The following is a 56,347-nucleotide window of genomic DNA, read 5'->3' as shown; positions in this document are numbered from 1 at the left end:
TGTCAGCATTTACTCCTTTGACATTTTATTCTTTGACTTTATTACTCTATTGTGTTTTGATTTTTCTATGTTACTGTAATTTTTAGCAATCTCTGGCACAATATTTTCCCCTGGGATTAATAAAGTTATATTTTATCTGATATAATCTTAATCAAGTTTTTGAAACTGCACAACTTGAGAAGACCTTCAGGGGAAAACGAGGGAAATTCAAACAGATATCGTTATCTTTACAGGACAATTTAACAACATCATTGTAATATTTTAATCAGAGCAAACAGACATGTTACAGACCACACAGACTTTGGTGTTAATTCTCACACTATCAACATGTCCAATATGAAATGAAACTGTTAAGGTTTGATCATTTCTGACACCAAAAGTGTTGGACCGTTTCCTCCTCCAGATGTCGTCAAAACTTCCATGGACAGAGTGTCTCTTACTTGAAAAGCCACTGACACCGCAGTGACATCATGTGACCAGTGCAGGGTGATCTTTTTTAAGGGCTGTCAGGGTGCCATTTTGAGTGGCAGTGCACCTCTGCAACACTGCCACATCGGCTGATTTATCAGTCGAACTCAAATATAAACACACATTTCAGATACATTCCAGTTCTCTGTTCATGTTTGGGTGCAGTGAACAAACACAAGCAGAGCAGAAGAGTGGGCAGAGCAGCAGACAGCACAGTGTGGAGAAAAACAGGCGGGAGGAAATCGTACTTGACAGAAGGATGTAGCCTATTTAGAAAATCTCACAGCATGATGTGATGAAGTGACACATTGACAAGATATTTGCCCGTATCAGAGCAGAACTACAGCTGCACCTCATGCTCTCGACCGTACATGAATAATTGGTTTTCATTTCGGGACAGCTAGAAGGGCTCTGCTTGTTAAAAGTTTGAAGTCATTTGTACCAACATGAGAGTGAGTGGTAGAATTTCACCATGTGACACTCAGATGTCCCAGCAGGCTGTTGATGGAAAATTGACTTTTTTTTTTTTTTTGCTGTCTTCAAAGAGAGTCACTGTGATGAAAGAACCTGGTTACATCTCAGTTCATGTAACATGACGGCTCCAGGGGAAACATTTAATTGTTGTCAAGTTTGATCATGAAACTACTGAAAAAGGACGATCACTATAATATTTTACCAGCTAATTACACTGTGAAAAGAATCTGTTCCCAGAGGAGCCTCTTGATACCACACACGCACACACACGCACGCACACACACCATTTGCAATAACTGTACTTCCTAAATACAAATAGTATTTGTAATTACTGTGTTGGATGTGTCAGCGGTATAAATTAATGCTGAATGGTGTTGATCTCTGGCATATTTGGATGATATTTGCTTTTTTAAAGAATTTGATATTAACCAGTCAGTGTTGTATAAAACACTGCTGTGGTTGTCAGTGGAACCCTTTTTAAAGCTTCAGAGGCTTTTCCAACAAAAAAATCTGGGGTAAAAAACAAAGCTGTGCTCATAATACGGGGGAGGATTTATTTTGACATGGACATGATAAAATACTAAATAATGGCATAAAATATCAGGAATGCAAAAATCTTCTTAACTGAAGTTGATCTAAGGAGGGCACTCGGGTTGATCCGCCTCCTGTTGTCTAACTCTGCCCTCTGTCGGTGCAGCGACGCCATCAAAGATGTGTGTCACAAGTCTTTCTTTTTTTCCCCATTGGAAATCATTTCAGTGAAAGCTTCAGCTAAAGTGGATGCAATGGGAAAAAATATATAATATGTAATATATATTCAATATATATTGAATTGAATATGAAATGGTAACACAGATACACAGATGCCTTTATTGTTACAATCTCAGACACCAAAATGAGTTTAACTGACCACATCAGAGCAGTGCACTGCTGACCTCCTGTGTTTAAAACTAGCACAACATGTCAAGTGTTTTCATTTGCATTCTGTCATCATCAATCAGCATATTGAGATAAAAAAAAAAACATAAGAGAGGAAAGATCTTGGAAAAGTGATAATGTTGAAAGCCTCAAGTAAGACACTAACAACAGCTGAGTGTGTTCTATGTTTACTGACAGCATTCTATCAACACCAACATATCAGACTGTCAGGGATGAAACTATTAAGTCCTGGATTTTTATTTTTCCTAATGTTTCATTCCATTTCTGACATGATAATGATAATAATAATTAAAAATGTGACTTAATCACATGACCAAACACTTAATAAAAGGCAGACAAGATGAAAAAAAATCAAATCAAACAGTTCCATCAAATGAAAGGTAAATTAGAAAAAACATCCACATTCTACAACCTTAAACACGTTTAATGTGAAACATAAAACAGAATGTAATGATTTGCTAGTCCAATGTGACATCGACTCAATCAATCAATCAATCAATCTTTGTTTGTATAGCACCAATTCACACCAAAAGTCCGTACAGGAGCCACAACAGTAATAAAAGCTTTACTAATTGAGATATGATGATGAATGCTCCAAAAAACACCTGTTTGGAACACCTGGATCGCATTCTGTTCTCATTGACATTTTATACAGCATCCCAACTTTATTGGATAATACTAAAGAATGCTATCTTGCAGCCATTGTTAAGTCTTTGCTTTCAAGGCAGAAGGTTTTGAATCTGCCCTAATGAAAGGAGGTTGTTTGTTATTACACATCTTAGAGTTAGATTCATAAAGAATTAAGTTTGCTACACTGGCTTTTGCGTTAACATCAAAGTAACTGTAAAAGTAGCTGGAGGCACTTCCTTGTAAAACATATTTGGCTGAGTATGACGTGACTAATTCTCAACTAGGAGCCAGTGAAGCTGTAAGAACAGACACTTGCTAACGAGAATTTCTTTATTCTGTGCTACTTGAAGTTTCTGTATCAAAGGGTTTTTTAACCCGTCAACAACAACTTTAACCACAGTCCAAATAACATTGGACCAGGCAGGAGGCGTATTTCAAAAAGACTTATTAGAGAAAAGTGTATTCAGTTTCTCAGAACTGTGGCAGCCGGAGTGTATCTGTGCTCCCAGGTTCCTATATTCCCCAGCTCTACAGATATCCTCTTATATGCCATAAAGTGACAGGCGGGTTCAATGCAAACCTGTCTGTTGTGGTGCATTCAGGTACCAGGACACAATTAAAGGGTAACTCCACCAATTTTACACCTTAAAGTGCTACTGTGTACATGCAACAAAACGTATTATAAATCCTTTTGATGCTCCAGAGGGAGCTGCATGTAGTCAGATGAATAGATAAAAGCAGCCCATCTGGGTACTTTGCCCTTGTGTCATGACCCCACCCCCTTTTGGGTGAAAACAGCCCCTCTAATTTGACTGAAGGTAAAGGCAAATTCTCGGTTCTCTGCCAATTTGACAGCAAAGAATAAGAATACCGTATGGATTTTTAACTATTTGGAGCCCAAATGTGATGGCTAGACAGACAAGCAATCATATTATGTTGTTGTCGATCTGCGTTCAGCGTCATTATATAGAATAATGACAGAAATAGCGGATGTTTAGTGTCCTTTCAGTCCCAGTCTCCATCAATATCCAGCTAATTTTTCTGTCACCTATCATCATCTTTATTTGGTTGTTTTATAATCTGTCCAATGAGACTTCATTGTAAACTAATTGCAATGTAATTAGTTTACAACAAGTCTCTGTGGCAAAGCAGAACCACTGTCTCTGTTTTGACATCCGTCTGTGCTTAATTACGAGACCATTTACTACCAGCTGAGGGGAGGTGAAAACAGGTCGGGTTTAGCTCCACTTCCAACGTTACTTTTTAGAGAGCCGAAGTCACGCCTCTTCCGGTTTCCCTCACGGGAACTAAGTTGCATTGTGGGTAATGTAGGCATGGACGTCCATTCTATCTGTTTGGACTCATCCATCCCACATACTCTCGGTGAAGAGAAGAAAGTTGGTCTATCACTAAAAAGAATGTGGAAGAAAACTGGGACTCGAACGTCACTCTGGTTTTTGTTTCCAAAAAGACAAGAAGATCAGTTCTGTGTGGAGCGATAAGGAGACAGTAACTGTCCTCAAATCCATACATGAACCAAACATAAATGTCATATTTCCATCATGTTTTCCACATGGTTGTTCATCATTTAATGTTTTATTGGGACTTTTTTAATATCATCTTGTCATTCCCTGTTTGTCTGCAATGGTTTAATTGTGGTTCCCACACATACATTTCAAAATTCCATACTGCTGCAAACTCAATATCCAGACTTTTCAGTACATTTTTCAGACCATATTTGACATCTGAGTAAAAAGAGTTAAATGTTGTATAAGAAAATGGCACTGAAACCCAATGGTAAACATCTATGTTACATTCTGACCAGCTATGCTATTTTGCTGACTGACAATTGCCAGAAGATTGTAGCTGTGCACTGTATCTCATACAAATTTGGATTGACATTTGGAGTCCTGAGCCAACAGACTTTATGTTTGGGATTTTCAAGCCCGCCCTTGGAAAACTTGCATTTATCTATTATGGCTGTTCAGTCCTCACTCCTACACAGAAAGTACACACTGTCCACTGTCAAACATCGCTGTACAAAGAAGGATTAAACTAACGGCTGCCACCCACAGGCTTCTTCTTTGGTTTTTGCTTAACATAAAGTATAAATAATAATATTGTTTCCCCAATATTTTGAGTCTCATTTATAGATAAGAATCCAGTATGAGTTGAAAAAAATTCAATAATTTTCATGGCGTCTGTGCAGCCTTGTTTATGGACACAACAATGAATGCAGCCATAACGGTTTCCTTATGCAGGAAAGATCCGTTTACATTTCTGATAACTACATTGCTGCATTACTGATAAATGTTCAGACAATTTAATAACTTAATATCTGGTCCTTTGTGATGCTATGTATATGTAAATCAAAGATTTTATGTTTTAAGGCATTTGGTACAGAGCTGTTGTGACAGGCATACAGGTAGCTCTGTGCAGGATTGTGCATTCAGCGCCAACACTAATTTTCTTGCGTTCGACAACATGAAGCTCTGGACCTGTTATGTTTCGATGTAATGGACCCAAAAAGCAGAAACTGGATTAAGTTGATGATTAAGGTTTGATTTATTGTAGAATGGTTCTGTTCTGGAAGGTTGGGTAGGGAGATTGTTGCAGAGCAGGCAGGAGTGGAGACTGGCTGGCATGAGACTGGTCTAAGGAGGCTGACAATGACTGCAGGTAAATAGTGGACCCTCTTGTCGTCCAGTGGACAAATGTTAGCAGGGCCACGAAAATCTCTGTCAGCATAACTGACACATTATTAATTCCTAACTGTACATTCAGTTGCTTATGGATTATGAGCTGTAGTTTACCCACTGGTGTCTCTGGCCGGCAGGGCAGGGCTGGGCAGCCCCACGGCAGTGGACAGCCGGTGTCTAGCCTGTGAGCTCTACCAAAGTAGCCCAGAGACACTGACAGTGAAGAGCAGCTGTGGAGGATGAGTGACCCCAGCAGGAGCAACAGAAGACTGGGGGATTCTCTGAGCTCCATGTCAGTTTTAAGTGTGGGTGAGAGAATCACCTGCTTCATCTGAATAATACATGGGGCAAACAGCCATTAACTGATGGGCCTCATCTGCATATGAGTTAGTGTCTATATCATTTACTAGGTGGGTCACTCTAATTAAGGGGTGTTTTAGGGCTTGCTTGGGTGTGATTCTCCTGCTAGGATCCAGATGTAGACACGATTTTAGGAGGCTTATAAATGTCTTGTATCTTCAAACTTGGTTGGCATCTTTGTACTGTATCCTCCAAATCCATATATGTTGAAAAAAATTGCAAGAAAGTTTGGGGTTGAGACCTGCTGCCTCAGACTGCTGAAGTCGTCCTCCATGCTGAAATACTGCAAGGTGTGTATTCCTGCAACCAGCATGCGGCCCTCTGGCTGACCCAGCAGCTGCACCATAGTTTTCAACAAATGATATTCACAGTTTACAGGGAAGAGGTGCAGATTAAAGCACAGACATGTCTCTGATGGCCTTACCTGCTTCAGCCCTCTCTCCTCTGTGTCAGGCTTGGCAGAGAAAGAGGACTCGGATGCAGATATGTAGCAGTAATGACAGGTTTTATTTTCTGCTTAGCAACTCTTCAGACAGAATGACAAAATAATCGACTATGAAAATCTATGTGTCCAGGGGACAAGACACAGAACGACAGACAACACAAAATAACAACACAAAGGACAACTACACTGATCTCAAAATCTATTTCTATGAAAATTTAACAAACAGAAAACCACTCAACGAGGAAAGCTCACAGGCTATAAAAATAAAACTACTCTGAGTTACAAACTTTATGAAAGAAAAGCGCTCCAAACGGAGGGAGAAACAAACGCTATGAAGTTAACTGACTGAAACAAAAGACTGACCAAAATTATTATTAACAAAAAATCACTCTTCTTCAGAGGAATACTAAACAAAAAACAAAGCTTGGCAATACTTAAATTGGCAACGATCAAGGCTGTGAACAAGGCTGGATGTACTCGACGAGACGACAGGGGAAGACAAAGACTATATACACATGAGGAGGGATGACACAGGTGGAAACAATCAGGGATCAGGGGAGACACCAGACCGGTGACACAAGAGGAATGGCAAGTGACCTGAAACGAGAGGAGAGTTTACTTTTCAAAATGAAACATGCCACCACCTGTTCCCTTGACCCGATTCCCTCCTCCAGGACATCTCACACGACATCTTGCCATTCCTCACCACCCTGATCAACTCCTCCCTCACTTCAGGCCATATTCCAGCTCCTTTCAAGACAGCTACAGTAAAGCCACTCCTAAAGAAACCCAGACTCAGCTGACATCCGAAACTACAGACCTGTATCTCTTCTCTCATTCCTCTCTAAAACCCTGGAACATGTCGTCTACAACCAACTGTCCTCCTACCTTTCACAAAACGACCTCCTTGACCCCAATCAGTCAGGCTTCAGGACTGCTCACTCCACTGAGACGTCCCTCCTTGCAGTGACCGAGTCCCTCCGTGCCACCACACCTGACAAATCGCACCTTCAGGTCATATGGAATGTCTCCTTGTCCAAACCCTGCTTTCTGGAAACTGGTGTCCCTCAAGGCTCAGTACTAGGACCACTTATTTTCACTATACACTAGATCACTAGGCTCTGCAGTCACATCAAATGGATTCTCTTACCACTGTTATACAGATGACACCCAACTGTTCCTTACTTTTCCCCCCATCCTCCGACACCCACATTGCAACCCGCATCTCACATCCTGCTGTGAGTGTCAAAGCTTCAAATCACTAGTGCAGGCAGAGCCCTCTTGTGTTTGTGTGTCGCTCAAAGCAGGAAGTAAATACCGGTGTGTATCTATCGTGAGTCTCGTTCATCTTGTCCGGTGCGGCTTCCATAGTGCAATCGGCTGTGAGGGAGACTCGCGTGAACGCGGAGCGTGCCTCCAGGCAGATGTAGCATAGTGACTGTTTAGGCTAGAAAAATTTACTAAATGACGTCGTTTCGAGTAAACTCTAGATGTCGCCACTTCAGGACACTTGGATTGCAGCGGACGAGCAGTATGGAAGAATATTAAAGTTTTTGTGTAGTTTTATGGACCTTTTTTTCTCGGACACACATTTACGCTCGTTATATGGATTAACGTTGCCGGAGGGTACCCCCGCAGGTCTCCAGCTGCACTTTGAGGAATAAGAAACTACACCGGACTTCTCATCAGCATGTGGGTGAGTCGATAATGACTGAATTTTGTTTTAGAGTGAACTATTCCTTTAATACTGAATGTTCCAAAAGGAATGGTAATGTGTCCTTTAAAGCTCTGGTCTACGATCTGAGAAAGGTTTGAAAAAAGCATCCCCCCCTCCAACACACACACACCCCTCCCCTCTGTGCGCCTTAATCCCTCCCCTCCGAGCTTGTATCGCTCTCCCCTCAGAGCCTCCCGCGACACACCCCCTCCCGCAACAAGCACCGAAGAGCAACAAGCCGGCAGAAACCAAATACAGCCGAGCTTTGAATGCGGAGTAACGATGTCGGATTCACAGGTAAAGTTATTACAATGCACGTTGAAACTCAAGTAAATCTTATAAGTCATTACAATGTCCACAGCTAAGCTCCACAGCCAAGCTAGCGTAACGTCATTAGCATGTTACAGCTACGTTACATTACAGCTAGGTAATAAGTTACAGCTAAGTTAGCCACTTCTAAAAGTTATTGAGGGCCAAGAGACTAACAGATGCTGCCGTCAGCTTTCATCACAACGATCGCTTCCACATTGTGGCTGAAAAATAAACCTACGTGAGTCTCGGAGCAGCTGTGTCCCAGCTGCTGTCTGAGTAGCACCAGACCACGACACAAACGTGCCTGTAAACAGTAATCTCTTGGTTATGACAGATAAGACACACAAATACACACATCGTAACGCCTATATGATAATCCATCATATTGATTTAGCAAAGGCTTCGTTGAAAAAAAATGCACAAGACCTGGAGGAGGGTTAGCAAAACAGCTGAGTAGTGACCGGGCGAGAGGTTGTTATGGAGAAATAAATCCAGACAAATAAAATAAAAATCCTGAAATAAACCCGAAACCCCTCCGCTTCGCGTTGGGGTTTCATTCATCCATTCATTCATCTTACTTGCATTACTTGCTGGTTCTTTTAGCTGCCACGAGCAAATAAATAGGCTGATTTGGTGTAAACATGTTAGCAATGTTAGCTAGTTGTTAGCTTACAATGCTGGCATAGAGGCTAACGTCTCCGTCGAACAAATAAACAAGTGTTGACAACACTGCAGAGACAGACACCGTCTAATAACACAGAAACAAACTAACGGCAGCTTTCACAGTCATAAGCCAGCATCGGCATGAAAGTTATGACTTTCTTTCTTTGACTCTTTGTCGGTGGGGCAAGCAGAGGCAGCTGAACTGCTCAGGGCAAAACAAACCTCTTGTCCGCTTTTAGTTTCAAATGCGGAAGTGGGTCGGGACCAAACGTAAGCAGGAGCAGGAGAGTGAGCGAGGGGATTGGATCGGAAATCGATCCAATAGGAGCCATCCGAACCGGATGGCTCCTACTGTATATCTTTTCAGTTTTACAGGCGCTAGAGAGAATGGATTTATTTGGTTCCTTTTACTCTTCACATTGTGTAGGTGGTACTATTGGGCCATAACCACCATCTAAATGATGTTAATAATAATAATAATGACAAATCTTTCAAATCGTAGACCATAGCTTTAAATCTGCCTCATCAATAACATTTAATCAAATTCAACAAATTGTCATATATAATGAACAAATGTTATTTGTCATTAGTTTACAATTGCAGCTTATCTATGGAATGTGAACATGTGTATAGTGAGAAACTTTCATCACATAATAAATAATTAACTAGAAAAATTTGTATTTCCGGCGAAAATACAGTGTGAATGCTGACAGCTGAAGTGATTTGGGAAAAACTGCGGAATATACTGGAAAATACTTGTCTGAAATGGATTAATCTATAATGCATTACACTACACTGCTGAAGCAGTAGCAGAACCAAAGTAGAAAATTGGTTTGTGGCGTGTAGACCCAAAAGTGGACAATGAGGCAGGGAGTAGGGTACAAGGTAATGTATTGACTTCACAAGGGATTTGCAGGTAAAGTTGTGGAGAGTCCCAGGTGGAGTCCCCATCTGGGAGTGTGAAGGTGGAGGTGCGGTAGCTCACGGTGGCGCTGGTGGTAGCGTGGTGAGTTGAGACTCCGGTGAACACAGGGTAAGGCTGTTGGCTGTAGAGGTGCAGAGAGCTGGACGGCTGGAGCTGGAAAGACTGGTAGTTGGTGTGCCGTTGAACACTGGCTGCAGAGAAAACACAAGAAATGTTAGATCTCCAGGAGAGAAACACAAAAATACTAGAAGTCTTACTGAACGATGATCTAGCAGGAGCCATGTACCGCAGCCAACTGACGAAGTCATCTGGCAGCAGGTAGTGTGGAGAGCAGGGCTTATCAGCAGGCGCTGATTGCCAACCTGCTGCAGGTGTGTCAGCAGCTCCGGTAAGTGGACAGCTCCGCCCAGCCTCTCAGTGTACCTCTGCAAGCACAACAGAAAAAAGAAACAAACACCAAGCACAAAATATCCACCACAGAATCTGACAGATCATGACAGAAGCATTGTATGTAATTTATCAATTTTTCCTTCATCTCTGCACAGAAGCTCTCCTTCCATTCACCGAGCACGTAGGATAAGAAACTCAGTATAATATAGTTTATACTCTAGACTAGGGCTGTAACGATTCATCGAGTTACTCGAGTTACTCGATTACAAAAATTGGTCGAGGCAAAAACTCTGCCTCGAAGCGTCGTTACATTCCTATGACGCGCAGGGATCTTGAATGTTCCACACGGACCGTTGTTAATACTGCGTAAAGTGCCGTACACGGACACGGAGAGCCCTCTCCGTCGCCGGAGAGCCTGACGGACAGCCTCTCCGTACTCTCCGGGCGCGGAGTGTCCGTCACTTCTCCAGTTCTCCAGCAGTCCGGGGGGATTGCATTGCGTATCCGCCACCACGACGGAGAACTGCGAAGGCTCGAGATGACATGCCAGAGCAGAATCAGTTTGTGCGCGTTTAAAAAACGTAGATATGATATCTGCTTTACAGACAGTTGAGACCGACGTGACATGTTCTCTCTCTCTGTCTGTCTGTAAGTGTGTGTGCACGTGTGTTTGTTTACGTCGGTCCGGAGCTCCTCCCTTCGTAAAACAGAGCGGCGGAGAATTGTAGATGTGCGACGATGAAGAAATTAATAATTAAATGAACACGGTCCGGACCGGTTCTATAGGAAAAGTGACCTTAAATGACTTCTGTTGTGATTTGGTGCTATGTATAACATAAAATTATATATAACACAGCATGCGTGCACACACATAGGTTGCTAGGTTACCATAGCAAATAGGCCTATCCCAGAGATTATATATTATTTGTTAGTAGGTGGTTAGAAGGTGCAATCCCTTTTTGTAATGTTGTATAAGACAACACTAAGGCAAAATGGCCGTTACTATTTAAGTTTGTATTGATTCATAGTGTTACTTGTTATACATGTTTTACAGTAAGTTGAAACTGTATTGTTATTTAATTGTTTGCACTTGCACTAAATGTGTAAATTGCAATAAAGTTTTGGAGCCAAATGTTGGAGTTGTAAGAAATACCTCTGTTTTTTAAAGAAATAAAAGCCAAATGGTTGATCATTTTACAGCCACATCATTTTCGTCATGCATTATTTGTTTTGGTTGTTTAAAAATGCAAAAAAAAAATATATATATATATATATATACGATTAATCGATTAATCGATCGATAAAGTGCTAGATTAATCGATTCCAAAAAGAATCGATAGCTACAGCCCTACTCTAGACCTTTAAATATTTAAACATAATAAGTTGCAGGTTAAAAACAACAAAACTGGGCAGTTTGAAGGTGAGTCAGTCAGGTCAACTCGTTCCTTTGTGGGAGTAAATTTAGTGATGGACACAACATTATGTGACAACACAGCAAACTGAGGTGGTGGCATGATGTAAATGGTTGGTTTTTTCCCCCATTAGGCAAAAAGAGCCACCCTGTCAGAGCTCATGAGTAATTATATCAGTATGATAGATCCAATGGTAGCATCAGTAAAGAAGACATCACCTGACTTTCCACCACTGGAGGGATTCCTGGAGAACATCGATGGTTTAATGGAGAAGAACAATGAGCAAAATGAGGAGACAGATGAAGTAATAGAGGACACTCAACAAGAACTGGAAAAATTAAAGACATTAGTCAAAGTCCTAGAGGAGCATCAAGCTGAACTGTAACCTCCATGTCAATTAGTGCCTCTATCTCTAAACAAAGTGCTTTACAGTAACACCATCATTGCATCTATTGTACCTACGTCTGTACCTAACGTCTATTAACTAAATACGTGATAAATACGCTAAAATTTTATGATTGACTCCTTTCCCATTGCCAGTGGGTGATGAGCCATTCATCACGAATGTGCCTGAAAAACAGGAAACAGTACAAAGCAGAAGATCATAAACCTCATCAGACTGCATCCGGAAGACGTTACACCTTGTTTTAAAAAGTATCAGTGTAGAACATTCTGAATTTTCCAGAAGTTGCTGAGTTGATGAACATTATAATGTAGTTTTTGGTCTCCTCTCTAACCCAACCAGCCCATGAAAACTGCAAATACCATATTTGGAAGTTCAACGTCCTTCACGTTCCTGCTGCAGCTGCAGCTGGATCTACTTGTGGACTTCTTGGCATTTGGCTGCCAACAAGTGTATCTGTTTATAACAGAAGGGAAGGTCTTTAAGAGGGTCTGACCTCCCTGACCCTAACCCTCTGACAATGTCCCATCCAAATACATGTTTCCTTTTGTTCACATAGCAATGTCATGATAGAACAAGACACTAAGTTACAAGTTGTTTTACAAGTTGTCATTTTTGACCATAAATCATTATATGGAGGGACACAGGCAAATGTTGCTATTAATCAAAATTATTTTTCAAGTCTTCTAAAGACTGTGATGTGTGCAATGCAGCAAAAAAGGTATTTGAATGGAGCATTGTGTACAGAGCCTCTTAAAGATCTTTCCTTTTTCTACAAAGAGAAATGTCAGGTTAAAAGTAAAACCTCTGTGCTTCCTTTGAAACAATCATCAGCTTATTAATTGTCTGTTGAATGTACGAGAACTGACTGAAGATTGTGGTTAAATGACTGTGCACTTCACATATATTAGCTGTGGCTAGCATGAGATAGCTTGTTTACATTTCTATTATATTATATGATATTTAATAATATCAGAATACATATAATTAGTTGATTATTTCTAATATTGTAGGTTACTGAACAAATGTCACAGCAGATCAGGGCACTTTCTGGCTCTGTGGAAACCTCGATGCCTCAAGGCTTTAATTCACTTGAGACGTCGCTGTGGAAATTGATCTTATTTGTGAGATATCTGAAATAAACTTGTAAGAGATACCAGTTGTCTTTGAGGATTTTATTCTTTATAAAGAAGGTTCAACAATCATACAGAGTGGTATACAGTCTACAGAAAGAAGAGCAGTGAGAGACAGCTGAGAACCCTTTTTGATAGGGAGAAAGGAATGCCCTGTGTCCTTCTCACGCCTGGACCAGGCTCTGTTATCTGTGGCTAAACAACAACAAGGCCAGAGAAGAGATTCTTCAGTGAGCAACCTTCTGGCGTTCCGCACATAATAATAACAGTCTCTCATTGTGCAGATTGTACAAATACAACATTCAAGGATGTGGAAAGAACATATGAAGACAATGTAAAACATAGCAATTGTCTAAGAGTTTAATCATTTCTCATACAAGAGTCTAGTAATATAATTTTCCATTACACTCCTCCCTTTTGATCATTTATTGATCACTTTAAGTATGTACAAACTACACACAACATACATCAAACTTAAATATTCCCTCAGGATTCAATTTAAGTTATCACATATTGTACTGTCAAAAAGCAATAATAGCTGTTTTTGTGGAACATAGACATTCCTAGTATTCATTGCAAGCTGGGAGGAGGCAAAACACATGTTTACTCAGTAGTGTATTCATCATCATCAGAGTCAGAGTCAGAGTCAGGATAAGGAGGGGACCAACCAGGGAGAGGGAACAAATCAAGAGAATTATCTTCTGAATGTAGAGGTGGTACTTTATGTTCGACATCCAGTGACATCATTTGAGTTGAAATGGACCTATCAATGGCTCTAACAATCAAAACTCTAATGCAAGGAATGATACAACAACCACACTGCCCAATGAGAGTTAATGCTACAACGATCCCAGTGAGCAGAGACAAGATTAGTGCTTTCCATTTACCAAACATTGTATCAAACCAGCCAAAGGGGCTGTTAATACCAGAATTTTCAGCAAGTTCTCCACGAAGAGACCTCAGTCCCTCAAGAGCCTGGGTGACAGATCCGTCTGGGGCTGTGTTGTTGGGAATGAAAGTGCAGCAGGAGTCACCAAACATTACACAGACGCCCCTCCTGTCAGCCAGCAGCATGTCGAGCGCCATTCTGTTTTGCCAAGTCATCAGAGATGTTGCTGACAGCTGCTCAGCTAGTCCAGTGAGGGCATCATGCGTGTAGTTAATGAACCTTTGTTGGTTGTAATAAATGTAATTAATCCGGTCCACATTTTTACTTAGTGTGCACCACCGGCAAAAGGTTGACTCAAAGCCTGCAGCAATCTGATTTCTAGCTTTGAATTCATCAGGGACGCCACGAGGCACACCTAGAGCATCAATGTACACTGTTTTGTCAAAACTGCCAAGTGGGTTAGAGAAACGTTTCACCCTGTAATTCTGGGAGTGACGGTATTCTTCAACCGGCCACAGGTGTACCTGCGAGGCAAACATGGTGATTGCACACAAACCAGTCCAATTAGCAGGTAGAGACTTTAGTGTCCTACCACAATCCCAGTAGATGTCTGGATATGGCTCTGTCTTATAGTCAAACGCATCACGCTTCCAGCGCCGACCATAAGAGCCGTCCTCAACTTGTTCTTTGTCTCTCTCTGTGCTCTGTCCGCTGCCGTCAGGAGGATACAGGGTATGAGTTTTTGCACATTTAAGACGTGTCTGTCCAACATTGATACTGCCATAGGTGCGGTTGAAACAAATAAAGGAAGCACCTGCTGCTGCTTTAACTTGTCCTGTAACGGGTAGTGGTGGTGAAGGAACTGAGAAACGGGGCAGCGGAGGGCAAGATTTAAACAGTGAGCAGCTGAACCTCCAGTGAGGCTGTGTAGATATTCTAGTGAGCAAACAGTCCACCAGACACACGACAAAGGGACCCTCTCCGGGTCTGGGTTCAGAGCGACAATGAGGATTTCCAGGCAGACTGACCAGTGTCAGGTTCGCTGTGTAACCTTGACAAATGAGGCATGATGATTCTGTCGTTGTGCGTGCAGTATAATTGACATACTGCATCCACAGATTCTTTAAGAGCCATTCAGGGGTCTTGCCTGGTCCATAGGGGTCAGAGGTCAGGTGTCTTTTGGTGCTGTGCAGAAGTGTAGTGTTGTTGTCATGAGCAGTGTTTTGTGAGGCTCTTCTGCTTGGATGAGTCAAAGTCCATAATATGGGTACCACTATGATGACAGTGATCCCACCAAGACAGCACAAGGTGCCTCGGAGACCGCACATGCTTCGCTGTCTGAATGGATGCCACGGACATTGTCGTCTTTCCATGTTGCACACAGGTGAATCAGTGCTTCAATCAGCACTCCTGAGGTTGTTTCTTCACACAGTACGCCAATACTGTGACCCCCTTCTTCTCTTCCTGGTGTTATGGACACTCCTGGCTGTCCTCAGCGTGTTGTGGAGTTGGGACCTTCCTGCACTGGCTGGCATGCATCCAGGTGGCTCTCTCAGCGATTTTGACAGCGGTGTGGATGGTGAGGAGGACCTGGAAAGGGCCGTTCCACTTTCTGGACCTCCAGTGTTTTCGCCTGAGGTCTATGGATTTGAGATAAAGCAGAGGAAAACATCTGGCAATATTGAAACATATTATTTTCACAGAAACAGGTCTCAGGGAGTGGTCTATTAACATCTATTATCATTCTCATGTACATTAGAACAATCGGCAGGGCTTTAGTCCATGAGAGACCTGTTTCTTCACAGCACTTTGCAAGGTTTGATTTTAAAGGGCCATTTTCTCTTTCCACTGCGCCCCCACTCGCTGGATGGTAGGAGCAGTGTTGTCTCAAATCAATCCCAAGAAAACCTCCTAGCTGTTTAATGGCTTCACTCACAAATGGTGTACCATTATCACTCCTTATTTTCCTGGGTTGCATGGCTGTGAGAGAAGCGCTAATATCTGTGTGTGAGTGTGTGTGTGTGTGTGTGTGTGTGTGTGTGTGTGTGTCAGAGTCAGAAGCGCTAGTGTCTGTGTGTTTCTCAGGGTCAGAGTGAAGCAGAGTGTGGGAGTGTCTCAGGCAGCAGCTTTAGCAGTTGTGTCTGCCCGTGCATTTCCTGTAGAAACTGAGTCGGTGTTAGTGTGAGCCTGACATTTACACACAGCAATGGCTCTGGGCAAAAAAGCAGCATCCAATAATTCCGAAAATTTGTCACCGTTCAAAATAGGCTTGCCGTCAGATTTTATGAATTTCCTGTGCTTCCATAGAGCTCCAAAATCATGCAAAATGCTAAAAGCATAACGACTATCAGTCCAGATCGTTACTGGTTTATCTTTTGCTAGTTTACAGGCCTCTGTGAGAGCAACTAACTCTGCAGCTTGAGCAGAGTAGTGAGGCAGCAAAGAGCCTGATTTCAAAATCTCATGTAGTGAGACTACAGCATAACCAACCTGGTTTACCAGTTTCTGGGTTACGGGATGCTGAGCCATCAACAAATAAAACAAGGTCAGGGCTAACCAGTGGAGTTTCAGACAAACCAACCACCTCGTCTAACACAGCAACACAGTTGTGATTTTCACCCTCCCCCTGAATGAGAAGCAATGTAGCAGGGTTAAGAACAGTACATCTTTTGAACTTGATGTTAGGCATGTCAAGCAAAACAGTTTTTGTTTTGTTTTGGCTGTGGAGAGATGTGAGGTTTTTGGTCAAGCAAGATTAGAGAGACAGCATGAGGGACAAGGAGAGTCAGATCTGAATAACCTACAATATCCCTTGAAGCCATAACAGCTTTCTCAGCTGCTGCTACAGCCCGGAGACAACGTGGCAAACCAGCAGCTACAGGGTCGAGTTTAGCAGAGAAATGAGCCACAGGTCTAAGTCTCCCCCATGATCCTGAAGCAGCACTGATGTCATACATGCATTCCTCTCATCAACAGTCTGTGTGAACGGTCTGGTCAGGTCAGGTAGCCCTAAAGTAGGTGTGGTCTGTAGAGCCAGTTTCAGGTCAGTGAAGGCCTTTTCAGCCCCAGGAGTCCACGTCACTAAGTCATGTGATTGTAGGCTTTTACCATGCACTGTGGCACCAAGTGGTGCTTCTAACACTGCATAGTTAGGGATGAACGTTCTGCAATTTGAACACATTCCCAGGAACAAAGAACTTGTTTTTTGGTTTTAGGCCTGGGAATGTGCTGAATTGCCTCAACATGATTGGGTGAAAGTGATTTCCCATCGCTGGAAATCTCATGACCCAAAAATGTGACCTTTTGTCGGACAAATTGTAATTTTGACAAGCTCGCTTTGTGACCTTCGCTGGCCAGATGTTTTAGGAGTGATCGTATCACGCTCGCATTGTTTTTTTGTCGGCGTGCAAATCATATGGTCGTCCACATACTGTAAAAGTGCAGAGCCCTCAGACAGAGCCAGAGACTCTAGACTTTTCCGCAACGCGTCGCTGTAACCAGTAGGGGACTCGCAATAGCCTTGGCACAGGCAGGTGAACGTCCAGAGCCAGTTTTGGAAAGAAAACGCAAACCAGAATTGACTATGCATTATGCAAAAATGCATTGGCCAGGTCCACCACCGAAAACCATAATCATAAGTGGAACTAACTGAACAGTTTGCTGTGTGTGTGTGGTTGCAGAAACAACCTTTCTAAATGCATGCAGCTTCAGATTGTAAAACACACACAGTGGCTAAGCTTCATGCACGTGCAAAAAGACCCAAATCCTCCCATTTATCAGTGCTTGCTTTTGCAAGTGAAATGTGTGGTGCAGTTATTTACATGATACAGCCGTTTTTGAGCGAGTGTAAGTTGCACAGATGCAATGCACTTATTTTCTGTCCAACATAGATGTGTGATAGACAACGTTCATTTTTATATTTGTCATCATACCATTGCTTTTCATACTGGTTATCTGGACCCATTGAAACAAAAGATGTACACTGAAGTGAGTCATTTGGCGTGTACTGCATGAGTGTGTGGTGGGCCAAGGGGTGTGTGTGTTTTCTGGCCTCTTCTAAAAATAGACTTCTGATATGCTCTGCCTCAGCTTCCACTGATAAGCATACAACAGCTGATCAGGGCAATATTTTACAAACAACTGTGCATTTTCATGAGTCTTTAAAATTTGAACACCATCTGGTGTGGAAATAAGAGTTATTCCCAGTTTGCACATGAGATCTCTGCCCAATTTATAGGGCAGCAGTCTGACAGCAGAAATGCATGTTTACAGTTTGTGCTGTAATCATCAGAGCATTTAAGAGGAACAGTAAAATGTTCACGTACTACTACACCAGAAGCACTTGCAGAGTTGACAAAGCTGCCTGACATTTTAGGAGAGCTCAGAAACTCCTCTCCTTTGATCACTGAGTGTGTAGCACCAGAGTCAACCAGGACAGAAACCATTCTGTCATTCACAGATAGAGAATATGTTGGCATTTTCTTAAAGGCATTGTTTTCATATTTCACATATGTACCAGTTGGAGGTGAACATTTTATTTCAACGAAAGTTATTGCATCACATAACAATTCAAATGTGTGATCTGTAGTGTGTGAGGATGCATCCTCCCGTGTGTGTGTGTGTGTGTGTGTGTGTGTGTGTGTGTGTGTGTGTGTGTGTGTGTGTGTGTGTGTGATGTGGGTGCGTTACCAGTCTCCAGATGCGTCGGGTGAGTCAGAGTAGAGAATGAGCCGTCCGGCCACACCCCCCCTCCCCTTTCTCAGTCCTCCTGGCTGGAGGTCGCAGCTAGGTTCTTGGGGCAATCCCTGGCCCAATGTACTTTTTGTTCACATCGGAAACACACATCCAGATCATAATGAGAGCGTCTCTGGTCACCGTACCCTCTGCAACCGCGGCCTTGACCTCAGCAGAGTGATATATGGTCATTGCTGCCATATGCAGCTCTTTCTCAGTCTTTTCCTTCTTATTCTCTTTTTGCTCTTCGATGATCCTCTCAGCGTGCGCAGTATGGCGTCGGACTTCCTCAAATCTCTGGTCCTGCCAGCCTACACAGCTGAGTTTAGTTACTCCACGGATGTGAGGGCACAGGCCTTTCACGTAACTGTCTCTTAAGTGAGCCTCCCAGGTGGAGACAGTGTCACCAAGAGCTTCTGGTTGGAGGCCACTGTAAATGTTGAAAATGTCAGTGAGATGAACGTGATATGCAGACACAGTTTCACCTTCTGACTGCATGCAATCAGAGATCTTAGCAGAGTCCATGCGAGGTGGGAAGGCAGCTGTAATTAGTGTATAAGCACGGTAACTGCATTCCTATAGCTAGCATTGTCCAAGCTGTCTGTCATGATGTGAGCAGCACATGTCGTCACTTGGAAACTTTTCTGAAATCTTTGCCCAATCTGCTGCTCCCAATTTCAGGACTAGCAGGCGTTTCAGTTCAGGAAGAGTTGGGCTGAATTCTCGACAGAAAAGTTCTTAGTCCTCAGCAAATTTCTTGCCACATGTACTTGGCTGTGGCAGGTGTGCCATGGCCTCCTTCACATCCCCTTGTTTGTGTCCAGCTGCGCTCATATCTGGTTGGGGAACAGACGTTGGCGGTTTCTGGTCGTCCAGGTATTGCGGTGGTGCTGGAGACCGCGGTGGTGGTGTCGGCGGGTCAGATAGGAGGGGTGCCGTCGAGGTCATAGTCCACTCTGAGACACTGAGGCACAGGACCTGGAAGTGGGGGATACAGAGAAGAAACCGGATTCTGAGAGGACAACTCTGTTCTTTTCTCATCATTAGGGTCCGGGCAGCTAAGCTGCCAGGAACCTATTGTATTCCTAGGAATTCTTTCTTTCTTTCTTTCTTCTTCTTGTGAGGAAGTCATACTTCCCATGGGCGAAAACTCACCAAACTTTACAGAAATGTCCGGCCCCATGCCAGATTTACTTAATTCCAAGGACATGTCAATATTCCTCCTGGGGGGGGGGGCACGATAAGCGTTTAAATTTAAAAACTTTAAAAATACCTACAAAATCAACAGTACATGCTACAGTTTTGAAACTTTCACCAAACTGTAGCCCCAATACTGCTGAAACTTTAGTCCACTTAAACTCATTACAAATTATGAAGTCCATCACTCAGTTTTTTTCAAAACCTGTAAAACTTATAAAACCTATCTCCTCCCACAATTTTTGCCCAATTGTCACCAGACTTGCTAGAGAGCATCTTCAGACCGTCCTCCACAAAACTTGTTTCTCGGATTTTTGATTTATCAAAAATTAAGCCTACAGTGCATCAAAATGTTTGACTGTAAACAGTACTGTAAACATATACTATCAAATTCTTGCTAAATACATTTTCAATCTTCCTGAAAAAAATTGAGAATATTTTGCAGTCATGGTTGATGGAGTTTGGCAAATATCAGAATTTTATCTCAAAAACTGAATTTTTGAGAACATTTTGAATTCTGCTCTCATGGGAACAACTGGAGTCAATGTAAGAGTGGCATTTTTAAACATCAAATTTTCTCTTATGAAGCAAAACACTTTAAGTTAAAAACAAATCACCAACATTTCCATGCTGTCAAGATGCAATTTATGTATTATCAGATTTTTTTTAAGTCAAGGAATTTCTGACATTTTGACCATTTTTGAAATCTGCCTTGACAACAGCTGCCCAGACAGTGACTCCCTGAGTCGACAAATCAAGCCACACAGCAGGTCTCATTTCCAGCCAATTAGCTCAGTGAGTTAGGAGCTGGTGCTTGGTGTTAGGGGTTGTGGGTTCAAGACCCAGCAAGGATGATGATGATGATGACAGATCAAAATATCAGATGTCCTCAACATGAAACACAAGACCATTGTCCTGACAGTGGCATCACAGCAAGCCTCTAAATTAAATAAAAACAAATAGCTTGGACTGGACCATGGACGAAAGCTAACCAATTTTTGCACAAAGGTCCAGTCTCATGCCAGATTACCTCAGCTGTAAACCCAAGCCAATAGTCCTGATGGTGGTGCTACAGCAAGCGTCTAAAGTTCAAACCTTTGAAAATTCATAACAAATCAACCATACTTGCTACAGCTTCAGAACTTTCATCAAACTGTAGCCTCAATATTGAAGAAACTTGTGTACATTTAAACCTATTAAAAATTATGAAGTACATCACTCAGTTTTTTTTCAAAAACTGTAAAACTTCTTAAACCTATTTCCTCTCTCCTCCTTTGATTTATCAAAAATTGAGCCTCAAAAACTGAATTTTTGACAGCATTTTAAATTTTTCTTTCATGGGAACAACTGGAGTCAATGCAATGATGACATAGCTAAACATCAGTTATTCACTTATGGAGCAAATCAATCATTTTTAAAATTACCAACATCTCCATGCTGCAATATGTGTATTTTCAGATTTTTGTCTTGATAACTGAATTTTTTACAGTGGTTTCAAATCTGCCTGCACAACAGTGAATGGCTTACTCAATTTGTGAAGCCACTGTTGTATTGTCAACTTGTTGTTGTTGTTGTCAACTGTCTTGTCTTCCTATTCTCCTGTTTGTTGCTCAGAATTGCCTAAATTTGCCAAAAATAGCCCGGACCCGACCCATCGCTGCGCAGCAGCTATAATTTGCACTTTTCTTTTCCTTCTCACTTTGACCAACACGTTTACGTCTCTCCCTCCATCCTAACTCTTTCCACATACTAAAGGCTTTCAAATGCCTTTTGACCTCCTCCAGTTTTTTATTTGATACTTTTCTTTTTGCTTTTATCTCTTTTATTTTAAAATGAATCCTCTCCTCCAACCGATTCAGCTGTCTCATGCTGAATGTCCCTCTGCAGGGAAAACCAAAATCTCTCACCCAGACATGTAAAGGCTCTATAGCCTCATTACCATAATTAAATTTCATGTAATTTATGTTTGGGGCAGCCAGGCCTGGTCCTACGCCAGCTTCCTGGTTTTTGCTGGATTTACCTCCCATTGTTCTACTTGTCACTCGTCCCAGTGCACTTTATATTTATCCTTAAGACCCGGTCATCACCGTGAATTCAGTTTGTTCACTCTACAAATCATGAAAAAAGCAGCCAACCAGGGGTGATAACCTTAAGAGACCCCTTGTCTCCACTTGGTTCCACTCAGCCCTGAGTTGGCAACCAATCCAGCGGTACAACAGCTTCATAGGAAAAACACCTTTTCTTCCTATTAACTCCGGTGTTCACAGAACCCGGTATAATCTGCCCTGAATTGGTCCAAGTCGCCCAACTATCACAATGATCAACAGAAATCCAGCAAAAATGACTATTTAATTAAAATTAAATTACTGTTATTTTTTACATTTTTACAAATATATATATATATGTACTTTTTTTTTTTTTTTTTTTTTTTTTAAGAAGTTTCGTTTCTTTCAGTATCTCACCCCAACGTGGTCCTTTTTCCCTCAATAAGGATTCCAGTGATGTCGTCTCATTCCTTAAGATTTTTCTCGAGGTACAGGCTGGAAGAAGTTTCCTCCAGGATGATCAGTCACCGTCCGCTGCAGGTTCCAGATCCTGTCACACAAGGAATCCCACTTCTGACACCAAAATGTTGTGGAAATTGATCTTATTTGTGAGATATCTGAAATAAACTTGTAAGAGATACCAGTTGCCTTTGAGGATTTTATTCTTTATAAAGAAGGTTCAACAACCATACAGAGTGGTATACAGTCTGCAGAAAGAAGAGCAGTGAGAGACAGCTGAGAACCCTTTTTGATAGGGAGAAAGGAATGCCCTGTGTCCTTCTCACGCCTGGACCAGGTTCTGTTATCTGTGGCTAAACAACAAGGCCGGAGAAGACATTCTTCAGTGAGCAACCTTCTGGCGTTCCGCACATAATAATAACAGATACAGAGGCTCATCTGCTGTCCCATTGACAGTAGCACCAGGATTTGATTTAAATTAAAGATACACTATACAGACATTACATTACAGACTTTTATTTCTAGCAGATATAGAACCTCAAATACAAAATGTCCTCCCACCCTTGAGCTCTTCCCTTGATGTTTTAAACTAATACAGTTAGATCCACTGCCTGTTGTTGACATTGTCGATATATTCATGGTGTAAGTATGACAGAGCCAGTGTTTTTTATTTTATTTCAAGTGAATAGGTACCTACATGAAGGGAACAGATGCAAATACTAGAGGCTAATCTTCCTAGTTGCACACACACTATGGCCTCCTTTTGCATGTGGTTGTCTTTGTCTTTGTGTCGTCTTGTCTCTGTTACAGGTTGCTTCAGTCTCAAGGCCGGTTTCCAAAAGCAGCAGAGCTTCTTTGAACAGGACTGATGGTGGTTTGTTCAGGGAAGTCACAAATTGTATGAGAGGCTTAAAAAGTGCTACAGCTATAACAAGAAACCAATCAGCAACATTTCAAACTACGTAGACAGCTAATACAGTCTGCAAAAATGAGAAGAGGTAGGAAGATGAGCTAAAGAAACTCTTTCAAGGGCTGGAGCACATCTCCACCACTGCAGATATTTGGTCTATTTACAACAAAAGCTGAGATGAAACAATATATAGGCACAATACCATCATTTACATCATATATGTTTGTACAGTTCTGTACTGGTGTATCATCCAGAGTTTGCTTTGTGTCTCACACCTACACTAACTGATGTTGGTAAATTCCTGTGAAGTGAAACTGCTAAATAATATTTCTGTGACGAGGCAGCAACATGTCCCAACAATGTCCTGCATGTGCACACATTCTTATAATCATTTACGAAACACTATGACCTGGTTTTGAAATCATGAATCTTTTTAATTATTTGACATAGAAGACGATTTCAAGGACTCATTATTAACAGGGATGTGAAATGTGTTGATATGCTTTGCTGAATTTACTGTACTGTACATCTACTTATGTGCAACCATTACAATTCAGATTTTATACAAAATGACACAAAATAAACACATTCATCTCCTGTTAGTTCTAATTAGCTCAAATATTAAGGCGGATCACTCCAGTTAGTTGTGTTTTTGCTTGACTGTTTTTGGATTGATTTGCTCAGGTCTTTGTCTTTATATCTGGTTAACCATGTACTTGTGTGTCTTTCACAGCTGCTTCTGCAGGTAAAGATAATTCTCATACTGATTAGTGTAACTGGAGAGACAGGAAGTTGACTTGTTGAATTGTGTAATGAGATCTCTGCCTGTTAGTGGACCAACTTCATGTGGATTAATCCAGTTGTAACCACATGGAACCACAGATACAGAGGCTCATCTGATGTCCCGCTGACTGTAGCACCAAATTCCTGTGAAGTGAAACTGATAAATAATATTTCTGAGACGAGGCAGCAACATGTCCCAACAATGTCCTGCATGTGCAGAGAAATAGTTTCTTGATTCCTCTGATGATGATAAATAACGTGTAACAGCAAACAAGACCACTACTAAATACATTACCTCATCGTGATCCATCCTGCGGTCTCTCTGTCACTCACTTTCAGATTGACCAGCATTTGAAAAGACAGTGGATAGTGTAAATCCAGAGGGACATGGGGTTACTGTTTGATGGTGTTACGCAATTCAATGGTATGGTAAAGGTGTAGATTAAGTCTTAAATATCAGCTCATCTTCGACACATTTTATTTAAGTCCAGTAGTAAAACACACTGGATGTAATCAAACGGTAATGTTAGCAAGGAAGTATTTGGCTCGATGTCATTCTGGATATTTACTCTCCTTTTTATTTTCAGCTGCTGATCAATCAGGCGGAAAAATGATAATTTGTCAGATTCCCTATGTTGAAGTCATTTCTTCCCACCCTGAGTGTGATGTCTGAGCAAAATGGCCACCGTGTGAATGTGGTCTGCTGACATGCGCACCGACCCACAACTAAAATACTGGTGCAGGCCCTGCACTCACACCACCATTCATGTGCATATTGTGTCTTGCAGACATGTAGCAAACAGGTTGTTAAAAGCACGTACATCTGCGGCCTGAATGCTAAAATGCTCATGGTGATTCCTACAGTGTTGATTTCTACATTGTATTTGGAACTTTTACTTTCAGTAAGGTCTTTGAGGCCTTTCTGCTGTTTTTGACAATAATCACTATCTGTAATAACACCTGGACAGACTGGGCCAAAGCAGGCTGATGTCAGTGATTAAAAACACAATATCAAATACAGCAGGCTCACCTGGTAGCTGCTCCAATGGAACACATCTTCTGGACTGGAGGCGCACGAGACGTGATCGTCACGTGACATGCACAACAATGCAGCTGGCCTCAACAGTTCGTCCCAAAACTGGACTTGACATGTAGCAGCCTGCTAGTCAAATATAAGGCAGTAGAATCACTCAGTGATGAGTGGCTTCTTAGCTTACAAACTGTTACTGTCACTTCATAGTTAAGATGCTTTGATGGGAACGTTCAAGGCTGAAATGCAAACCAGACAAAGCAGGCTGCTGCAGGGCCCCAGACCCTGAGAGCCACAGGCTCGCTGCAGCAAACCCTCTTTGTTTTCATTAACTGAATAAGCTGAATAAATAAACTGAACTTTAAAGGACACAATTTCATACTGTTTTACGTTGTTTATATGTGGCGGACCCTGCCATCTTACTAGCTTCAAACAGTGTTCTGTGGACCTTATTTTCATCTGAGAACTGCTCGTTTATTCAAATATGGAAAAAATAAATATATGAGTTTGTATTATGACCTCACCAGTGTTGTAAATATTAACATTCTGTTTGAATTCCCTCTACAAAACTACATTGTGCCACTTTGACATCTTGAGAGCATCTATTTGATAAATATTTGGTGAATTTATGATGGCTTTGACCAGTCCTGCATTATCTTGAGAACTTATAAGTCAGGTTCATATACTGTACATGACCTATATGTTTCCTTTTTATCATGATGACACCTTTACAGAAAATCTGAAGATTTTAATGAAACTGTGTTTTTATTAAAATATAAAAACAGTCAAACATTTACACAAAATTGTTGAACACAATATTTGGTTGATGAATATATATATATATATTTATAACTGTTGTTCAGGTATATCAGAATAAATTAGGTGACCAAAACAAATTGTTTTCTAAGGCCTCAATAAGCACGTTTATAATTCACTGTTTTTGAGAGTATTTTACAGTTTACAGCACGTTTGTACAGTTCTGTACTGGTGCATCATCCAGAGTATGCTTTGTGTCTCACAACTACACTAGCTGATGTTGGTCAATTCCTATGAAGTGAAACTGCTAAATAATATTTCTGTGACGAGGCAGCAACATGTCCCAACAATGTCCTGCATGTGCACACATTCTTATAATCATTTACGAAACACTATGACCTGGTTTTGAAATCATGAATCTTTTTTATTATTTGACATAGAAGTAGATTTAAAGGATTCATTATTAACAGGGATGTGAAATGTGTTGATATACTTTTGCTGAATTTACAAATGTACTGATGTGCAACCATTACAATTCAGATTTTATACAAAATGACACAAAATATACACATTCATTTCCTGTTAGTTCTAATTAGCTCAAATATTAAGGCAGATCACTCCAGTTAGTTGTGTTTTTGCTTGACTGTTTTTGGATTGATTTGCTCAGGTCTTTGTCTTTATATCTGGTTAACCATGTACTTGTGTGTCTTTCACAGCTGCTTCTGCAGGTAAAGATAATTAAGTAATTAGTAATAAGTTGACTTGTTGAATTGTGTGATGAGATCTCTGCCTGTTAGTGGAACAACTTCATGTGGAGTAATCCAGTTGTAACCACATAGAACCACAGATACAGAGGCTCATCTGATGTCCCGCTGACTGTAGCACCAGGATTTGATTTAAATTAAAGATACACTATACAGACATTACATTACATACTTTTATTTCTAGCACATATAGAGCCTCAAATACAAAATGTCCTCCCACCCATTGAGCTCTTCCCTTGATGTTTTAAACTAATACAGTTAGATCCAATGCCTGTTGTTGACATTGTCGATATATTCATGGTGCAGCAGAGCTTCTTTGAACAGGACCGATGGTGGTTTGTTCAGGGAAGTCACAAATTGTATGAGAGGCTTAAAAAGGGCTACAGCTATAACAAGAAACCAATCAGTATCTTGGCTTCTTTGTGACTTTACTCTGCTTCACTTTCTCTCTTCACCAAGCAGTCTGAGCTGACAGCACTTCGCTCTCTGAAGGTGCAGTCTAACAACCTCAGCAGGGCGGGTTGTGATCAGTCCTTGTGTTTCCTGTCGTACTGCTAAATACTGTCTTAAAGATTTTGATGCACAGGTTTGCACAGTCTTTCAGGCCGCTGGTGGCAGGATATCCTGTCCAGTTGGCCAGAAGAACGTTTCAGACTACATGGACTGCAAAAATGGAAAATGAGCTAAAGAAACTCTTTCAAGGGCTGGAGCATATCTCCACCACCGCAGATATTTGGTCTATTTACAACAAAAGCTGAGATGAAACAATATATAGGCACAATACCATCATTTACATCACATATGTTTGTACAGTTCTGTACTGGTGTATCATCTAGAGTTTGCTTTGTGTCTCACAACTACACTAGCTGATGTTGGTTAATTCCTGTGAAGTGAAACTGCTAAATAATATTTCTGTGACGAGGCAGCAACATGTCCCAACAATGTCCTGCATGTGCAGAGAAACAGTCCCTTGATTTCTCTGATGATGATAAATAACCTGTAACAGCAAACAAGAACACTTATAAATACATTACCTCATCATGATCCATCCTGCAGTCTCTCTGTCACTCACTTTCAGATTGATCAGTATTTGAAAAGACAATGGATAGTGTAAATCCAGAGGGACATGGGACCATATTTCAAGGTAAAACAACATATTTAATGGGGACAGCCTTCCATTCCGAAACCCCTCCATTCCAAAACCCCGCTGTTCCAACTTTCAAGTTCGAATTACTTCCCAATAGGGTTAGGGTTGCGGTGGAGGGAGAGCTGAAGACCCTACATCACACCTGGGGCTCTATAAAGACACTGGCCCAAAACAGACAGGAGTGAAAATCCTTTGTTGCTGCCCTACATGCCAGTAGACATAAAGGGCAGTAAGTAAGTAAGTAAGGGTTAGGGTTAGGGTTTCCCCAATAGCCTTTTCGGAATAGTGGGGTCTTTATAAAAAATGGGATACCCCGCCATTACGAAGAACGGAAGTCTATTTTTGGAACAGCGGGGTTTGGGAAAGGCGGGGTGTAACCATATTTAATGACCCATTAGCTTCTGGTAGCATTAAACCACTTCCGAGCTAACATTACCGTTTGATGGTGTTACGCAATTCAATGGTATGGTAAAGGTGTAGATTAAGTCTTAAATATCAGCTCATCTTCGACACATTTTATTTAAGTCCAGTAGTAAAACACACTGGATGTAATCAAACGGTAATGTTAGCAAGGAAGTATTTGGCTCGATGTCATTCTGGATATTTACTCTCCTTTGTATTTTCAGCTGCTGATCAATCAGGCGGAAAAATGATAATTTGTCAGATTCCCTATGTTGAAGTCATTTCTTCCCACCCTGAGTGTGTTGTCAGAGGAAAATGGCGGCCGTGTGAATGGTCTGCAGACATGCGCACCGACCCACAACTCTATAAAATCCTGGTACAGGCCCTGCACTCACACCACCATTCATGTGCATATTGTAGGGTGACCAAACGTCCTGTTTTCCCAGGACATGTCCTGTTTTCACTTCCTGTCCTGGCCGTCCCGGGAGATTTTTATAAAATGGTGAAATGTCCTGTTTTTTATTGGGCCATTAAATTGACGCTCACAACGAGCGAGCAGACAGCCATAGCACTCCTGCCTGCATCATCATGCCGAAGCGTAAATGCACATTTAACGATGAGCTACAAAAGAAATTCCCCACTTACCGTCCCGGTCGGGGCAAGTGGGAGGCTTCGTGCACTGTGTGCAAACCCAGTACATATGTTTCGGTGTCCAATGGGGGTGCCAGGGACCTCAAAGCCCACATGGACACCGAAAAACATAAAAAAAAGTGTGTGAGGTGAGTGTAGTAGTTGGATTGATGCAGAGGTATTTTTCAGTTATTTATTATTATTTATTTTTCTAATACAGAAGAGACATTATTTCTATCATTATTTCATTTGTTGTTTTTGAAACAATAAATATAAATAATAAATAATATAATAAAACATGTTAAGTAACCTCTGAGAAGCATGTCTGAATGTGTGTCTTTGGTTATAGATAGTATTTTGTTTGTAATATATACATTTTCTATCCATACAGAGGAGGCATACTTTAAATGTACAGTATGTTCATTTTAAGGCATCTTTGAGTGGATTTTGAGTATCATATCTCGTTGCTGGGCCGAGTGTCCTGGTTTTTGGTAATCAAAATATGGTCACCCTAGCATATTGTGTTTTGCAGACATGTAGCCCTCATTTCTGAGGACGTGCACCTCTGACGCTCCAAGTGGACACAAGCTATGTGAGGCAGCCATCACGTGTAAGCAAACAGGTTGTTGAAAGCACGTACATCTGCAGCCTGAATGCTAAAATACTCATGGTGATTCCTACAGTGTTGATTTCTACATTGTATTTGGAACTTTTACTTTCACATAGAGGCAGTATGTTATGTACTGGTTATAGTGGGACATAGAGACAGGGTGGACTGGTTATAGTGGGACAGAGAGACAGTCTGGACTGGTTATAGTGGGACATAGAGACAGGGTGGACTGGTTATAGTGGGACAGAGAGACAGTCTGGACTGGTTATAGTGGGACAGAGAGGCAGGGTGGACTGGTTATAACATTCAGACCGATGTACACCAACAAACTCTGATTGTTATTCCTCACTGTACACATGAGCGTCTACAATGACTGTGTTGCCTAGCAGTAGCAGTAGTGTTGTTTGTGTGCGTGCTAGGTGCCATGTTAAACTACAGCAGTTTCCCCTCTGCTTATATACATATGTGGGATTGTGGGCTGCAGTCACTGTAGACTGTATTGTTATATTATATGGCTGTGAGGATTTTTTTATACTATTGATTGGAACAAACTGTCAGAATATGTGTCTTAATAATGCCTTTTGCACCCTTTGAGGTGTCCACAGACTTCTGTCGGTCATTTTTCTTTAATTGTCAGTTTGGTCCTCTGTATTTATAATTGATATCAGTTGTATTCACAGGCCACAAGGTAGAATCATGATTTATTTTTAATATTTTTGTGATGTTTACATCATACATTTATTTAAATATATCAGATTAAATCAGGTGACCAAAACACTTTTTTTATAAGGCCTCCATCAATTTCCTACAGTTTCGTGTCTGGCTCACAGTATGTGCCTACAACAACTGATGTCAGTGTTTTCCTGTGAAGTGAAACTGTCAAATACTATTTCTTCAAAAGTGAAACTGAAGAGACAGACGGAAGTAGTGATGATACAGAGGATGCAAGGCAAGGCAGGAGTCATTCTACATGTACACACCTTCACATACCAAGAAACACACAGTGACACACACTCACACACAACACACACTGGTGAATTGTGACATAGGGGAGGTGTCACCAACACTATATAAAGCATTATTGGGTGTCTCATCTCATCTCATCATTTTATCTTTCATCACCTGTACAGCAGCTCTCCTTCCATTCACCCAGCAGGTAAGATCGCACACTTTAACTCACTATAAGATGGTTTGTACTGCAGACCTTTAAATGTTACAAGTGAAAAAGTTGCAGGTTAAGTTGCAGTTTATTCTTTTTCATTTGGATTTAGAACAGCGATGGCAGCCGCAGCTTTGTCCAGAAGCAGAGGAGTGGCTGGTGTCAGACCCAAAGGTCTGTTCTCCATCTTCACTCTGCTGTGTCTGGTTTGCCTCTCAAGTTCACTGATTCATAAAGACCAGCTGGTAAATACACAAACTTATTTTTTTTTATCTTAAGTTGCATGTGCTACATTAGCTGTTGACGAGCTGCTGTGATACTTATGTTATCAAATGTAACTTCATGTTGATTCTCATTCTGGATTTGCAGAAAGAGCTCAAGGAAAAACTTCAGAACGTACAAAATGAACTGGACGTGGTGAAGGTAAGTCAGTCACACAGTTCATGTTGCTCACATAAATTACATCAGAGTGACTTTGGAGTGTTGGAATACTATGTGACTTTATGTACTGCAGTGCATACATGGTATATGTTTTATGTTTCTTCCATTAGGCAAAGTACGAGCCAGAAATGGCCACCGCTATACATCTCGCGGGGCAATCCCTGAGTGTTATGAATTCCCTGGAAGCATTCATGGAGACACATGAAGAAGAATTTCATGATGACCCTCCACATCTGCAGGGATTTGTGCAGGGCGTCAAGGGCTTCGTAGAGAGAGCCAAGAATACTGTAGATGAGAAGGATGTGGAGATGAGAGCACAAATAAAGAACATTGAACAGGAATTGGAAAGACAGAAGAAATTTGTCAACTTCCTTGAGGAGCACCAGGCTGAACTGTAAATCCCATGTCAGTCAGTGCTTCTGCCTCTGATATTGCAGCTTTTGTATCTGTTAAGTTTCTCTTTTTTATCCTTCAGCTTCATTTGAATCTTTCTATGAACTGGCTTTGAAATCATGTTTGACATAAAGTAGGAAGTTAGAGATGGACGCACTATTGACAGGGATGTGAGAGGTGTTGTACTACTTTTATTGAACACATTTGCAAATGTACTGATGTGCAACCATTACAGTTATGGTAATGGAAACAATGCTAACGCAGGATTAAATAAAATAAACACAATTTTATTTCTAATTCAAAATATTAAGGTGGATTACTAAAGAGAATCATGTTTTTGTTTTCTTTTGCTGGTTTATTTTTATGGTTTTCAGGGCTATTGAGCAGATATGCTGTACAAATATAGGGAAAACATGCCTGTGCTATTAGTAGATGATAAAACTATGTTGCATGAAATTCAGCATGTGTGGGTAACCCAAATAAATGTCATACATGTGAACTGTTGCTGTCTGGTGCCTTCTTTCTTTGCAATTGTAAAATATGAAGCCCAGAGTTCTAACACAAATATTTTCTCTGTAGAGACGATGCCAGGCTGCTAAATTAGCTTCTCTGACCATCTTTACTCGTGCTGCTAAATTCACAACATTTAACATTTAATTAACCACTTGTAATCTCAGGACAGCCAGTCAGACGCCATGATTTAGCCTACATCTGCTTTTTAAAATCTTTTGAAATGACATGACTATAATACAAAAACATGTGTTTTTCAAATTCCCTCCAAGAATAATTAACGTGAAATCAACAACAATCTAACAAGCTACTTCTCCCACTTTGATTCACACCAACAAAGTCTTCGGTTGTTAACCAGAATACATATTTTATACACTTACAAATAATAGCTCTATACTGAACTAAACTGACTTAACCCTGAACTTCCATCTAATTCAGATTTAAAAGAATTACTGTTTCTAGACTTAGCAATGTTGTAATATTGGGGTGGGGTTTCACAGATGAAACAGGAGAACTATCAGGGTAAAGACAGTTGGCAGTGTCTCATGACATGCATAACATGCATCACATTCTTATCAACAATCAAAAAACACAGCGAGTTGTGCCGTGGGGGAGGTGACACCAGAAGTATTTAAAGCATTGTATGTAATTTATCCATTTTTCCTTCATCTCTGCGCAGAAGCTCTCCTTCCATTCACCGAGCATGTAAGATAAGAAACTCAGTATGAGATAGTTTATACTCTAGACTGATGGAGAAATACTTGTTAAACTCTTGTCTATATTTGACCCTGCTTGACCCAATGTGACAGACAACTTGTGAGACTGTCTTGTTTGCTGAATGTGTAATTTGCATGTACTTACAGAAGCAAGATTGTGAAAAGTCTGTAAGGGCATGTACTATGACAACTTGTCATCTGGCACTGGGTGTGACTTTTGTATCCAGAATTATAAAAGACTGTGATTAACATAATTCTGTGGAGATCTGCAGAAACAGCCTTACAACCTGTAACTGTGTATGATTCTCCCCTTGCTGCAAGTAAAAGATAATTGATCAAACGTAACTCTCTCTGGTGTTTCTTTCTCTCTGAAGGTTTGGAAAGACTCTATGTAACAGCCTAGATTTTTCTGACATAGACCTTTAAATATTCAAACGTAATAAGTTGCAGGTTAGGTTGCATTCAAGCTTTATCATTTGTTTATGTAGAACAGCGATGGCAATAGCAGCTTGGTGCAGACGCAGAGGAGTGTCTGGCATGTCACCAAATGTTACTGCATGTCCATTCTCACTCCTCTGGATTTGCAGGAAAACCAGAGGAATACCTTCAGAAAGAACAACAAAACTGGGCAGTTTGAAGGTGAGTCGGTCAGGTCAACATGTTCCTTTGTGGGAGTAAATTTAGTGATGGACACAACATTATGTGACAACACAGCAAACTGAGGTGGTGGCATGATGGTTGTTTTTTTCTCCATTAGGCAAAAAGAGCCACCCTGTCAGAACACATGAGTAATTATATCAGTATGATAGATCCAATGGTAGCATCAGTAAAGAAGACATCACCCGACTTTCCACCACTGGAGGGATTCCTGGAGAACATCGATGGTTTAATGGAGAAGAACAATGAGCAAAATGAGGAGACAGATGAAGTAATAGAGGACACTCAACAAGAACTGGAAAAATTAAAGACATTAGTCAAAGTCCTAGAGGAGCATCAAGCTGAACTGTAACCTCCATGTCAATTAGTGCCTCTATCTCTAAACAAAGTGCTTTACAGTAACACCATCATTGCATCGATTGTACCTGTTGAGTTTCTCTTTAGAAAGTTCAGCTGTGGAAATCATCACTTCCATTTACTTGTTTAGTATAAAATGAGAGTCACAGAAGAACTCACCATTTACTGCAAGCTGAGATGTGAAACAGCTTTTTAACTGGAAATGTGGAATTTACACTTGTAACTTCATCTAGTTATAATAACTGTCAGCTCACATAGTCATAGTCAATGAACATGAAATAGGCTGTGCTTGCTGCAGTGTTGCTGCTGTTAGTGATGCTTCAACATGGCTGTCATATTGGTCTGGGGAAGCTGTGCCTCTTTATCATGAATGTGTTATCCCAATTTTACACAAAATTAACGTCTATTAACTAAATACATGATGAATACGCTTACATTTTATGATTGACTCCTTTCCCATTGCCAGTGGATGATGAGCCATTCATCACGAATGTGCCTGAAAAACAGGAAACAGTACAAAACAGAAGATCATACACCTCATCAGACTGCATCCAGAAGACGTTACAACTTGTTTTAAGAAGTCTCAATGTAGAACATTCTCAGCCCATGAAACCTGCAAAAACCATATTTGGAAGTTCGACGTCCTTCACGTTCCTGCTGCAGCTGCAGCTGGATCTACTTGTGGACTTCTTGGCATTTGGCTGCCAACAAGTGTATCTGTTTATAATAGAAGGAAGGTCTTTAAGAGGGTCTGACCTCCCTGACCCTAACCCTCTGACAATGTCCCATCCAAATACATGTTTCCTTTTGTTCACATAGCAATGTCATGATAGAACAAGACACTAAGTTACAAGTTGTTTTACAAGTTGTCATTTTTGACCATAAATCATTATATGGAAGGACACAGGCAAATGTTGCTATTAATTAAAATAACTGAGAGTATTTTTCAAGTCTTCTAAAGACTGTGGTGTGTGCAATGCAGCAAAAAAGGTATTTGAATGGAGCATTGTCTACAGACCCTCTTAAAGATCTTTCCTTCTTCTACAAAGTTAGAACGGCTGCTGAAGTTAAAATTCAAAACTCTTCATATGATTTGGTGACATTGTACGATCTTTGAGGTTATTTTAGAGCTGTTTGTGTGCTGCTGTTGCATACTGTACACAACAACCACAGTTTTATTGAAGCTTCTACAAAAAACACACACAGGGTGTTAGTAATTCTTTCAATTATGATTGGGACATATGGGCCGCTGATGTTAAAATTCAGTACACAATTGTTTTTTTGTGATCTTTATGAGATTATTTTTAAATTGTTAATATGGTTCATAGTTTACTTTGACAAAATGTGTTATAGTGCTGCTGTTTCATATGCAAAAACCACAGTATTAATAAAATGAAAACAATGATTTTGTCTGTGTTAAACTCTTTATAGCAGGAGGAAAGGTCTTTACCTCCCTAACCCTAACCCTCTGACTATGTTCCATCCAAATATATGTTTCCTATTGTTTGGATAGCAATGTGATGATAGAACAACAACTTAGTTACAAATTTAAAACGTGGTTAACAACTTGTTAAACACTTTAATACTGGAAATTTAGTTCATAATTCAAAATATCTAGTCTCCATTAGCAAATTATTTTGGTCTGAAATAGAAACACTGGCAGACACATGTTTTTCATGTTTCCTAAAGTCTGTGGTGTGTAACTACAGAAAAACAGGATTTGAATGGAGCATTGTCTACAGACCCTCTTAAAGCTCTTTCCCTCTTCTACAAAGTAAAACATAAAAAAAAAAGAATCGAGAATACATTTTTTTGATCAACAGCACTTGGTAAAAATACGTTTGTTTTAAAAACACATCTCTAAAGGTGTTTGTAATTTTATCACTTCTGACTCTGATAAAACGGCTGCTAATGTCAAAATTTAAAACTTTAATATGAACTTTCTGTGTTGTGTTATAACAAGGTTAGCTGCTCTCTATAACAGAAGTAAAGGTCTTTAAGAGGGTCTGACCTCCCTGACCCTAACCTTCTGACAATGTCCCATCCAAATACACGTTTCCTGTTGTTCATATAGCAATGTCATGATATATCAGGACACTTGTTAACAACCTGTTAAACACTTAATTACTGGAAATTTAGTCCATAATTTAATATATTTTGTCACAGGTATTAATTAGAAATATTGAAAGAGTATTTGTCGAACGTCCTTGACGTGTAAAAAAGGTATTTGAATGGAACATTGTCTACAGACCCTCTTAAAGCTGTTTCCTTCTATTACAAAGTCAATAATTGGAAAAAAGAGAAACTTGAATTATTTATTAATTTATTTACTAATCAAAATTATTTAGTCAGATTAAATTTGTAAAAAAAACTCAAATACAGTAGATCAATTGTTTTTGAGCTGCTGGTAATTTTGTCACTTTTGATTCTAATATAATTTTATATTATCTTTGGTGACTTTGTTCTTTAGATGTTAATGAGATTATTATTAGATTGTTAATATATGTTGAAGCTTTTTAGATGCTGCTGATTGATTTTCAACAACCACAGTTTTATTGAAGCTGCTGCAAATAATACTACTACTGTTGCTGATGAACACAATAATATGGACCATCTGAACTTTGTGTGATGTTGTAATGAGTTGATCTATATTTAACTAACTTTATAACAGAAGTAAAGGTCTTTAAGAGGCTCTGACCCCCCTAACCCTAACCCTCTGACAATGTCCCATCCAAATATGTTTCCTGTTAGCAATGTAGTTCAACAGTCTACATATTCAATTACACACCAGTTAATATACTGAGATACAACTGAAATATAGATCATTTTGAATAATTCCAAAGGACTGTTAAATCATTCAAAACTGACCTGTATACAAAAGTAAAGCAGTATTTGAATGGAACATTTGTCTACAGACCCTCTTAAAGCGCTTTCCTTCTTTTACAAAGTCATGATGACAAGTTCACCACAAGACAGAAAACAAAATGGACAAAATTAAAAAGAAGCCCAAAGAAAAAGCTGAGGTTATTTTTCCTGATCAAAATGATTTGACTGAATAATGTTTGAGCGCTGGTTGAGTCAAAAGTTAGAAATAAAGACAAATCATTTTTGTTGATAAAACTGATTTAGTCCATACAAACACATCTTTGAGCTTGGGATAATTGTATCCCTTCTGATTCTGACACAACTGCTGCTGATGTTGTTGTTTTACAAGTTTCTCTGTTAAATTCTTTATAACAGAAGTAAAGGTCTTTAGGATGGTCTAACCCACCCTAACCCTTACCCTCTGACAATGTCCCATCCAAATATGTTTCCTATTGTTCACATGACAATTTTATGTCTTATCATTATGATGCTTTATTCATAATCATTTTTTCCTTTCAAACTGCTGACCTCCAGTGGCTGAAGTCAGTGTTACATGCTCTCAAGCAGCAGCTTCTATTGCATGTTTACAGTTTTTTTCAATTGCTTAAGCACGATTTTGAATAGAGGGCCCGGTTTTTCAAAACACTGCACACAATTAGCACAACCATACACACAATTAGCAGAACACCTCACATCCTTTGCAAAATGAAACACTCTTGTAAAAACTATACACTACTTTATAAAAAATGATATTTTGTTATCATATGAAAACACACACGTTTCATATGACTTAATTCTGTCTGAACCAGTTACACACTGCTGCGCTTAACCTAAAACACTTTTAGCAATTCTACTCCTCAGTTATTTGAGTAATGTAAGTGAAGTACACAGAGAAAGTGCAAATATACAATACTAAAAATTGACCAAATACAACACAAGACCAATGCTGAAGAGTGATGAAAATATAAATTTATTTATCTAAATCAGTCAAAATTTCAACAAAAGATGTCCATGCTACAACAGTAATGTGCATAACAACAAAAAAATAAATAAATAAATAAATACACACCCAATCAAAAAAAAAAAAAAAAAAAGGATACTATAAAAAATATGGCGGGGGGGGGAACTGACAAAAAAAAAAGAAAATCCAGCAGGGAAAATATTAGGGATTATCTCTTCGCCGAGCTGGATCAGGCCAGAGAATTTCGTCGACATCACAGGCGATATCTTCATTCGCAAGACAACGAGGGAAGAACCGCCGTGCATGTCGAATCCATCCTTGAAAGGCTATGGCGTCAATTTGGTCACAGGCCTCCTCCATGGCCTCAATGAGGGGCACTTGAGCCAGGGGCTGCAGATCATACACCTTCCACCGCCACGTTGAGAAGAACTCCTCGATTGGATTGAGAAATGGAGAGTATGGTGGAAGGTATAGCACAGAAAATTGAGGATTGTGCTGAAACCAGTTGTGGACCTGTGCAGAGCGGTGGAATGATACATTGTCCCAGATGACAATGTATTGCATCTGTTGTATTTGGTTCACTGTGAGGATGTTGTGCAGTTGGTCCAGAAATGTCAGAATGTGAGCTGTGTTATAAGGGCCCATATTGGCATGATGGAGGAGGACCCCATTCTGTGTAATGGCAGCGCTGAGGGTGATGTTACCCCCACGCTGTCCTGGGATGTTGATTATAGCCCTGTGGCCAATGATGTTTCTGCCTCTCCTTCTTGATTTTGTGAGGTTAAACCCTGCCTCATCGATGTAGATAAACTCGTGTGGGATTTCTTCAGCATCCATCTGTAAAACTCTCTGTAATACAGTGAAAGACAAGATTGTGTAGTTTAGAATGGATCTAATACACAGTAAATTTAGCTTGCAGTGTGTAACATCACAGTGCTAAAGTGAACAATACATACCTCCACATATGCATGCCGCAGTTGTTTGATCCTCTCCGAATTCCGCTCAAAAGGCACTCGATACAGTTGTTTCATTTGAAGTTGATTTTTTTTCAGGATGCGTGCCAGTGTTGAGAGAGAGACCTGATGAACATTGTTGAAAATGCCATCGTCGCCAATTTCTCTGAGAGTTATTGCATTATTGGCCAGAACCATGTTTATGATTGCTCTTTCTTGTTCTTGTGTGAAAATAGGACCCCTCCCTCCTTGTCGCTCTCGCCCCTGAATCCTATGTGGACAGAAATACATAGGATCTCACAGGAACCAGTATGAACAGTGCTGATATGGTACATACTAAGCAGTTGATTACTGTTGTAGAAAGATTTGTTTTTACCTGTTTTCTTGTCGAAATGTCCTGATCACAGATGCCACTGTATATCTGCTACGATTTGGCTGAACTCTCAGTCCAGCCTCCCTCAGCGTCAGTCCGTGGTTCACCACATGGTCAACTAATGTTGCCCGAATTTCATTTGATAAATTTGGTCCTCTCCTTCTTAGGGCATGTATTCCTGCTTCCGGTCTTCCTCTGCCTCGTCCTCGTCCTCTTCCTCTTCCTCTACCTCCACCTCGGCCTTGACCTCTGGCATGGCCTCTGCCTTCACCTCCTTCTCCTTCTCTTTGAATTCCTCCTCTCGTTCTTACTCTTCCTGGTCTTACTTGAACCTGATTAGTGTGTCTACAATTAAGCAATCATGTGTTGGTGCACCTGAGTGTTGTGTTTAACCAATTAGATAATGAGTGTGGTCATTTGAAAGTCAGTGCTTTGGAATTTGCATGAAAGTGACATCATGATATGCATCTGTGTCTAATGTATACAAGTGTGTTTAGTGTTTTGCAATTTACTGTGTGCAGTCATTTGCAAAAAGTGTGAAGCTGACATTTTGCTTATAGTTGTGCTGATCTGGTCCGGAGTTTTGCTCCTTGAGTGTAAGGTTTTTATAATTGTGTACGACTTTTGATTTTAGTGTTTATGCAATCCAAAAAAACTGTAACTCTCTCTTAATATATTAACTCTAAAAGGAACATGAGAAAATACTTCAGATATTTATCACAGTCAGACATAAGAACTGTAGGAAAAACCAGCTTGAATGGGACCCTGTCAGTAGACCCTCCTAAAGACCATTACCTCTGTCTTTAAAGTCATTCTAATTTGGCCTCATTACACAGAATTATTTTTTAATTTAAATTTGATTTTAAATGTATAAAAACTTGATACTGACCCAGGCAATTTCTTGTTCACATTGGTAAAAGGAAATTCATTGATGTTTTATTTCCTTTAAAGGATTCATTTGTAAATGTTTTTGGTTTTTATTTTTAAGAAACTTTTGGAGGAAATGAAAGTTTGATGGAAAGAGTTGGAAAGTGAGTGAGTGTGAATACTTACCATTACTTACCTTCACTACTTTTCACGTCTTTCAAAGAAGTGGAGAAAGTATTAAATATTTTAAAGGCTTACATAACATATGTACATGCCAATAAGAAATGATGGACTGAACTTATCTACATAAGAACCTATCTACAATTTAAGAATAACTTGAAGACATCAAACTTATCTGTAAACAAAAGAGAAATTAAAGATCTCAACTTATCTATAAAGGAGGAAGTTTTTTGGGGTTTGTGTGTGTGTGTGTCTGTGTGTGTGTGTCTGTGTGTGCCAGGGCTGTCAAAATTGCTCCAAAATGACGTTCGAATATTCCCTCTAAAAAAAACACATAGATTCGAACCATTCGAATATCTATATTTGCGCATTATGTCAATAACAGGAGGAAAAACTAATACAACGAGACATAACTACTTGTACTTACACAGCTTGCATACAACTTTACCTCGAGGCTCTGCATTTTTGCCATCTACTGACCAAAAAAGAGTATTTCCAAACGGGGCTTTTTAGGTTTCTTGGAGTCCAAACCACTCTCTCTGCTGCCGAGTTGGGCTCTGAACTTTCTGCCATTTCGTTTTTCTCTCTGCCATCTGCATCTGCCACGTTTTTTGTTGCGTCTCACTTTCAGCAGTGAGTGACGCTGTGCAAGTGACCTGTCCCTGACCCGTCATGCAGTGCGCCCACTCGCAAAGCAGCCGCTGATGTGTTTTTTTTCCACAGTCGAATATTAATTTTCACAATCAAATTTCCGTTTTTTTTTTATATTCGAATATATATTCAAATTTAGAATATTCGTTGACAGCCCTAGTGTGTGTGTGTGTGTGTTTGACTCTGTGTGTAACTTATCTATAAAGTAAGAAGAAATTAAAGCATCTCTCTCCACACTTCCACAGAGACTTCAGTCTTCAGGGCTGTAGGACTCTGTTTTGTCCCAGCATGGGACACAGAGATTAACTGCCTCCCACCATCTCTCCAGCAGGGGGTGCTCCAAACCTCATACATCCAGAGGTAGGGATGTTGAATGCACTGCTATACGAGAACTTTCTAACATTTGTCCTCAATCCAAATCAAACTTGAGACGAACTTGAATTCAAAAGGCCATAAATGCAACGTAGGAATATACTGTGCAAGAGTAAAACAGGTCCAATATCACCAGACTCCCTTTACAAATTGCGTGATTTTAAGAGTTGATGCGTGAGGAGAAACTTAACAAACTTTGCGAAACGGCAATGGTAAATTCTACATCATTCATGCCTTCTTGCAAATAGAAAGTTGTTTCCTTCCATGTAAAAAGAGTCCGTTGTGTCACGACACATCTATAGCACCCCATTTTGGACTTCTTGTAAATTCGGCTAACAACATACATTCTTCCTTGGTGTAAAAATTGTCCATTTGTTCCAGTGATGTTCGTGATTATTTGCATGTAGAGCAAGTGGTCCCTCGAGACACATGACAATGCCAGGTGTGAGCCGACAACGAATAATAATAAACAGCTCCCACACCTTAATTACATAATAAAGTTCAAATCAATTCTAGGTCGACAATTTCATTTTTAAAACATTGTTGTTCAAGAAAGTGGTACAAGTCAAAACAGACATTATTTTGTAATGCACTCGTTTGGAGATTCAGTAATAAAAGACAGTCTCAGTGTCAAAAGTTCTTTGGTAACTCAAGAAGATCTCTTTGACAAAGTTTCTAGCATGTGGCATCCTCTTACTTGTTATGTAATGGTTGTCCCTGCATCACAAACACGACACGACTGTTTTCTGCCACATGTGCTTGTAAATATTGATTTTCCTTCAATCCCACACCAATATTTCATAATACGTAGCCTTCATGTATTAATGGTATGGAAAATTACAGTTCTACACATTTAAAATATATTAAACTGTCAAAATTACAACTTTTACTGCAGCTCATCCCAGACAGCAAAACACAGGTGTATTACCTGGTTGGTGTCGGTGCTCCTCTGGCTCCTGCTGGGCTCTGTCCTGCAGTAGCTGTGGTCACGGAGGTGAGACAGCACATCACACATCTGGAATGACAAACACACAGTTTAGGAATGGACTCAACAGGGCTTATTACTTTATTTAAGCTACATTTACACTTTTCAAATTAATTCAAATTAACACTTAATAATTTATGACTTAAACTACGAATGGGGGCTTCATCTTGAGAGAAATATCAGGTTAAAAGTAAAACCTCTGTGCTTCCTTTGAAACAATCATCAGCTTATTAATTGTCTGTTGAATATAAGAGAACTGACTGAAGATTGTGGTTAAATGACTGTGCACTTCACATATATTAGCTATGGCTAGCATAAAATAGCTTGTTCACGTTTTCTAACATTTCAATCATATTATATGATATTTAATAATATCATAATATATATAATTAGTTGAATATTTCTAATATTGTAGGCTACTGAACAAATGTTACAGCAGATCAGGGCACTTTCTGTGGACATCTGGACTTGAGGCGCACGAGACGTGATCGTCACGTGACATAGGCAGAAATGCAGCTGGCCTCAACAGTCCGTCCCAAAACTGGACTTGACATGTAGCAGCCTACGTTAGTCAAATATAAGACAGTCAGTGATGAGTGGCTTCTTAGCTTACAAACTGTTACTGTCACTTCATAGTTAAGATGCTTTGATGGGAACGTTCAAGGCTGAAATGCAAACCAGACAAAGCAGGCTGCTGTAGGGCCCCAGACCCTGAGAGCCACAGGCTCCCTGCAGCAAACACTCTACTTTATACCGCATATTAAAGGTGCACTATGTAGATTTAGGGAAGACATTTTAATCAGAAGAGAAAGATCTGCATTGACTGATTTATTAATTCCTAAACAAACTAAATAAACAAACCCTCTTTGTTTTCATTAACTGAATAAACTGAATAAACAAACTGACCTTAAAGGACACAATTTCATACTGTTTTACTTTGTTTACATGTGGCGGACCCTGCCACCTTACTAGCTTCAAACAGTGTTTTGTGGACCTTATTTTCCTCTGAGAACTGCTCGTTTATTCAGTTATGGAAAAAATAAGTATATGAGTTTGTATTATGACCTCATCAGTGTTGTAAATATTAACATTCTGTGTTTAATTCCCTCTACAAAACTACATTGTGCCACTTTGACATCTTGAGAGCATCTATTTGATAAATATCTGGTGAAATTATGATGGCTTTGACGGGTCCTGCATTATCTTGAGAACTTAAAATTCAGGTTCAATACATGACCTATATGTTTCCTTTTTAAAATGATCTCAAACTTTAATGATCAGTCTTTGGTGCTCGTTAGTAATGTGTTTACAGGAATCGGGCACACTTGATTGTTTGATTCAGGTTGTTCATCAACCATCAGGTGGAGCCACTTTGACCGTGTGTTCATCTTGAATGTTTCTTTTGTTACAGTAACCTTCATGGGTCTTCTTATGATGACACCTTTACAGAAAATCTGAAGATTTTAATGAAACTGTGTTTTTATTCAAATATAAAAACAGTCCAAACTGCGAGTTGATGGAGTGCTTGTCGCTCGAGGGCTTCTACAGCCAAAAGTGTAAGTCTTACATCTGAAATAAGACCATCACCTATGTTTCTATGTATATATTGTCTATGTGAAGTAAAAGATGTGGGATGTAAATCAAGCTGAAGAGGACTTTTTCCAGCTGCTCTCCACTCTAGGGGTCATGTGACCCACTCTGCTGCTCTGACCATTCTGCAATACAAACCCATTGTAAAATCTGAAGACAAGCTAAAAAACCTTCAAACTAAAACTGTGATCATTTCAAAACTGTAAAAGAGTTTAAAAAGCTGAATACATGCTGAATAGTTCAAAGTCCTGTAACTTCTTCAAAGTTGGAATGATGTTGTCTGTAGGTTAAACTATGAAGGAGGATCAGAGGTTGAAAGTCGGGGGGGGGGGTTTGAATGCACTTCCATTCAAATTTTTTTGGGGAAAAAGCTGAATATTTGAAAAAGCTGAGAAGTCAGAAAGCTGAAAAGTACAAGACTGAAAGAGCTTAAAAATTTGAACATTTTGATAGCTGAACGGTTTCTCTAGCTGAACGTATGCTGAAGGATTAGCAGAAGGAAATTAGAAAAATTCCCCAAAAGAATGATAGGGCAAAATTTTGCTACTAATTGTTATTATGCAATTAGTAACAACATAATGCATATCAGTTACATTAAAAGAAATGTACAAAATCTGATGAACATAATGTGTGCTTCCTTAAATAAGTTATAACAGCATTCATCAACATTCTGTCTTTATACGTATTTACATACACTTGTTTGTTGTTTGTTGCTCTACTTGCTTTAACTGATGTTTATTTAAAGACCAGACCCGTTCAGTATCACAGGCAATCCTAATGTTTTCTCCAAGGAATCCTCCTTTTCATATGGAGAAAACAAAAGACAAACACAGAATCTGCCATATAATCCAGGTTGTGGCACCATTCTTGAGACTTCAGCAAAAACATGTCCCACCAAGAAAAGTGCTAATTCCATTAAAAATGAATAACATTGTCTTGTTTAAAATAATCACGGTTGATCATATGAGGGTCTTTTGCAGAAGTGTAACATTTTTACATGTGTTTGGTTATAATTTATGATTGTATGTCAGCCCAGTACCCAGAAAACCAGTTGTCCCAAAACAAGAGAATAACATTTCAAGTTGATGAAAAACTGTGAAAAATCATCTTAAATGTATTATACATATTACAGATGAAAGATGAAACTAAATGCAACACATTTTTAATAATATTTATTATTATTTTGTGGTTAGTCAAATGTGTCTCAAGTGTTTGTCAACACCGTCAGATATTTCTGAAAAAGTAATAAAATCAGGCACCCACGTGGTCAACTATATTTCCAAGGACCTCCTTTCCACCCTCCATATTTGTTAAACGAACAAGATCAAAAAAAGCTGCTATAAGTTTGGTATTTTTCCCCCAATTTTTACATATTATTGCTGTGTCTGTCACAACCATGACATGTCAACATCATCTCTTCTGTATAGAAAGGATTATTTTAAATTATGACATAAATGTGTGCATTATAAAAAGAAGCCAGAGGCAGCAAGCAAACACAAAGAAAATGAGATGGCTCCTGTATGAGTTTCACGTAAAAATTGTGTGTTTTTTCACCACCGTCACCACCATCAGGTTAGCTGTCTGACTGTGGTGACAGTTTGACTCCAAATCATGGCCAAATGGGGCCTAAAATATAATTTAGGATCACAATATGTCTTGTAATGTTTATTTTAAGCCTCTTTATATATAATATACATGGTTTCTCCTTTATTTCAACCACAAACAGGCCTATGTATCCCCAACATGAATGTGACCCCCAGTGACTAACACTATGAATTAACCATTTCACAACCATTTTATAAAATGTGTACAAAATTTGCGCAGACGACTGCAGACAGAATCTATAGCCATGCTAACATCAGCATGCTAACATAATCACAATAATTACTTTGATTCACTCTGTTGCTCTCTCAACATGTATGAGCAACTCAGACAACTAAAGGGCCCTCTCAACTGCATGTCCTGCTAGTGGCTGCCTGCCTGTGAGGAATGCCTATGAGATGCTGAACAACACCTCTACAGGCACCTTAAAACTCCTTCATTTGAAAGAATCTGAGAGAGAAAAATCACTCTTTGGTTGAACTTCACATTAACGCCATAACCTGTGATGTGACGGTCACTGGTGGACATTGCTTTATTTCAAGAAGCCACGAGCCAAAAAGGATGGGAACCACTGCAGCAGAGAGTTTCCGCATGACCAGATAGGCTAATGAGGTGTACCTGACAGGCTGTACTCCGGGCAGCAAAGCCTCACAGGCGAGGGATCGTTGTTCCTTCCGCCTGTTGATACTGCGCCAGAAAAGTGCAGACACACTGAGCGGAGAACAGATAGCTGTATTTTTAATTGTCACTTCAGCCATTTGCTTGTGTCAGTTCGGCATTGAGAGTATAGGTAGTATCAAAAGTTTAAAAGGAAATGAAAGAGAAACCAACTCGCTTGATTAAAAACTGCTTTCCTTCACATGACTGTCAACGCATGCGCAGTCAACCGGTTGTAACTCGAAGTATTCAATAATCTGGGAAGCTGTTTGCACTGGACACCTCACAGCAAAACGAGAACAAACTACTGTGTGTTGTTTTATAGAACAGGGGGCGTCTTTCACCGCAGGATCCAGGGACAGAGTCTGACTGTCGAGCAGCCATGAGCTTCTTTGGTTTTGGTCAAAGTGCGGACATCGATATAGTTCTGAATGACGCCGAAACGAGAAAGAAAGCTGAGCATAAAAGCGAAGACGGCAGGAAGGACAAGTATTTTCTCTTCTACGACGGGGAGACGGTGTCGGGGAAAGTCAATGTTACGCTCAAGTACCCGGGAAAGAGACTGGAGCACAACGGCATCAAGATTGAGTTCATCGGCCAGATAGGTGAGCGGCTGGCGGGCCTGCGTTTCACACTGAGCCCGCTCACAGAAGTGGCCAAAGTATGACAGGAGATATTAGAGAGCTAGCTACAGGCGCTCCCTGCACTACTGAACAGTCACAGGCTGGAGTTTATTACATTTATCCTAATAGTTAACGTGTCGCCGGCCAACAATAGACTACTGTACTGTCGTAACAAGTGTCAGTTTGAAGTGTCAGTTGAAGTAGCAGGTCTCGTGACAGATGTAGCTAACATCAGCTGACACATCAGCCATTGGCTAACTGTGTCATTGACCTTTGACCCGTGTTTTTTAAAATGTTGAGCTGTTCTGTCAGATCACAACACTGACTTTCACAAGAAGTAGTTTGCATTTAAAAGTCCTGGGTTAATGTTACACAAGGCAGTTAGTAGTAGGTTTCAAATAAAAGTTGCTGTTGTGCTGTTAGCCATTAGCTAAATCATCTTGAACATCAGAAATGATTGTGTAAACCCAATACGTGTTTGCTGGACGATTCCCACAAAAACTTAGTACAATTGCCTACTCAAGTGCAGTTTGAGGTACTTTGTATTTACATTTTCATAATATTTTAAATATTTAACTCCACTACATTTATCTGATAAATATAGTTATAAGTGGTTATTTAGTTATAATTAAGTTAAAGGTGCACTATGTAGTTTAAAAAAATAAACAGTAAAAAAAAAAAATCAGAAAAGAAATATCGTCATTCTTTGATTGATGCCTAAACAAACTAACGAAACAGACCGTCTTTGTTTTCATGACTGAATAAACAAACTAACCTTAAAGGACAACACAATTTATTCAGTTTTACTTTGTTTATATGTGGCGGACCCTGCCACATTTCTAGCTTCAAACAGTGTCTTTTCACTTTTGATACTTAAATGCATTTTGATGACAATATGCAAAATGTTCCTGAATTTTTAATATTTCTATATTGTTGTATTTCCCATGTAAAATCATAAAAAATAAGACACAAGGAGCTCATCTCATGATTAGATCTAAGTACTGGGTGCTGAGTCCTTTATCTAGTGAATAATCAAAAATAAAGACTGGGACAGCACTCCATTTGATATTAGTATTGCTACGCAGATGTTTTGGGCAAGCAAGCCGCTCCTCTTCAGAGTGTATTCTGGCAATTTCACAATCAATAAACACAGGTAAGGTTGTTTTTGGTCTTACATTTGTTTCCACCTATACAGTCCAATATCCAAGTCAGTCAAACAAGTAGTGAGTAGACACTGGCACGTAATAAATGGTGACCCTCAAACCTTCAGTTCATTTCAAACTCCGCCCAGATATTTTTTTATAAAAGGACGGTACTTACATGATTGTTTAGGTAAGTCAGATTTGAGAAGTGGCCTTCTCAGTTTTTCCCTAGTGGCAATTTTATTTTTCCTTGTCATAACTGTGTACACTGCTTTTCTATAATTAAGGGGAATCAATTCACCTATTCAAAGTCTGGTGTTGTCATTAAGGTCAGGTGCAGAATTACATTTTATTTAAAATAATGAAGATTAAGTCGAATGAACTACATTACACGGGCAATACACACTGACGAAGGGCAACTGGCCCATGTGGCAATATTTAATGGTCAAATGGGTGTGCTGTCCTTTTCCTTATCTTTTGACAAATTAAAATAAGTAAATTCATCTTTTATTCAAGCTAGAATGCATTAAATAACACACCCTGATTTTGGTATAGTCTAAGGACTCAACAAAATTAGGGAGTGTGTCTTCGGTTTGCTTTACGTGGTGAATCTGAAGTTGTGTTGGGAGTTGTAGAAAACAACTGATGAAAAAAATCATTTTAAGTCTGAACCTAACTGCATAAAGGTTGCACTGTGTAAAGCCAGCCTCAGGGCCCACTTGATTGGGAAAACATAACCCCTCATTCAGTCCAGCTACATGTTATTTTAAGTCTTTCAAGACTACAAACTTTTTTATTTTAATGTATTTTGTAATCTATTAAAATGCCATCTGCCTAGTTAAGCTGAGTTTGCAGCAACAGGCAAGTTCCTCTTATTTTGTCCTTTCCAGACCTGTAAAGCATAAATGCACATTTTACATTACTGCAGCACCCCTCCCTTTCCCCTTTTTCAGTTCAGCATAGTTTGTCTACAAGTAAAGAAGAAGAGATACTTTGGACGAGGGGCTGAAAGGCAAAATGGCAGCCTTAAAGGTGGCATTTTAAAAACATGTTAAAAACAAACTGAAGCGACAAATATGGTGTACACAAAGGCTGCTCTATGTCAGATTGTTAAGGGCTGAAGTAAATGAACTGTGATGGCCCAGTCATTAGATCATTAGCCTCGTGGTGCTTCAGGTTAAACACTTTAAAAGGATTTGGCTTTAGACGATACACAAATCTTATAAAAGTGATATAAAAACTGCTCCACTGCAGAAGTCTGATGCCATTAGTCTGTGTTTTCCAGAGCTGTACTACGACAGAGGAAACCACCACGAGTTTGTGTCTCTTGTGAAAGACTTGGCTCGGCCAGGGGAGCTCACACAGTCACAGACGTTTGACTTTGAGTTCACACATGTGGAGAAACCCTACGAGTCCTACACCGGTCAGAACGTCAAATTACGGTAAGCTCTTCCATGTGCTTTCTGAGTTGTTGTTTAAGTAAAACCACTGTGACTTCATTAGAAGATGTAGTCACACTTCAAATCATGAAATCGTACATCAAGCAGTAAAGACTGAATTAAAAAATAAACCTCTGGTTGGTGCAGGGTAAACCTAAAATACAAGGATTAAAATGTATTATTTATCTCATTAAATTAAATTAGAAACAAAAAGGAACTAACCGTGTTCCACATGTTGCTTCATCTCATCTGCTCTGTGCTTGATTGCCATCAGGTGCTGCCTGCTAAATAATCAGGTGCTGATTAGTGGAGAGTCCAACAGGTTCACATTCCCAAAACAGGTGGACTTAAAAAAGTCACCAACAACAGGCAATAGCAAACACAATTCCACTGCACATAACTAGAACAAACCTTACTTTTCCTGAAAGTAAGTAGATCTATTCCATCTGCAAAACTACAGAGGGTAGATACAGGATGACAGAATTCATTCATTCGTTTCCTGTCTAAATGCTAGGCTAAGCTAATGCTCTCCTCGCTTTAGTGTCATATTTAACACAGAGACATAAGGGTGGAATGAGTCTAACTCTTGGCAAGAAAGTCAATAACAGTACTTCCCAAAATGGTAAAGCATTCCTCCAACATGATTTGTAACTCTGGATGCAACTGTATCTTTTATCGATTAATCGATTTAGCATTTTGTGTACAATGTGTCCAAAAATTGTAATTGTGTCTCCAAATTCCTTCTTCTGTCCCAAGGACCCTTCATCTACTGTCATAAATGGCAACGAAAAGCAGCAAATCCTCATATTTAAAAATCTGGATCCAGCAAATGTTTGACATCTTTGCTCCTAAAAATGACTGAAGATTAATCGATTATCAAAATAGTCAACTAATTGTTGCAGCTCTATTTGTAACTGCGCAGCTAGCTGTAAGACTCAATACTAACCCTGGCGAAATCCAACTCAGACTCAAGAAATGTGAGAAAAGTCTTACTCTGTAGAGCAGAGCCTGACAAGCAGAGATAAACCTTTTTCATAACAACATAGATTTTCCTCTGGCCAAACTTTCTTTGCCCCACTAGTGGTAAGAATCTGAGAGTATCTAGTGTGTCTTCCCATTTTTCATCCATCTAGCAACTTCTGCTAGCTGTGTATCGAGCAGTACAGCCTAACAGAGCCTCTCACTGATTATAGTGTTGCAGTGTTGGAGTCTTGTTTCATAGACATGTGATCTTTCTTTTTAAAAAAAAATTATTTTAGCTACTTTCTGAGGGCGACAGTAGCCCGAAGACTGAATGACATCAGCAAAGAGCTGGACATCGTGGTTCACACACTCAGCAGCTACCCTGAGCTCAACTCCTCCATCAAGATGGAAGTGGGCATCGAGGACTGTCTACACATAGAGTTTGAGTACAATAAGTCCAAGTATGATTTTCTCTGTACAATAATTCACTACAATAACTCAAGAGATAGTGGGTGGGTGTTTGGTTTTGACGGATCATCCCGTTTGTTTGCAGGTATCACCTAAAAGATGTGATTGTTGGGAAGATTTACTTTCTGCTGGTGAGAATTAAAATCAAACACATGGAGATCGACATCATCAAGCGGGAGACGACTGGCACAGGGCCAAACGTCTACCATGAGAACGACACAGTCGCAAAGTATGAGATAATGGACGGTGCCCCAGTCAGAGGTAATGATGAGGTTTTTACCTTGTTTTAAAGGTTAATGAACTGTGTTTCTATTGTGAGTTTCTGTCTGTTGCACACTAAATCTGCTTCTGACTTGTTGTGCTGCAGGAGAGTCCATCCCCATCAGACTGTTTCTAGCAGGCTATGAGATGACTCCCACCATGAGGGACATTAACAAGAAGTTCTCGGTGCGGTACTACCTCAACCTGGTCCTCATCGATGAGGAGGAGCGACGCTACTTCAAACAGCAGGTACACATACTGCACAAGGCTTCATGTTGGCTTGGAAGTTTATCTGTGGTTCTTTCGTTGACTCCACAAGAATTGTCACTGTTACAGCTGTTTGAGTCATTTTTTAAAGAAAAAAACGTCAAAAATCTCTGATTCCGGCTTCTAAAATGTACTACTCTATGAAAGGAAATCTAAACAGTGAATATCTTTTGGTTGAGGACAAAACAAGACATTTAAGGATGTCATCTTGGGCTTTGAGAAACATTGATTGACATTTTTCACCATTTTATTGACCAAACAACTAATCGATTAATCGAGAAAACAATAGAATAACAAAAAAAAAAATTCATCAACATGATAATCGACAATGAAAATAATAATTAGCTGCAGCCTTGCTCCCTATTAACTTTAATACCGTTCATTCATATACAGGTGGGCATGACGGTCATCTGCACATAGACTAAATATGTAAAATACTGTCATCTATTGACAGTCAGAGATTTTCTTTTGTTACATTTTACATTTACATGTCCTGCTGAAGCAAATGTCACAAGACCAGGAATTATTTTTATTCAGCAGCTCTCGTGGGTGTAATTTTGCCAAACAAGCTCCATCATTCAGAAATCAGAGAGTTTGATATCTGTATCAAATCCATCACAGTTCCATGCAGAGTAAATATGAGAGATAACCAGTGGCACAATCCCATCCTGTATATCATTACTATTGTATTGTTGCAGGAGGTCACCCTGTGGAGGAAAGGTGACATAGTGAGGAAGAGTATGTCTCACCAAGCAGCCATCGCTTCCCAGCGTTTCGAAGGCTCCTACAATCCAGAGAGGACCCAGAGCCAGAGCAACGCAGAAGACGACAGCTAAAGCCCAGCTCATATTTTACCCTGGTGTAGTGAGTGTGTGAGTGACACACAGCTCAGCAATTGTCTGCAAATTCTGATTGTGAATATCACATGTTTTCATCAAGATAGAATGCGCTGCAGTATTCTTCAGGATGTGTGTGTGTGTGTGTGTGTGTGTGTGTGTGTGTGTGTGTGTGTGTGTGTGTGTGTGTGTGTGTGTGTGTGTGTGTGTGTGAGGCTTTGACGTGTGTGTGTGTGTGTGTGTGTGTGTGTGTGTGTGTGTGTGTGTGTGTGTGAAGGGAACAAGCAGTCAGACCAGGCTCAGGCTGTAGTTGCAAGTAATTGTTTGTTTGTTGTAACCACCTTGAAGTACCAGCTGGGTGGAGTTTACCACATTAAGACAGATGAGACAAATTTCTCTGAAACAAAGAAACTGCACAAAATCAACTTATAAGTGCTTAGCTCAATTTTTTGGCATTTATTGTACAGTTCAGTGTGGCAGACTTCACCCATTAGATGCACTTAAATATAATTTGCAAATACTGTTTGACCAATATCTTGAATTCACATGTGTGTATGAATGTACAGTATGTGGCAAAGAGCCACCACGGGTGTATTTCTAACATGACCTTTCTTTACTCTGCTGGAAGATTGCGCTGTGCAGAAACTGTAGTCATACAGTTGGTTTCTAAAAAGTGGGTAAATAATAGTTCTTGCAGTACATTTCTGTATGTGTACTCAAAGGAATGTCACATTGTGTAATTAATTCCTTATCATTCATCATTTCACTGCCATGCCCTCCTTTCATTTGGTTTCAATTTAAAACATGTTGCCACTTAATTTTAAAAAACACTCTTAGATAATAACCAGCGATATAAGACTGAAAACACGCTGTATTTGAAAGGAAATGCATTTACATATTTGTATAAGACAATGCTTAAAATATTTTCATACATTCCAAGGCTCTCATCAAAAATAGGCATAACTGTAGAGTATTTATTTTTTTAAGAAACCTCCAGCATTTGACATGTTCTAGGCGTCAGTTGGTTGTAGCTCAGTATCTGGTGTTGCCACTGCTGCTGATACAAACGTGGCACTTATGACCGCTGTGTGATTTTTACATCCATCGCTGCTCCAGTCTCTGATAGTTTGAAGCCCTGCTTTCTTATTTGCACTATGATCTTCTGCTTTTTTTCCGCTCAGTGCTATTTATGATCTCACTGGACTCATGGAAGGGTTCAGGAGTATAGTGAAAATCAGACTTTACCCAGACATCACTTCAAATCTAATATAGACAGTGTTACATCTGTGTTTAGTGACAAAGTCAGCAGAGAGGCTGTTCAGAGCTGGTATCAACATCCATCCTAAGTGATCAGATGACATATGGACTGCTTTGAGGACTGGTGTGACGATACATTGAGGACATATTTGAGGTGGTCTGGGCTGCACGTGACTAAGGTGCATCTTACCTGCATTTAAAGCAGCTGTTTGAACGCACCGTTTCAATTACTTCACCATTTACACCAACTTCATGAAAAAACATTTTATTTGACAGTAAACATGCCAAATTTTACAAATACAGTATATAAATATAGTCTACTTTGAAAGTCCCCAGACTCCCTTAAAAAATTGCTTAATTTTGTGAGTTGTCTGGTTCAGAGAGACTTTATAAACTCTGTTAAACACTGTTGCTGACAAATTCTAACTAAATGGGTTTTCTTGTTAATTTGGTACATGTTATGCGTCAGGTTCTTTCTTTATTTGTGTAAAAATCATAGTGTCTGTTTTTCCCACTGATGTTGTGTGTTTATTTGTATAAACAGCAGGGAGGTGGGATCAGTTAATGGCAGGTGTGAACTGAGTGCTCGGAGCTGTCCACTTCGGATTGGATCACTCTGAATGGATGTTGATACCAGGTCTTAATTCCTACATATATGCTTGTGAGTCCTGCCTTTTAATAGGACTGACTGCCCTGTTTGTTAGTTAGTTTTGTGCCTAAGGATTTATTGCCAAAATGTTTGAATGCAATACTAGAGAACAGTTGCCACAGTGTACTGCTAAGCCCTTTCTTCTCATTCAGACTGTGCTCATCTACTAGTGTCACTTCATACGTTAAAAAACGGGTTTAGTGTAAAGGTGGTTTCACCTAATGGTATTGTAAAAGAAAAGATGAATGTATGAGACCGGCTACTCAGTCAGTCCCATTGAGCATTAATTTAAATTCAGACACAGAAGAGTCCGTAGCTCTGTATATTATCAAGAGGTTTTTTGTTGCTTCTGGACAGGCAGGGTCGATAACTGAGTTCCTGTGCCAGTACTTCTTTTTATTAAATCTTTTTTGTCCATACTGAAAAAAGAGCACACTTGTGAGAACAAAGTGTGAAGCACTGATACTGAACCCCAGTTCTTGGCCTGTTGTCCTTACATTGCCCTAGCCTGCAACTATTTGCTTGACAAACTTACGCAGTGCAACTCGCACAATTTATCACTGTGCATCATAAACGTTTTAGACATTTTTATATTTTGTACTTTCTCTGGCTCAATTTTAAGAATCAGTTCTTTGCTAAACTGTCAGCATACTGTTGCTCAGGTAACTGCTAAAATACAGGATATACAGGCCTACAGTAATGTGTTGATTTGAGCTGACAAGACACTTTAATCTGGATTCATGTAGCTTGACTTCAGGGTTAAGAGAGTTTTTCTTATTAAGAGATTCTTCCTTTCTCACATAGTTGATGGAAGAAATCACTGCTGTAATGTGATTTGTATTAAGGGACTGTACTTAAATTATTTGGGTGGAAATTACAACACTTTATCATGTTCGTGGATCAATCATTTTTACTTAGCCCAATTTGCAAAATAGGAGCAGAATTGGATTTGATATTTGCCAAATTTATGATAAACTTCACATACTGATAGAACAGGCTGGGTTTGCTGAACAGGTATGATATTGTAGTTAATTACAGTTACAGTTAACTCTGTGATATTGTACATTTAATGTTTCTGTAGTTCTTTGAGGTGCAGAATAAAGTGAAGATCACTATTGGCTTGTGAAAAGGTGGCGTGGCCTTTACTGTGTGTAGAGACAGAATCAGATACAGGTTTTCATTCAGGAATTTTCTGAAGATAACTGATAATTTCACATTTTTGTATTTTCAAAATTAGTTCATAACCTTTATTTTCTACACATCTGCGGGTAAGAAAGGCGTAGCAAAGATGGATGACTTAAAACTCCATATTCTTCTTCTTTTTCTTCTCTGTTTATAGGTGTATCACAAACCAACTTTCAAGGCGCAAACAACTAACTACTGTATCAGAGTTTGTAAATTCTGCACTTTGTAGGTCAATGAAGGCAATTTGGCTGCATATCGTCAGCTCTATTTATCAGCTAGAATTTCACGGATACCGATAGATAGTCAATAACATAAATTTCCAATTTCAGGCCGGTAATTCATCAGTCAGATATGTATTGTGCATCCCTAGAATTTCCCTTGGTATTTTGGTGCATAACATTTAAACATAGTAGGAAAAAAAAAGAAAAATAGTACTGAACAGTACAGTTCATCTAAAATATAAAAAAAATGTACAGTAAAATTATTTGCGAAATATATATAGTATGTAAAATATTTCTTTTTAAAATGAAAAGAGCTGAACAGTGTTGAAATGAAGAGGATGGAATGTCCAAAATATACACGGCACTAAGTGACACAAGTGCATATAGAATTGATTGAAAGGGGCGCAAATTGCTCTTTAAAAGTGTTTCAACTTCAGCAAAACATTGGCGGTTGCTTGAAGAGGCTTTAACTCAAGACATACACATCTACAATTGTCAAAACTAACATCTTGGTCATACTAGCTACTAGAAAAAAAAGAAGCAAAAAGCACCTTTTATGATTAATGGCACACACAAACTGCTTGTTTTCAATGTAATTAACTAACTGCTGACCAACCATCTGCAGTTTGTTTGTTTTTTACAGTAAACTTCACAAGAATAGGATGAGATCAAATATAAATCTGGAGAAAATGTAAAATCCCTTCCTCCTTCTCTAACCCCACCTCCCCTGTTCATCATTTTCTTACAGTCCCAAAGTTGTATAGAAACTATTCTGCATTATTTTTCCTGCTGAACTCGGTGTCCTTTATTTGGCAGTTACCTCCATTTATACAATAACACTTCAGTGAAATCTGTTGGAGAAAAAGAATGTACCATTCCAGTAATGCAAAGCAACTCTGGAGTACACACAGTACATGTTTTGTTTGCAGTTGTTGTGTTATGTGGCTGTGATTTAAAGCTTTGTCAGTTCTGGTACAGACGCACAGTAGCTCAACTTGCCTGCCTCCTAATCGAGAATAAACTGAGATTAAAAATAGGAAAGAATGATGAAATGTACAGTGTAAATGCACAATGTAAATGCATCCCTCCTCCTCCTCTTTTGTTTATGTTCATGTCATATTTTATCTTCCTGTCTATAAATGTTGATTTTGATCATTTTATATTCCTGTTTTACTTTGAATTAAAAGGGAGTCACTGAAAAGCGCAACTCTTCTGTGTTAATTGCAGAACATTGATTTGACTGAGCAAAATGCATTGATGAAGAGCTAATGTTTATCAGTGCATGTTTAGTCCTCTCAATGATGGCAGCCATCCCCAGTAATTCTCACTATAATTTGATCCAAACCTGCCACTAGAGGGCAGGTTTGGATCAAATTTCCTCATGAACTAGATTTTCTGGGAAAAGACTGAAATATTTTGTG

General features: G+C 39.7%; 2 protein-coding genes and 2 long non-coding RNA genes across 4 annotated transcripts; 2 read left to right on the top strand and 2 right to left on the bottom strand.

The window, feature by feature from the left end:
• Positions 1–12,997: 12,997 nt before the first annotated feature.
• LOC311269189 lies at positions 12,998–22,712 on the bottom strand. Its single transcript, XR_014624056.1, has 2 exons — positions 22,253–22,712; positions 12,998–15,499 (listed from the first exon to the last, which is right to left on the bottom strand). It is a non-coding gene; the product is annotated as an uncharacterized lncRNA (long non-coding RNA).
• A 7,892-nt stretch (positions 22,713–30,604) lies between these two features.
• Positions 30,605–31,784, top strand: LOC311268823 (uncharacterized protein; the record flags this gene model as incomplete). Its single annotated transcript, XM_084372705.1, has 3 exons — positions 30,605–30,730; positions 30,855–30,908; positions 31,037–31,784. 3 exons carry the CDS (start codon positions 30,605–30,607, stop codon positions 31,322–31,324), a joined length of 468 nt encoding a protein of 155 aa, XP_084228831.1. The 3' UTR covers positions 31,325–31,784.
• LOC311268824 lies at positions 31,135–49,082 on the bottom strand. The gene is made up of 4 exons (XR_014624021.1): positions 49,042–49,082; positions 41,710–41,796; positions 33,995–34,055; positions 31,135–31,211 (listed from the first exon to the last, which is right to left on the bottom strand). It is a non-coding gene; the product is annotated as an uncharacterized lncRNA (long non-coding RNA).
• vps26bl (vacuolar protein sorting 26 homolog B, like) lies at positions 45,716–56,086 on the top strand. The gene is made up of 6 exons (XM_084372704.1): positions 45,716–46,220; positions 48,666–48,822; positions 50,079–50,243; positions 50,336–50,511; positions 50,618–50,760; positions 51,477–56,086. Exons 1-6 carry the CDS (start codon positions 45,998–46,000, stop codon positions 51,612–51,614), a joined length of 1,002 nt encoding a protein of 333 aa, XP_084228830.1. The 5' UTR covers positions 45,716–45,997; the 3' UTR covers positions 51,615–56,086.
• Positions 56,087–56,347: the final 261 nt, after the last annotated feature.

Source organism: Pagrus pagrus (assembly GCF_965226575.1).
Source record: "Pagrus pagrus genome assembly, chromosome: 14".
Taxonomy (NCBI): Eukaryota; Metazoa; Chordata; class Actinopteri; order Spariformes; family Sparidae; genus Pagrus; species Pagrus pagrus.
Note: the sequence above shows the minus strand (reverse complement) of the source record. Positions and strands in the feature narration are given on the sequence as shown.

Coding starts and splice junctions, on each gene's coding strand:
- vps26bl (XM_084372704.1), top strand. CDS start 45,998: ATGAGCTTCTTTGGTTTTGGTCAAAGTGCGGACATCGATATAGTTCTG. Junction 50,512..50,617: donor GGACGGTGCCCCAGTCAGAG/GTAATGATGAGG, acceptor GTTGTGCTGCAG/GAGAGTCCATCCCCATCAGA. Junction 50,761..51,476: donor GACGCTACTTCAAACAGCAG/GTACACATACTG, acceptor GTATTGTTGCAG/GAGGTCACCCTGTGGAGGAA.